Here is a 69416-nt window from a genome sequence, read left to right as displayed (position 1 = left end):
ATTGAATTACTCGAAGGACCTCCCTATTTTTACTGAAAAGAGAAACAGATAAATAAACAATAGAAAAGGACTGAAATACCAGTACCTGTGGATAATGTAACCATTAAGAATTATTCCTTGAATATTAATGGACTGTAGATTAGATTACTATTCAAGAGGTAAACTTTCCCAAACTTCACAAATGGGGGGTTAATACCAGAAGTTGAGTTACTCCTAGTACACTTCAACGAGGCTGGTTCTTCCTCGAATAAAATTAGTAACTCTTACTAAGATACATAAATGATATAAACATTTGATAATTTGGTTAGTACCAAGAATATATTGAATAATGGTTAGATAAGAAAATTGTTCCTATCTAAAGTTCATGAGGCTATGAAATTATACTTGACTTCCTAGCTCACGTAAATGAAATATAATTTTTAATTATTATTAGGTTTCAACTGTTCATAAGTAAGTGATAACTAAATTGAAATAATCTCACCTGCTTAGCTGTGACAGTGAACGGAAGCGTGGTGTCGAGATGGCGTCATCTGGAACTTGCTGGAACACGTGACTCGCCAGCGTAGCGTGGGAAATTGTTGCACTCACGGCAGCTCCAACACACGCTGGAAACCCAATGGGGTGTAAAAATTGTCTATATAAGTTAAATTATATCATTACGATTCAATGGAAGGGACTAATTAAATTCCTTGTGGACGTACTTGTCGTTAGGGGAGGTATCACGACGTAATGATGAACTAAGGGAAAAGTTATTCATATAGCATCGGTGGACAACCTGCTGGTTGTCCACCGATGCTATCCTTGGATCGCTAATGTAGTAATTGCACACTCCAGGGCCGATCATGTAGTTGATGAAAGTTTTGCCTCTCCCTGGACTTATGGCCGCCACGTTGTCTCAGGCGTCGTCCACCCGCATGGAGGTCTCGTGTCCGACTCTCTCCTCCCTCAACCCCTCTCTCGTGCATGCGCAACATATTTTAGTAGAAACTGAATTTTTTTTCCTTGTAATTACTCTACTTACGTCAATGAGAATAGGGTCGCAATTATAGGGAGTTAAATATTGTTTATATTCTCGTTATATTCTATATTCTACGAGATGTGGAAGTAAGTATTACAATTCATGGTGTTGTAGAAAGTGTTGAAATGCAAAGTGTGGTGGTGCATCAAAACAAGGTGTTGCAGTATTACAATATAAAGTATTTCTGGAAATATTATACTTCAAAGGACAGTAGTCTTAGAATACAAGGTGTAGAAGCATGTGTTACAACACTAGGTATGGCAGTAAGTGTTACAATTCAAGGTGTATCAGTAAGTGTTACAAAACAAGGTTTGGCAGCAAGTGTTTCAATGCAATGTGTTGCAGTAAGTGTTACAATAAACTGTGTGGCGGTGTTACTGTATTTGCACTGCGAACATAACGTCTCACTGTATTTGGACTACCAATGTAATGGCCAACATACTGTATTTGGACTACCAATGTAATGGCCAACATACTGTATTTTGACTACCAACATAACGTAGCAACATCAGTTTAACAATACTTTTTTTTGCACTTCTTAATAGAACAAATGCTTCAGTGTTTGCAATTTCAATGTTAAATAAATAAAAATTTATTATGAAAATGTAGGCTTAATTGAGTTTTTTATACGATATAATTAGCTAAATATTTGTTAACATATTTCACATAAACTTAACTGAAGATAATGTAAAATAGTAATCAGTAAATTTATCTGGGTGTAACTTTAGCTGGAGAGAAAAAGGCTCCGCCAGGAGTTGAACCTGAGTCTGCCACTTTAGAGGCGGCCGTGCTGACCGCTGCACCACAGAGCCGGACTCTGGAATTATTATGTTTATTATATAAATTTTGCGGATAAAATGGTTATATATAAACAATATAAATGATCGTATGTAACAATGTGTGACGGTAAATATTACAATAAAAGGTGTGGGTGGATTACAATACAAGGTGAGGCAGTAAGTATTTCAATTCAAGGTGTTGCAGAATTACAATACAAGGCGTGGCAGTGTTACAATACAATGTGTGGCAGTAAGTATTATAATTCAAGGTGTGGCAGTGTTACAATACAAGGTGTGGCAGTAAGTCTTACAATACAATGTGTAGCATTGTTACAATACAAGGCTAATGCTGCCGGTGTCTACTCTATTTCATGTTCGTCTTGTCCACTCCAAAATTTTGGGGAAACTGGCCGTACACTTAATGACAGACTTAAGGAACTCAAAAGAGGTTTTATGTCTGCAGACACAAACAATGCTATCTTAAGTCATGTTAGAGATTTTTGTCATAATATTGATTGCTCTTTCCTAACTCTACTTTTCACAGACGCCGTCTTGTCTAATCGGCTCTGATACACAACCTGCCCAACATGAAACTTAGTCCTGTCTTTGTTGCCGTTCACTCTTTCTAACAAGCGGGACCTAACATAAGCCTACCAATCCTTTGTCTATTTCTTTCGCCTCTTTTACTTACGTTCCCATTCTTACACCTATTGTTACCCCCTTACACCTATCCTATCTGTACCTTTTGCCTTGCTCTTACCTTCCTCTAAGATTTCCTCCTCCTCACCTCTCTCTTGCCTTACTAAATGCCCCGTGCATTTTTTGTCTCAGCCATACACAAACTAAGACTTGTTTGCAAGTGCTGCTGGGAGGTAATAAACCCAATAGTTTAAGTATAGGCATCGATAGGCATAAAATAGCTTCAAACTCCACATTAATCCAACGAGAGCAGCTGCATTAACTGCAAATTCCACAGCGACTACAGTGATTAGAAAAGCAGTTGAAGAATGGAACACACTAGTGAACATTCTGCATCTACATCCACCACCGAGATAATGTTATTAAAACAAGAATAAAACCAGCGCACTAAAACAGAAACGAGAAAGAAACTGGAAAAGTAGGAAACCACTCATTTTAAATTTTGACTCATATATCACAGTAACAAGCATATCGTGAGTAACCGAACTCAATTACTGGCTCACCATAGGCCGTGCTAAATGGACATTTTGTTCTGAGTAGCTAAATCTAAAACCACAATACCAACAACCTTGTCTCATCACAATCGACTTAATAATGATCCAAGACGGAGCGAAACGTCGTCGTCTCTAATTTTTTTTTTTTTTTTTTTTTTTTGCAGGGATATTCCTGCGCGTGCCCTAAGTCTCTGGCTGGCCCACTACGTGTTGCTTGTTTCCGTTTTACTAGGGCGGAGCATGAGTATTTATGACTCGTATGGTCGCTTAAGTAAGATTTTGCCATTTGTGTTTAACAACTTCTTCTGCTCTGTGAATCGATGTTGAAGTCTTAATGGGTTTGTAACTGTGTACTGTGTTAGAAAATGTTCCAGTGGTCTGTCGGGCATTTCTCCACAGTGCTGTCTCTTTATCTTCTGGTGTATTGTTTAGTCAACACACCAGAAGATAAAGAAGAACACACACAATAACAACACATTCAGCCACGTTATTGTGACTCATCATCTACGTAGCAGTAAGTGTTACAATACAAGGTGAGGCAGTAAATGTTACATTGCAAGGTGGGGCAGTGTTACAGTTCAAGGTGTGGCAGTATTACAATACAAGGTGTGACAGTAAATGTTACATTGCAAGGTGGGGCAGTGTTACAGTTCAAGGTGTGGCAGTATTACAATACAAGGTGTGACAGTAAATGTTACATTGCAAGGTGGGGCAGTGTTACAGTTCAAGGTGTGGCAGTATTACAATACAAGGTGTGGCAGTAGATGGTACATTGCAAGGTAGGGCAGTGTTACAGTTCAAGGTGTGGCAGTATTACAATACAAGGTGTGGCAGTTCATGGTACAACAAAAGGTGTGGCAGTAGTATTAGAAGGCATCCCTCTGTCTCAGGAGACTATAAAGTTGCGCTCTGGTTGTGGGTCAGGAGTGGCCTTTCCAGGGTGCAAAGCCAGGGTAGATACGTTAAAGTATCAAAGACAACACAATGTTAATGTGTTGATACGGGGGAGAAGCCGTAGACCTTTGCAGCAGGTCCCCTACCCCCCCCCCCCCCCCACGGCGCCGTCAGTCAACAAGTAGGTAAATGTTACAATACACGGTTATCTTGAGATGATTTCGGGCTTAGTGTCCACGCGGCCCGGTCCTCCTCCAGGCCTCCATCCCCAGGAAGCAGTCCGTGACAGCTGACTAACTCCCAGGTACCTATTTACTGCTAGGTAACAGGCGCATCAGGGTGAAAAAAACTCTGCCTACTGTTTCTCGCCAGCACCCGGGATCGAACCCGGGACCACAGGATCACGCGTGCAGTGTTCTGTCCGCTCAGCCACCGGCTCCCCTGAAGGTGTGAAGTGTTTCTACGCATGGTGTGGCAGAGTTACAATGCAAGGTGTGGTAGTGTTTCAATTCATGGTATAGCAGAGTTACAATACAAGGTGTGGCAGAGTTATAATACAAGGTGTGGCAGTAAGTATTACAATTCAAGGTGTGGCAGTGCCACATTGCAAGGTAGGCCAGTGTTACAGTACAAGGTGTGGCAGTGTTACAATACAAGGTGTAGTAGTAAGAGCTACATTACAAGGTGTGGAAGTGTTACAATAGCAGGTGCACCACTAAACGTTACAATACACGGGGTGGCATTAAAGGTTACAATAAAGTAACGTTCTACTTGCTGTATTTGAATAGATTACAAAACATATAACCTGCTGTATTTGAACAACCAATGTAGTTTCCCATTACTGTATTTAGACTAACAACGTAACATTCCACATACTGCATATGAATAAATAATATAACGCCCCACATACATTAATTGAAGAACCAAGAAAACGCGCTATTTCCTGTATATGGAACCCATGGGACCGACCCACCTAATGTATTTGGACTAACAACGTAACGTCCCACATACTGTATTTGGCACCAACGTAATGTACCATCACCAGTTTTACTATTCTTCTTATTTTTGTTTGTTTTACAGAACAAATTCTTCTATGTTTGTTATTTAAAAGTTAAAAAAATAAATAACAAATGATCATGACACTGTAGATCTAATATAGTTTCTCATATATGCTATAATTAGTTAAATATACATATTCACATTTACCAATACTCTGCTGAAGATAATGTAAAACATTAATTAGTAAATTTATCACGGTGAAAATTTAGCTGGAGACAAAAAGTTGAACCTGAGATGAAAGTTGAGCCAGAAGTTGAACCCGAGTCTGCCACTTTAAGGGCGGACGTGCTGGCCGCTGCACCACAGAGCCGGGCACTGGAATTATGATGTTTATTATATAAATGTTGCGGATCAACAGCCCTCCCTCCAGCACTGGCATAGAAGTTCATGCAGCTCAGTTTTAAGTGTTCCTCGAACGCATTTGAGAACTTCAGGTGGAATCCCATCGTCTCCCGGCGCCTTCCCAGTGGAAATTGAATGCAGTGCTCTCTCAACTTCTTCCACAATCGGTTCAAAGTCTAGTTCTTCCATGATGAGCAGACACTCGATTTTATCCAAGGCCTCTATGCTGACCAAGTTATATCTCTGGAGTAGAGTTCGGAGCAACGTTCCACCCAGTGATTCATCTGTTGATCACGATCTTAAATGATCTCTCCAGTGGCTGACTTCAGAGGAGCCGTCCTGTTTTGTGTAGGGCCTGTTGCCTGTTTGATCCCTTCGTTCATGCCTCTTATGTTGCTGACATTGTCCACGGTCTGCATGCTGGAACAAAGTCGGAGCCAGTAATCGTTAGCACAGCGCCTTGCAGTTTGTTGAACTCTTCTGCAGGCAGTTCGGAGGACCTGTAGGTTTCTTCTCTGAGGGCAGGTTCTTGTAGACTGAGAAGCTCGTCTCTTTTCGTCTTCGAAGGGCAACAGTTCCTCTCCACTGGCCTCGAACCAGTCTGCTGACTTGTTCTGCCTCTTACCGAAGGTGGACATGGCAGTTTTGAAAATAGAGACCCCCGAGGTTTGACCACCTCTCACTTGCGCTATCGCAGGGTGGTCCAAGAAAGGCATTTACAAGCACAGCAGTGAATTCACCCACCTTATGAAGGTCACGGGTACTGTTTACGTTAATGTGTGGTCTTTCCTCCTTCTTTGCTCGGTGGATTTTCCGGGGTTGGAACTTTACTTAGCAAATTACGAGGGAATGGTCGGTATTACAATCTGCGATCTGAAAGCTGCGGGTCAGTTTGACGCTTCTCTGATTGCTACGCCCCGTAAGCAGCTGGTCGAGTTGGTGCCAATGCTTAGACCTGGGGTGTCTCCAGGGAACCTTGTAATGGGACTTCGTGTCGAAGACGGAATTGATGACACAGAGATCATAACGACAGCAGAACTCCAGGAGGCGCTGCCCATTCTCATTCATTTTCCCAAATCCAATGATCAAAATTCAATGAAAATCAAAACTCAATCAAATTCAATTATCAAAATTGCAGATATTTTACAGCACCTGATGTAAACAATGTATTAACAGATAATCACAATATTTCTGTAATCAACTTGAACGTTAGATCCCTAGGTAAACACTTCGATGATGTTAGTGCCTTGATTGAAACTATTGACAACAAATTCTCTTTTATTATACCTACTGAAACGTGGTTGAAAGAGGATACTACTCAACTCTTTAACATGCCTAACTACTCGGCAATTCACAACTGTCGTCAAATTCAGAGAGGTGTTGGTACTGCTCTTTACTACCACTAAGAACTAACATGCTTAAAAGTAATTAGAACTAGAGACTGCTGTGGGGAGTATATCTTCGCCAGTTTCAGAGTCAAGGGTGCCGAGTCTGTCCTGTCTGTGGGTGCAGTCTATAGATTCCTTAACACTGATGTGTCCGAATTCAATTCAAACCTTAGAAATCTAATACTAGATAACAGACTGAACAAAAACCATCTAATTATCGCAGGGGACTTTAATATTGACCTCTGCGAGCCTGAACACCCTACTGCCGTTAGCTTCCTCAACTGTATGAATTCCTGCTTCCTCATACCCTTAATCACTAGACCAACTAGAATCACTGATAGTACTGCTACGACTCTAGATCACATCTGGACCAACAAAACCTCTCCGCTTACTTCAGGTATAATCACCGATAGCACTACAGACCATTACCCCACATTTCTCTTAACTAACATTATCAAACCACCTCTTGAGTCAAGGGAGTTAAGCTTTAGGCTGCACAATGAAACTGCTATAAACAATTTTATAACTGCTGCTGATTATGTCAACTGGGAGTCCGAGTTAGGTAACATGGGGGACATCAACCTAGCAGTGCAATCTTTTCTTCAAACAACTCTTAGGCTTTATAACACCCACTGTCCTATGCTTACAAAACAAGTCACAAACAAAAGGCTTAACAATCTTTGGCTTACAAAAAGAATACTTAAATCCATTAACAAAAAACACGACCTTGAGAAGAAGTATAGGTTAGGAACCGTCTCCAAAGAATTCTCAAAGAATTACTCGTTATTGCTATCTAAAATAATTAGACGAGCCAAAACTAAATACTATGAAGATAAATTTACCCAAATAAAGAGCAACATTAAAAAAACTTGGAGCACAATTTCACAAATATTGGGATCAAAGAAGATTTTAAATAACAAACCAACACTCCTGTCCAATAACGTTGGTCAGCTTTCAGCCTCTGATTCTGCTATTGAGTTCAAAAGGTTCTTCTCTTCCATTGGGTCATCCCTTGCAAATGATATTCCATCTTCCAGTAATGTTGTTAAGGACTATCTTACAGGTAACTATCCACAGTCTCTGTACCTAAAGCCTACTAATTCCACTGATGTCAATGAGGTAATCCTTTCCCTTAAAACCAAGTCTAGTGCCCTCGAGGAGATACCAACTTTAATTTACAAAAAAGCCTCCAGATCTTTAGCCCCTGCTATTGCATTGCTCTTCAACAAGTCACTTGAACTCCAAACCTTTCCAGACATTCTAAAAATAGCAAGAGTAACCCCTGTCCACAAATGTGGTGATCTCACAGATGTTAACAACTACAGACCTATATCAATCCTGCCTAACTTGTTAAAAATATTTGAAAAACTAATCTACAAGCAGCTTTTCTAGCCAAACACAATATACTTAGCTCTTGTCAATATGGCTTCAGACCCCAAAAAAACACTAACGATGCACTTATTAGTATGATTAACTTGATTCACGCAGCTCTTGATAAAAAGAAGTTCCCTGTTGGGTTATTTGTGGACCTGCGTAAGGCTTTTGACACTGTCAACCACCGAAACCTTCTTCTTAAATTACATCATTATGGAGTCAGAGGACACTCCCTGCAATACCTCAAATCTTATCTTACTGACAGGCTCCAGTATGTTTCTGTGAATAATACAATTTCTCCCACCCTACCCATCAACATTGGTGTTCCTCAGGGCAGCATACTTGGCCCTCTCCTCTTTCTCATCTACATTAATGACCTTCCAAATACCTCCCAACACCTCAAACCTTTGAGGTGATTGGGAGAAATAGACCTTTGGTCTATTTGCTGACGACACAACCTTCATTTACTCCAGTCCTGACCCCCTTGCTCTAAATGCCACAGTAGATACTGAGCTAAAGAAAGTCCATCTTTGGCTAACTGCCAACAAACTCACCCTTAACATTGACAAAACGTTCTATATTCTGTTTGGCAATAAATCATCTAATCAAATAAATCTCAAAATAAACAATACCCAAATTTGTAATAAATTAGATGGCAAATTCCTTGGCGTTCTCATCGACCAGAAGCTGAATTTCCAAGGACACATTCTAAATATATTAAAAAAGTTTCAAAAACTGTTGGCATTCTTTCTAAGATCAGATATTATGTACCCCGCCCTGCCCTGGTGACTCTCTATTACTCCCTCATCTATCCATATCTCAACTATGGTATTTGTGCTTGGGGTTCTACTACCCAAAATCATTTACGTCCTCTAATTGCTCAACACAAAGCTGCTATTAGGACAATATCCAAATCTAGCCCCAGACATCACTCGGTACCCCTACTCAAATCTCTGAATATGTTAGATATTAAGTCACTGCACATCCTCTCATGTGTATTATACATATATAAAACGCTGAACTGTAATGCCAATCCTGACCTCAAAAGATTCATTGAAGGTTGTAACAGAACCCATGAGCACCACACCAGAAATAAATACAGTTTTGATATTCCTAGAGTACGACTTAATCAAACTAGAAATGCTCTTCAAATCAAGGGACCCAGAATGTGGAATGACCTTCCCAACCATGTTAAAGACTGTACCTCTCTCAACCAGTTTAAGATAAATACGAAGCACTACCTAATAAATTCCCTGTAACCTACCTTACCCCTCTGTTGTCAACCCATGTCTGTTTTTTTTTCAAAACAACGCTGTTTGAATGTAATTGTCTGTAATAATTTGTAATTGTATTTTGCTGCTTTTTCAGCCATGTTCCCTCCTCTTTTACCTCTATTTTTATTTGTTCTCAACACATTTTATTCTTTATACCCATTAGTATTAAGCTTTAGTCATTAATGTTTTTCCTTCCAGAAACGCTTTGCGTAATAGTGGCTTTAGGCATTGTATGTACTAGCTCTATCTATTAATCCAACAAACCTTGTAAAATCTCTTGTATGTATGTACCTTACCTAAATAAACATTTATTTATTTATTTATTTATCCAAACTGGCTCAGGCAGCAAGACCAAGAGCTGTGATCAGAACCAACCTTTACATGAAAGTCTCCCAGGAGGAAGACTGGCTCTTGTTGAGGTAGGTCTCTAAGAATTAGGCAGAGGTCATCATAGAATTCGTCCTTCTCTTCGGTAGAGGAGGTCAGTGTGACGGGAAAGTGTAGAAGTGTAGGTGTTCGGCAGTCCTCCTAATGGCTGGTATCAATGCCTATCACATTTTAGAAAAAAATATGAACTGCTTGGCTGTTGTCTGTGGTAGAGTAAGGGAAGACACGCAAAACACATAGTATGAACAATGAAACTTTAATTAACTTTAAAAATTATGAATAAGACAATTCCTTGGCTATGTACAGTGCAAACAAACATGTCAAAAAATATAACATAAAAATTAAGAACTAGGGTGACGTTACTCTACAAATAAAATAAAGACATAAAAATGATTAACAGGTGCTGAGAATATAGCGCTAGCTGAGAACCTCCACCAATAAACAGAGCGTATATCAGTTCACAGCTTGAGAGCACAAGGATATTCTAACTTCAATGGCTGGTTCAAGCCCAGACATTGACTTGGTAGAGAGCGCTGAGGTGCAGAGGTGCAGGTGTGCAGATGGCGGGTCACCAATCAGAAGCAGGCAGGCTGGAATGGTAGTTTGCTGGTTGACGACGGTGGCGAGCCGGCATGGAGGGAGTGAGGAGTGGGGGGAGTTTAGGGTACGTTTGCCTCCTGGTCGAAACGTTTTGTGCTACTGGTAGACTTATCTTGAAGGTAGCATCTTAGTGTTGTATATATATAAGTAACTTTACGTAGGGATGAGCAGGCTCAATCTCTCTTGAAAGAGATTACCATCACAGTATGCAGGCATTGATGACGCTGACCATTCCTGCTGCTGTATAAAGCTGAAGTTTGATGATACTTGCAGACCCCTCCGTGGGCGGTACTATGGACCCTAGCAATCTATTCCTGACAGCGAAGCCAACGCCATACTCCCTTACCTCTTCTTGTGGTTTGCCCTGCCAGAAGGTAAAATCCTTCTCCCGAATGCTGCCGGTTGCGGGCAGACGTGTCTCCTACGGGGCGACTACGTCCATCTGGATCCCGAGGAGTTCATTGTTGATCACAACTGTCTTGCGGGCGTCGTTCACTTCCAGTAGATCTTCCGAGAGACCCGGTGTCATGAACCTTACATTCCACGTGTCCAGTTTGTGAGCTGGGTGGCTCTGTGTTTTTCTTTTGCCTGGTGCATGGTTGACGATCCGCTTGTTGGATTGTGGTCTAAGCCCCACGCACCAAGTGGAGCAGGCGGACCGTGGCGGGACAGCACATTATTTGCTGGGAGGCTGCCCAGGTTGAGGAGGGCAGTAGCTTTCCTATGCAATCGGATGATTTCTCCCACTGTCCGAAGCAACCCCTGGCGCCTCACTCTACGCCAATTGAGTGGTAGGCTTATCACTGGTAACTCGCTTCCCGTGTTAAGCCATCGTCAAGGCGACGCTGGAGTGTTCTCTCCAGGGCATAGGCCTGGCCAGTAGTTATTGGAGAACCGGCTGTTGCCTATGCAGCAGATCCACCCTTTCCACGCCACCGATGCAATCCAAGGGAACGGCAAGAGTTGGACCAGTAACGTCGCAGGCGTTGCCGGAATGTAGCTGTAAACAGCTGCAAATCGCCTTAGGGACTCTGATTCCGAATTTTTCCTAGGGGTTGACTCCCGAAGCCATTCCCATGAATGGGTTTAGCTGCAAGACAGCAGAGGTTTGATTTCGGGGTTTTCCTTCCCCTAGATGAGCTACCATCCCAGTCTAACGGGTTTTATTTGCCCGAAGCAACTGATTTGCCCACCAGAGGCCCGCCTTCGCCCCTTCTCCTGTTAGTAGAAGCAGTTCCGTAGGGCCTAGAGACTAGGCCACACGAGGAGGCCAGTAGCTGGTCTTGGTTGTCAGAGGCTATTTGAGACTTACGCAATCAGGGACACTTTGCAAACTGTGGGAGTTCATCTCCACAACCCTAAACACCCCTCCCCGGCTATGACAACCCTTGAAACAAGGTGTGGTAGTAAGTATTACAACACATGGTGTGGCAGTGCTACAATATAAGTTGTGGCAGCATGTGTTACAGTATAGGTTTGGCAGAAAGTGTTACAGTATAAGGTGTGGCAGTATTACAATACAAGGTGTGGCAGTAACTGTTACAATACAAGGTGTGGCAGAAAGTGTTACAATACAAGGTGTGGCAGTTTTGCAAAACAAGGTGTGGTAGTTTTACAATGCAAGTTGTAGCAGTACGTGTTACAATACTAGGTGTGGAAGTGATTCAATAAAATATGCTACAGTTAGTGTTAAAAAAAAGGTGTTGTAGTGTTATAATGCAGGGTGTGACAGTGTTACAATGCAAGGTATGGCGGTATGTTTTACAATACAAAGTATGGCAGTAAGTGTTACAATATAAGGTTTGGCAGTAAGTGCTAGAATTCAAGATGTGGCGCTAAGTCTTACAATGCAAGGTGAAGCACTAGGTGTTACAATAGAACGTGATGCAGTAAATGTGGAATAGAAGGTGTGGCATGTTTCAAAACAAGGTGCGGCAGTAAGTGTTTGAATTAAAGGAAGGTGTGGCAGTGTTACAATACAAGGGGTTGCAGTAAGTTTTACGATACTAAGTGTTACATTAAGTTTGGCAATACAAGGTGCGGCAGTAAGTTTTACAATACAAGGTATTGCAATATTACAATACAAGGACTGACTGTGTTACAATATAAGATATGACAGAAAGAGTTATGATAAAGGTAGAGCAGAGTTACAATACAAGGGGGGGGGGGGGAGATAGTAAAATACAAAGTGAGGTAGTAAATATTTCAATACAAGATGTGGCAGTAAATATTTCAATACAAGATGTGGCAGTAAATGTTACAATAAAAGGTGTGACAGTAAATATTATAATAAAAGATGTGGCAGTAAGTGCGACAGAATGTGTTACAATACAAGGATTGGCAGAAATTGTTACAGTACAAGGTGTGATAGTAAGTGTTTCAATATAAGGTTTGACAGTAAGTGTTACAATACAAGATGTGGCAGTAGGTATTACAGTAAATGTTGGCAGTTAGTTTTACAAAACAAGGTCTGGCAGTCACTGATACAACAAAGGATTTGCAGTAAATGTTACAATAAAAATTGACAGTAACTGTTGCATCACAAGACGTGGCATTATACACAAGGTGTTACATTACAAGCAGTGACAGAAAGTATTGTGACATTGTATTGTGTTACAATACAAGGTGTGGCAGTAAGCGTTATAATGCAAGGTGAGGTAATATGTTTAAATTCAAGATATGGTAGAAAGTACGAGAATACAAGGTGTGGCAGTGTTACATTTCAAAGTGTGGCAGTGTTAAATTTCAAAGTGTGGCAGTAAATGTTACAAAATAAGCTGTGGCAGCAAGTGTTACAATATAAGATGAGGCAGTTTTAAAATATAAGGCGTTGCACTAAGTGTTACAATATAAAGTGTAGCAGTAAGTGTTCCATCACAAGATATGGAAGTAAGTTTTAAAACTCATGTTTGTGGCAGTAGGTGTTTCAATAAAAAGCATTGCAGTGTTACAATACAAGGTGAGGCAGTAAGTGAAATAATAGAAGGTGTGGCTGTGTAACATTACAAGGTGTGACAATAAGTTTAACAATACATGGTGTGGCAAGAAGTGTTACAACACAAGGTATGGCAGGAGGTTGAACAATATAAGGTGTGGCAGGAAGTGTTAAAATTCAAGGTGTGGCAGAGTAACAACACAAGGTGTGGCAATAAGTGTTTGAATACAAGGTACTTGAATACAAGTAAGTGTTACAATATAGTAGTAGTAGAAGTAGTAGTAGTAGGCATCCTTCAGTCTCGGGAGACTATGGAGTTGCGCCCTAGTTGTCAATCCTGGTGCAGCGCCTGGTGTGACTGATGAGGCCAATCCGAGAGTGGCAGTCCATCCCACACTGAGCACAAACGAAGTCCGATTCTGGTCTGTCTTCCTGGCTACCGGCTTTCCTTCTCTGTCTCTTTGCCTCCGATTCCTGGACTCCTCGAACTTGGAGAGACCTCTTTGAACAGACTGCCCCCAGGCTGAACGGTCTGCAGCCAGTGTCTCCCATATAGCAAGATCGACGTCCATGGCTTTCAGGTCACTTTTGCATACGTCTTTGTACCGTAGCTGGGGCTTGCCTGTTGGACGCTTTCCCTGCATCAGCTCTCCGTGCAGGAGATCCTTGGGGATCCAACCGTCGCTGATTCGCACAACGTGCCCGAGCCAGCGCATTCGTCTCTGTTTCAGCATTGTGTACATGCTGGTGATTCTTGCTCTCCCCAAGTCTGTGTTGTTTGTTACCATGTCCTGCCAGGTAATGTCCAAGATGTGTCGAAGACAGCGCATGTGGTAGGCATTCAGCTGTCTTTCCTGACGAGCGCGGAGTGTCCAAGACTCACTGCCATAAAGGAGAGTGCTCAAGACACAGGCTCTGTAAACCTGAATCTTAGTATACTCAGTTAGCCTACTGTTGGCCCACACTCTCTTTGTCAGTCTTGACATGATAGTAGATGCCGTACCGATGTGTTTGTTAAGCTCCGTATCAAGAGAGAGGGAGTCAGAGATTGTGGAGCCCAGGTACACGAAGTCGTGAACGACTTCCAGTTTGGAATCGGAGATGCCGATGTCAGATAGGGAGTCCTATCTGACATCGTTGGAGGTCTTCGGCTGAGTGGGCAGTGACTTCTGCGTCGTCGGCAAAAAGGAAATCGCGCAGACACCTCAGCCGAACCTTCATCTTGGCTCTCAGCCTGGCGAGGTTGAAGAGCTTTCCATCCGACCTGGTCCGGAGGTAAATGCCTTCCGTGACAGATCCGAAGGCGTGCCGCAGCATAACTGCGAAGAAAATCCCGAATAGGGTTGGAGCCAGTACGCAGCCCTGCTTTACTCCACTTCGGATGACAAAGGTGTTTGATGTTACGCCATCAAAGACCACGGTGCCCCTAATGTTCTCATGGAAAGATCTGATGATGCTGAGGAGCCTGGGTGGGCATCCGATCTTGGGGAGGATCTTGAACAGTCCATCCCTGCTGACGAAGTCGAAGGCCTTCGTCAGACCTATGAAGGCTACGAAAAGTGGCAGCTTCTGTTCCCTGCATTTCTCCTGCAGTTGTCTGAGGGAAAAGACCATGTCGATGGTGGACCAGTCAGCTCTGAATCCGCATTGTGATTCTGGATAGACTCTCTGCAAGTACTTAGAGCCTCTTCAATGCGACTCGAGCAAACAGCTTTCCGACAATACTGAGGAGGGAGATTCCACGGTAGTTGTTGCAGTCGCTCCTGTCACCTTTATTCTTATACAGCGTGACGATGTTGGCATCCCTCATGTCCTGTGGCACCTCTCCTTCTTCCCAGCAGAGGCAGAGAATTTCATGCAGCTCCATGAGCAGGCTACCTCTGCAGCACTTCAAGGTCTCAGCAGGAATGCCATCTTTGCCAGGAGCTTTACCAGAAGCAAGGGAGTCTAGGGCATCGCTGAGTTCTTCGAGGGTCGGTTCGCTGTCGAGCTCCATTAACACAGGCAGACACTCAATGGCGCTTAGGGCGTCTTCGGTGACCACATTGTCCCTGGCGTATAGCTCAGAGTAGTGCTCGAACCAGCGCTTCAGCTGCAGTGTCTGGTCCTGAATCACCTCGCCAGTGGCAGATTTCATAGGAGCGGTCTTCCTCTAGATTGGGCCGAGATGCCGTCATACATTCCCCTTACATTGCCTGTATCCGCTGCAGTCTGTATCTGGAAGCAGAGCTGGAGCCAATAGTTGTTAGCACATCGCCTGGCGCTCTGCTGCACTTTGCAGCGGAAGGCCCGAAGGATCTGTAAGTTGCGCTGACTTGGGCAGGCTTTGTAGGTTGCCAAGGCGTTTCTCTTCTCTTCGATGACAGGTGTCATATCTTCCGAGTGAGCCTCGAACCAGTCTGCCGACCTGCTGGTCTTCTTGCCAAAGGTGGAAATGGCAGCGTTGAACACAGCGTCTCTGAAGTGCTCCCATCTTTTACAGGCAGTGACCCCGGCTGAGCCAGGGAGAGTTTCCTCGAGCACGCGTGCAAAATCTTCCACCTTGTCCTGGTTGCGGGTCTTAGTGGTGTCGATGCGAGGTCTACCCGCCTTTTTCGAGTGATGAATCTTCTTTGGTTGCATCTTGACCCTGCTACTTACCAGGGAGTGGTCGGTGCCACAGACAGCACTCTGGTAGCTACGTGTAATCTTGACGCTGGGTAGACTTGCACGCCTGGTAAGAATCAGGTCAAGCTGGTGCCAGTGCTTGGAACTGGGGGTGTCTCTAAGATTCTCGTTGTTGAGGCTTTGTGCCAAAGAACGTGTTGGTGACACAAAGACCATGAAGGCAGCAGAGTTCTAGCAGACGTTGCCCATTCTCATTCATCCTCCCTATGCCGAATTGACCCAGGCAAGTGGGCCAAATGTTGTGTTCGGCACCCACTCTGGCGTTGAAGTCGCCGAGGATGAAGAGTGGCTCCTTTACAGGGATTCTCGCTATGATTCTGTTGAGGTCATCGTTGAATTTTTCCTTTGTCTCTGCTGGAGAAGTCAGGGTTGGTGCATATGCACTAATTACATTGACTGGTCCTGTTTGGGAATGCAGTTGCAGAGACAGAATTCGTTCGGTTTCCCCCATCGGTGGCATAATGTGTCCCAACAATGCATTCCTGACGGCAAATCCCACACCATGTTCTCTGGTCTCATCAGGTGATAATCCTTGCCAGAAGAAAGAGAAGGTCCTCTCTCTCACAGATCCTGATCCAAGGAGCCTGGTCTCTTGGAGAGCAACAATATCCATCTGCAGTTTACTCAGCTCTCTATCGATGATTGCTGTTTTTCGGGCAGAGAAACCTGGAGTCAGTGTCCTGACGTTCCATGTGCCCAGCTTTAGGGCAGTTGATATTTTCTTCTTAGATTTGGTATTGCTTGGTGCAAAGTTGTTGGGCCGCTTTTTCGATTTTCACCCTAAACCCCACGCACCCAGTGAGGTTAACGGACCGTGGCGAGGCAACACCTTATTGGCTGGGGTTTGGCCAGCTTGAGGCGGGTGGTAGCTGCCCAGTGGGGCGCGATGACCCCTCCCACCGTCGGAAGCAACCCCTGGCGTCACACTCTTCGCCAATCGAGCAGAAGACTTAAAACCGGTAGACTGTCGCTTCCCGTGTTGGTTCGACGCTGTGAGGCGAAGCTGGAGTGCCCTCTCCAGGGCGCAAAGCCTGGGTAGGTAGATATGGAGGAGAAGCTGTTACCCATGCAGCAGGTCCCCCCTCTCCACGTTGCTGAAATTATCCAATAGAAAGGCAAATGCCATTACACATAGTTCCAGCAACGTCCCAAGAGCTGCTAGAACGAGGTCGACGTCAACAACGAACTGTCTTAGGGGCTCCAACTCCGGATTTTTCCTCAAGGTTGACTCCTGAAGCCTATCCCAAAAATGGGGTATTTCTTTCCGTAAAGAAATAATCCGTAAAGGAGTAAAAAGCACTACTCCTAACCAAAACATAAACCTGATAATATTCTACAAAACCAAGAAGACATCCGAACTCCTTATCAAAAACAGCCCGAAGCCGACGGAGAACCCTCTACAGCAGTCAAGCGTTGTATACATGAACACTTGCCCCCACGAAGGATGTAACCTTCAATGTAAGTACATAGGTATGACGTCGACCAAGCTGACGAGGCGTTTGACATGCCATCTTCAATCTGGTGCCCCTAGGAATCACATGAGACAAGCCCATGACATTACTCTAACAAGAGAAATGTTGAACAAGAATACTTGCATAATAGACAAAACCCAAGATTCAAGAAGATTACAAATTCTTGAGGCAATTCAGATAAGAATAGAGCGACCTACCATGAACACCCAAATCACGGAACTATTTACTCTACCCACCATGAGAGTAAGGACAAGACAAGAACATATCGATGCCAACACAGAAGACAATGTCCAACATAACAGGCCAATTACACTGGATTAATCTTTGTGTTTAGATAGGAGATGCCTCGTATGGGCCAATAAGCCTTCTGCAGCCCCTATGTTTATCCCTTATGTATCCCCCCATGTTTTCACCTTCATTGTATTATCACCTGACCTAATGCGGGTATAAAATCAACTAGTATTGTAAGATCTGTTCACTTGAGAATGAACCATGGAGGTTCGAAACGTCGTGCAAATTATACAAATAAGTGTAATACACTCTATAGTAAATCACTTCTTTTCTTCACCTTAAAAGTACGAAAATGAGTTTTGGAGAACTCCTATTTCAATTAAGCCCTGATGCTAAGAAAATAGTTAGAGGGATAGAAGCCCTAAACCAGAAAATAATAAATACAGAATATGCGGTCATATTCAATGAAACATGTTTGAAAGAAAACCTGCTGCCAGTATACACCAATATATATATATATATATATATATATATATATATATATATATATATATATATATATATATATTGTCGGGGTTATATATATAGTGACGATAATCTCTTTCAAGAGAGATTGAGCCTGCTCTTTCCTATATCATTCACGTCATTCTACAAGTACAAGATACTATATTGAAGATACGTCCACCAGTATCACAAAACGTTTTGCCCAGGAAGCAAAGCGTACCTTGCACCACCCGACACGCCGGCTAAGCCCATCGTCAACGAGCAAACTACCCATTCTCCGCCTGCCTGCTCCTGATTGGCTGGTGTATCGCCGCACCTGCACCTGCACTCACGCCCTCTACCTGAGTCAACGTCTGGGCCAGCTCACGCCGTACTCCTCAGAATATCTCTGTGCTCTTAGAAGTTGACATCTCTCTCTGGTAGACTAAGCCCTGGCTGTCGTGTACTAAGGAAGGTGGCAGCTCAAGCCAGTATTCTCAGCACCTGATTAATATTATTATTGTCTTGCACTTTATTTTGTTTTAGAGTAAATTTCACACCTATTAATTATTCATATTGTTTTGTTTGTTGACTTGTTTTGAATTTTATGTAAGCCAAGGGATTGTCTTTGTTCATATCTTGTTTTCGAAAGTAATTAAAATTTCATTGTTTATATTTTGTGTTTTGTGTGTCTTCCCATTACCTTACCACAGACAAACAGGCAAGCAGTCTCTTTTTTTTCTGTATGTTTGACAAGGCATTGCCACCTGCCATTGGAGGACTGCCGAACATCAACACTCCAACACTTTACCGTCACATTTCATGGGGGTCTGTCCAAGGAGCTTCACTCAGGTACTAGTACCAGACCGTAAATTTGTGGTAAGCGTACTTGGCTTTGGTACAGTAGCTTTTCACTATTTTCAATATTCAATTCTATTTTCATATGGTGCTGTGTGTATTGTGCATTCCGAGAGTAGCATATGGTGAAGGTGAGACAACTTTGGATTACGTGGTGACTGTAGGCCTCAGTCATTCTCTTAATTGGTCATCTCTCCCTCCGTGTTATTACTCGTGTTTACCATCTTTTGTCCCTAGGATATTTCTCATATTTTCGGCAGATCATCATATTGGTACCCTGGTACTGTGGTCTGTCCCCGGGTCAAGAGCACCTAATCTTCTGCAATCCGACGGTAGAAGGATAAAGAGGGCCATAGTTCCTCTCGCACGAACTTTAGTTGCTGAATTGGGACCTCAGCAGCAGTTCTCGTCACAAGTTGACACCTCGCACCCCTACACGTCGGTCAGAGATGATGACATTTACCTAGGTAGGGAATTAGCTTTCTCTTTTCAGAGCACAAAAGTTCGCTAATTCTGTAAGTATCATATTTCATTTCAGTGGGAAAAACTTGCTTATGTCCTATAGAGACTCAGCAAGGTAGGCCTACATTCTTGGACTACCTAATTCCCTTTTGAGGCAATTAAATGTTTCATTTGTTTTAGAAACTCAGTTTCGTTTACTTAGTAGGATTTTCTTGCCCTTATCCTCTTACACTGAGTACCGGGTACAAGATTTCCTGCGATCTTGATTTATTAATCATTTACCATCTTGAAATTAACATTAATTGTTAACGATTCCACAGGATAGGTACCAGTTGCCACGTTGTCCTGTTTCTGACATTCACCATATCACAACAGTATATTCGTTGTACATTTATCTGCTAATTTCACCATGTTTCGTCTCCAAGCTTTCCGTGCAGATCCAGCAAGTGAAATAGGGAACTTAAGTCGTGCCAAAAGGACCGAATTACAAACTCTTGCACATGAGTATCGACTAAATGTTCCCCATGGAGCCAACAAAAATGAACTACATAACCTGTTACTGGATTATATCTTAGAGGAAGGTAAGATTGACTATGAAACTCACGAAACTTACTCTATTGCAGATAAACCTGATTTGGCAACGATGAAACTCAAACTAGAGCTTGCCAAGATCAAACGAGAACAACAAAAAGAAGCCCTACAAATAAAAGAACGAGAAGCTGCCTTGAGGAAAGAAGAAAAAGAACGTGAAATTGCAATACTCCGTGAGCGTGAACGAGTACAGCTTGAAGGAAAACAACGCCACCAGGAGATGCAACGCGACCATGACAAACAACAAGCAGCTCTGGCTATGGAATGTCGTCAACAAGAATTCGCGTTGGAAACTACACACCTCACTCAACGCCAGCAAGCTACCGCCAGTCTTCCTGTAAGTTTCAATATCTCACATGCAAGTAAGTTAATGCCACCATTTGTAGAGACAGAAGTCGACGTATTTTTTACCACCTTTGAGACCCTTGCTAATCAACTTAGTTGGCCTGCCAACCAATGGGCTACCCTTCTCAGAGTACATCTCACAGGTAGAGCTGCAGTTACACTCAGTACTTTGGCGTCTGAGAATGACTACCAGACTCTGAAACAAGCAGTGTTGGACGCCTACCTTCTCTCCACCGAAAGCTACCGAAGAAAATTACGTGACCACCTAAAAGCAAGTACCACCACCTTTCTAGAATTTGCTAATACCAAAAGGAGATATTTTATGAAATGGCTGGAAGCAGCACATGTCTCTACCTTTGCAGAACTCGTCAACCTCATGCTAGTTGAAGAATTCTTGAGGCGTGTGCCTCCTCCTGTCCGTTTATATTTAGCAGATAAAGAAGAGACCGACTACCTAAGATGTGCTAAGTCGGCTGACACTTACAGCCTCATCCACCGGCTGACACCAGAACCACCTTCCAGTAAGAAGTCTTGGTACAGTTACGAGAAAGTGAGTACCGATCAAGCTGGCTCGCAATTGTACTGTAAGTATTGTAGACTCTATGGACATACCATAGATAAATGTGGTAAGTCTCAATACAAAGGTAATACTGAATCCACTAAACCCAAACAGACTCCTTTTAAGTCCGGTAAGCCTGTGATGAATGTTGATGTTCATGTTAATGATCTATCTCTCTTCAGTAAACACCTGTATCCTGGAACTGTCTCTACTAACGGTTCAGATCCGGAGGGACGTTTCAAACTGAAGATCTTGAGGGACACAGCGGCTCTTCAATCAATCCTTTTGATATCAGCTGTGCCCAATATCGCCTACACCGGAGAAACCGTCTTCATCACTGACCTCACTGCTACCACTCCTTATCCACTCGCCAGAGTCCACCTGGATTGTCCCTTCGTGACCGGTGAAGTCCAAGTCGCCATCAGGGAAAAGCCTTTTCCCATGCCTGGAGTGCAACTTCTCCTGGGCAACGACTTGGCAGAAGACCTGCAACCGACCAACCTGATCGTCATGGACAAACCCCAGGTGTGTACCTCTGTAAAGGATAATCCCATCTTTGAGTATTATTATAGACTGTGGGTTGGTTGGTGTTGTCGTCGTTGGTCCTTCTCTACGGACAACCCAACCCACAACTCGGTAGAGTGCTTACACTTCACTAGGAGATCACACTAGGCGCTTCTGGCTCTTGGAGAGGGGCTCCACGTCACACGTTTAGGGGATGCGGCTCCAACACTCAGCCTCGTTGTCACGTGCACACACCCACTCGAGCCGCTGTGACTCCCCACTCTCTCCTTAGGTGATATGATCTCCTCAATCCCCTTTTGACTTATTAGTATTACCTTTTACCCTGTCCAGAGCAGTGGTTCTTGGTTCTTTCTCTCTCTCTCCTTCGTTACTACCTCCTGGGAAGCCTCACTAGGACAAGGGCAAACACCAGCAAATTGTGACACATTTACTGAACAAAGCACATACACGATACATACACACATATAATAATAATGAATCCTATACTCTATAATATCACAATCAGGTTGCACTCCAACACCATCAGAACTCTATTATCAGCTTATCCAGTGGTATCCTATCTCCTGGTTCACCACCTGATACTATTAACCTCCTCAAGTTGGTCAAACCTACATACACTGTTGCACTATCAGCAAGATAATATATATATAGAAAATCAGCATTTGAATGCAATCACATATAACAGTATAAATGTTCATTGATACACAACAATGATTAATCGATCACTGTCAGTCCTCGTGCACATACATCTGTAGGTAATCAAGCCTACGACTGCAACTCTAAACTTCAGTATAAAAACTCCTTGACATAAGAATGCCAACAGTCACTCACCTCTCACTGCGTCTTGCACGCTACTGACAACCAAACACTATCAACTCCCTACAAGTAATCCACCAGAACTTCCCCTTCCACCTCTGGAAGTTCACAACCCTAATATCCTTAGGTTCTTCCGGGCTTCACTACCAGGATCCTCTGTAGCTCCTCCAGGCTGCTATCATGAAGTTTCCTTGTGCAACTACGGTGCTTCACCCTTCTGTTAGGTTCTTCCACAGCTCTCTTGGCTGCTACACCACCTCTACAGAAGCACGTGACACTCCTCTTCACTGCTGCTTCTCCTCACAGCTCGAGGTCCTCTGCTCCACTACCTTGGAGTCTCATCAGCTACATCATCTGCTGGCTTCGAAGTTCTCAGCAACTTCTTCCCCAAAGACAAACCTGCAACCCATCGACACTCCAATAAAATGTTCCCCTTTAACACATAAACCAAAAATAACCACACAATATGCTTGCCTCAAACCTCTATCTGTCCTCTACATACAGTGAGAGTGGACTCCCCCGTTTTGGGCGGGTCCATACTCCACCTCGCCTGCGGCGGTCCTCACTCACTGGGAGGGTCTTCCTCCATCCGGAGCCGGGCTCCCTCAGTCGTCCCTCAGAGCTCAGAGCGGACGGACGTCGCTCCGTGCTCCTCCCTCTTCACTCTCCTATTTCAGGCCTTCTGCCTTATTAAAACATGTCTAACCTATAAATAAACATCGCTACTGTCGCTGGGCACACGACCAACTACAAACAATCACTATGAGCTGGCGTTTATCGTGCTTACCACAGATTAATTGGTCGAGGGCGCTTTCCCTCTGACGGCGTCTGGTCAGGGCGCTCCACACAGCCCCCAATAATGCTTCTGGGCGATTAAATATCTGCTCGCCGACCAGGACTTGAGACCACAACGTTCCCAGCTCGATTCCACAGCTGGTACGTCTACACACTTCTCTTCTCTTCGAGATATATCACTAGGGGTTCCCTTCTGACGGGAGCTCAAACGGAGCGCGGCTTCCCCCTGCGATGTCTGGCACTCAAGTGAGGTCAAGGTCCTCCGGAAGCGAGCCTCACGCCTCCAGCAAAATGTCCACATCTCCTAGCCAGTCATTTATCTGTTTTCTTCTTCATTGCCCATAATCTTAAATTGTTCATTGAATCCACCCTACCATTTTTCACATGGGTTATCACCTCAATATTTGCTAGACCTTCTAGTTAGGTCAGGCTTGCTGAATAACTCTCAAGAAGGGAGACTCGTTTCTCCTGCAGGCTGAGATCATAACACTCCCCTCCCCTTATTTTTGAGAGTTATTCCAGTGGCAAAGCTCGGGATAATACATCCGCCACTACACTGTCTCGTTTTTCACCCCATATACTCTCTTAGGAGTCTGCAATTAATTCGTTGCACCTTGCAACATCTGGCTCACAACTCTCCAGAAACACGATCTTCTCATAAACGATTTGACTTCTCTGGCACCTCTTGGCTAGGCTGTCCTTCTTGGACGCCTGCAATCCATTGGTCCACTCTACTTACTGTCTCCACCCTCCGTTTCCTCGTCTTCTTCTCTTCCCGTCCAGAGTCAGACATCTGCTGTCTGTACCTCCTCTGTCGTCTTCACACTTCCATCTACTGCCATTATACTTTCGTCTCCTGTCATCATACTTCACTCCCTCGTCTTCACCGACTATCCTCCCTTCCGTCTCCTCGTTTATCCGAGACCTCATCCTGTTCGACTCCCACCGAGTCCTCGGCTTTCCTCTATTCCTCCATGCTTGTATCATCTTCCTCTCCCCACACTTTTTACCTCTATGCAACTCCATTTCTTCTCCTTCAACTCTTCTTCGTTCCCTAAAAGTTTCTTCGGGCACTATACTACATCCAACAGCACTCGACCATACATGTCGCTTTGCCTCTCCCAAAGTGCTCGTAAGCATCTCTCCACACATACTGTCTCTTCTCCTTTCATTTTCTCGGCTATTACTCTTCTTCACTATCTCTCCGCCACGTTTTCTGTGAAACATGTCAACTCCTGACATCTCAAACAACTTAACTCCACTATCCATATGCCTCTGTGCTCGTGGACCACTTGACGCTCTATTTCCGTCCTCAGTATGTCCACATCTTTCCTCATTCATACTCAGCACAGTTGCATTCACCTTCCGACTCTTAGTTTCAGCAGTCTGGGCTCTACTCAGGTCCGCTCTCTTCACATGATTCTTCTTCGGCTGGGTCATCTTCACTTTCGACCTCACCGAGACTTCATTCTCCTGGGCTGGACCTTCATCAAACAGCCACGCTATATCTACGTCGATATCTTCCACCGGTTTAATTGACACTGTCTCATCTTCTCCAGTGTCTTCCTCGTCGGCCACCTCTGCCTTCGTCACTACCGAGACAGGGTTTTCAATGGCTTGGCGGTCTCCTGACTCATCTCCCCGGATGTCAGTCAGGTTCACACTCTCAGGTGTCCCACCCGTGCAGTGGCCTTCTGGGCACTCCTCTGGCACAGTCTCCGCTACGACTCTCGGCAACACCTTTGTCCCGCACAAGTCATTCCCCAGGATCACTTGGACTCCTGGAATAGGTATGTCGGGGCACACTCCCAACATCACCTCCGCCGACACATATTCCGACCTTAGCTGGACAGCACATACGGGCATGTCACTCTCCGACAATAACCCATATACCCTCATCTTACTCCTGCCAGCTAACCGTCGATCATTCCCAATCAGGCTTCTCGTAATCAAGCTCTGATTAGCTCCGGTATCTCTTAAGATACCAACTTCTACTTCAGGTAGGCCTCCTATTCTGATCCAACCTTTGCTCATGAACGGCCTATACCTCTCGTTCACTAAATTCGCTCTCTGTGGTTTGTCTCGGAACACATTAGCATATTTACTTCCGAGGTCACACATGGCCAGGGTCACAACTCTCTTGCCCTGTCTACAATCTCGCATCACGTGACCCAATCCGTTACAATTGTAACATCTCATCTGGGAAAAGTCTCTTCTATATGTACCAGAGTAGCTCTGACTCTGCCCACTCACATGAGAATTCCTCGGGCCAGGTACACTATTTGCACTCTGTGGGGTTCTACTGGACTCTTGATTTCCAGGATAACGATTAGTTTCTCGTTTGGCTCCTCCATCTTCACTTTCAGATGAAGTGCGCGACCTACTCTTCTGAGTTTTAGGGTACTTACTTTTATCTGCCCATTTATCAAAATTTTTCTCACCCCAGACTCTTCTGGGTCTTTCATAATTTCTTCCTCCCCAGACTCCATTGGATCTGCCATTGCTGCGTCTCGCCTCGCTTCTCACTCTGTTCTCCCTCAAGCTATTGTATGCTTCAGTAATCATATCCGCCCTATCTGCGGCATCTTTCACCTCCTTTATCCCTGCTTCTTGGATCTTGAACTTTGTTTCGGGATGCATCATCTCCAAGAACTTTTCCATGACCATCAGTTTCTTCAGGTCAGCATAAGATCCAACTCCAGCAGCCTCAATCCACTTCTGGAATCGTCTTTCCAGATCCCTTGCTGTCTCAGCAAACGTACATGCTCCAACTTTGATCATCTCTCTGAAACGCTTCCTATAAGCCTCTGGGGTTAACTGAAACGAGCGCAATATGCTGCTCTTTACTGTGGCATAATCCTGGCACTCTTCCAGTGACAATTGGGTGTATGCCTCCCTGGCTGCACCGGTCAATCTTAACTGGACCAGCTGGGCCCATTCCTCCTGTGGCCACTCCTTGATACTGGCTACTTTCTCAAAATGCTCGAAGAAGCTCTCTGCCTCTTCGGGCACAAACAAGGGAATGTCCTTCTCCCTAACCCTAACATCTGGTGGGTGTGATACCTGGGTGGTGCTCTCTGGCAACCCATTTTCAATCCTTTGCTCAGCCAAGGTTCTATTCGCTTCTATCTGCATTTGTTTTGTTCTCTCTTTTTCTACTTCCAACCTGGTTTTCTCTTTTTCTACTTCCAGCCTGGTTTTCTCTTTTTCTACTTCCAGCCTGGTTTTCTCTTTTTCTACTTCCAGCCTGGTTTTCTCTTTTTCCTTCTCGGCTTCATTCTTCATCTGGAGTTCCAATTTCATCTTTTCCAGCTGGAACTGTCTCTCCTCACGCTGTTGTTGGATCTGGAGCTCTAACTGGAATCTCTCCAAGCTCCTATTTCGGCTACTCCTGCTACTGCGGCTACTCTTGCTGCTCCTACTCGATCCCTGGGATCTCACGTCATCCTGCCCATCATCCTCCTTTCTACTTTCAGCTCCTTCCTGGGCTCCTTGTTCTGCCGCTTCACTTCTGGCTCTCAACTGCCTCAGGATCTCATCCTTCATCCCAGCTACTTTAGATGCTTTCAACCTGATGCCACATTTTTCTGCTATTTGTTTCAATTGATCCCTCGTGCAACCTTCTAAATCCTCAGGCTTGCCTGACTCCACAAATGCTTGCACCTTATCCATCTTGTCCTGTGAGTCTTCCCAAGAGAGAGAGTATACACCTGCGGTCACACAGTTTATCTATTTCAGCAAGGGTGTACAAATCCACTCTTGGACAGGGTGTGGGTGTGTCAGTTCACTCTCCCGGACACAGGCCCCCAATTTATTATAGACTGTGGGTTGGTTGGTGTTGTCGTCGTTGGTCCTTCTCTACGGACAACCCAACCCACAACTCGGTAGAGTGCTTACACTTCACTAGGAGATCACACTAGGCGCTTCTGGCTCTTGGAGAGGGGCTCCACGTCACACGTTTAGGGGATGCGGCTCCAACACTCAGCCTCGTTGTCACGTGCACACACCCACTCGAGCCGCTGTGACTCCCCACTCTCTCCTTAGGTGATATGATCTCCTCAATCCCCTTTTGACTTATTAGTATTACCTTTTACCCTGTCCAGAGCAGTGGTTCTTGGTTCTTTCTCTCTCTCTCCTTCGTTACTACCTCCTGGGAAGCCTCACTAGGACAAGGGCAAACACCAGCAAATTGTGACACATTTACTGAACAAAGCACATACACGATACATACACACATATAATAATAATGAATCCTATACTCTAAAATATCACAATCAGGTTGCACTCCAACACCATCAGAACTCTATTATCAGCTTATCCAGTGGTATCCTATCTCCTGGTTCACCACCTGATACTATTAACCTCCTCAAGTTGGTCAAACCTACATACACTGTTGCACTATCAGCAAGATAATATATATATAGAAAATCAGCATTTGAATGCAATCACATATAACAGTATAAATGTTCATTGATACACAACAATGATTAATCGATCACTGTCAGTCCTCGTGCACATACATCTGTAGGTAATCAAGCCTACGACTGCAACTCTAAACTTCAGTATAAAAACTCCTTGACATAAGAATGCCAACAGTCACTCACCTCTCACTGCGTCTTGCACGCTACTGACAACCAAACACTATCAACTCCCTACAAGTAATCCACCAGAACTTCCCCTTCCACCTCTGGAAGTTCACAACCCTAATATCCTTAGGTTCTTCCGGGCTTCACTACCAGGATCCTCTGTAGCTCCTCCAGGCTGCTATCATGAAGTTTCCTTGTGCAACTACGGTGCTTCACCCTTCTGTTAGGTTCTTCCACAGCTCTCTTGGCTGCTACACCACCTCTACAGAAGCACGTGACACTCCTCTTCACTGCTGCTTCTCCTCACAGCTCGAGGTCCTCTGCTCCACTACCTTGGAGTCTCATCAGCTACATCATCTGCTGGCTTCGAAGTTCTCAGCAACTTCTTCCCCAAAGACAAACCTGCAACCCATCGACACTCCAATAAAATGTTCCCCTTTAACACATAAACCAAAAATAACCACACAATATGCTTGCCTCAAACCTCTATCTGTCCTCTACATACAGTGAGAGTGGACTCCCCCGTTTTGGGCGGGTCCATACTCCACCTCGCCTGCGGCGGTCCTCACTCACTGGGAGGGTCTTCCTCCATCCGGAGCCGGGCTCCCTCAGTCGTCCCTCAGAGCTCAGAGCGGACGGACGTCGCTCCGTGCTCCTCCCTCTTCACTCTCCTATTTCAGGCCTTCTGCCTTATTAAAACATGTCTAACCTATAAATAAACATCGCTACTGTCGCTGGGCACACGACCAACTACAAACAATCACTATGAGCTGGCGTTTATCGTGCTTACCACAGATTAATTGGTCGAGGGCGCTTTCCCTCTGACGGCGTCTGGTCAGGGCGCTCCACACAGCCCCCAATAATGCTTCTGGGCGATTAAATATCTGCTCGCCGACCAGGACTTGAGACCACAACGTTCCCAGCTCGATTCCACAGCTGGTACGTCTACACACTTCTCTTCTCTTCGAGATATATCACTAGGGGTTCCCTTCTGACGGGAGCTCAAACGGAGCGCGGCTTCCCCCTGCGATGTCTGGCACTCAAGTGAGGTCAAGGTCCTCCGGAAGCGAGCCTCACGCCTCCAGCAAAATGTCCACATCTCCTAGCCAGTCATTTATCTGTTTTCTTCTTCATTGCCCATAATCTTAAATTGTTCATTGAATCCACCCTACCATTTTTCACATGGGTTATCACCTCAATATTTGCTAGACCTTCTAGTTAGGTCAGGCTTGCTGAATAACTCTCAAGAAGGGAGACTCGTTTCTCCTGCAGGCTGAGATCATAACAGTATGTTCAAGCAAAGGTTCAAGAGAGTGATGAAGTTTCTCCTCCGGTTTTAGTGACCACCCGTGCACAAGCTGCACGACCACAGCCAGCTGACTCTACTGCTACCGCTGTCCCTCAAGACCCTCAGAAACTACCTCCGAATCTGACCACGTTGGAGTTCCGTAAGTTACAGAGGGAAGATTTTACCTTGACACCATTATTCTTCCAGGCTGAGACTCAACCTGACAGTATTCCTGGGTTCTTTCTAGAGAACGAGTAGCTCTACCGCAGATACAGACAAAGTAAACTGAAGGAGGAGGACGATTGGGCCAACGTCGAACAACTAGTGATTCCTGCTAGCCTGCGGCCCACTATTCTACACCTGGCCCACGGAGCACTCTCGCACTATGGATTTAACAAGACCTACCACTGAATCCGTCAAGATTACTACTGGCCAGGTATGGTAAATAGCGTCAAACAGTACGTCAAACAGTGTCATACATGTCAGATGGCAGGTAAACCGAACATCTCTATCCCCAGAGCACCACTGACACCCATCCAGGTGCCTGCGGAACCTTTCTACAGACTTATTATAGACTGTGTTGGTCCTTTACCTCGGACCAGTTCTGGCAACGCCTATATACTAACCATCCTGTGTCCTACCACCAGATTCCCCATAGCAGTTCCAGTAAAGAACATTACGGCTGCTACGGTGGTGAAACACTTATTGAAGATCTTCACTCAGTATGGATTTCCAAGGGAGGTTCAGAGCGACTGTGGCACGAACTTCACCAGTGATCTCTTCAAGAGGACACTGGAAGAGTTCAACATCACACAGGTATTTTCCAGCCCCTATCATCCTGCTTCACAGGGTTCTCTTGAGCGTAGTCATCAGACTATTAAATCACTCCTGAAGAAGTTTTGCAATGAAACTTCTAAGGATTGGGATAAGCAAATAGATTTAATAATGTGTATATTTAGAAGTCTTCCCAATGAGTCTCTAGGAGTATCTCCTTATGAGATGCTCTACGGACGTAAGTGCCGTACTCCTCTCAAAGCTTTTAAAGACTCTCTACGTGATGCCACCTTCAGTGAGCATCAGAGTGTGCCCCAGTTTCTTCAAAACCTACAACACATTCTAGAGAAGGTGCATAACTTTGCTAACGATAATCTATTGAAAGCACAGGAGAGGATAAAGACTCATTACGACCAGAACAGCAAAGTAAGGAAATTTAAACCGGGAGACTTCGTGCTGGCCTATTTCCCTATCCCAGGTTCTCCCTTGCAAAACAGGTTTTCAGGACCCTACCGCATCAAGGAGTGCAGAAACAACCACAACTACGTTCTAGAGACTCCAGATAGACGGCGGAAGACCCAGTTGTGCCACGTCAACCTCCTGAAGCTATATAACGGTACTCCTCCCACTGTATTGATAACATATTCTTCCTTTAAAAGTCCATACATCCACAGTGAGACCTTCCCTGCTTCTCCTCCCGAAAGCACTGACACTGAGTCAGCGCTTTCCAATTCGGAAATCCTCCCTGATCTTCATAACCATTTTCAGGACCATAATAGTGCTCCTTTGCCATATTCTAATCCTATTCTCGCTTCGTCAGATATCAAGAAATCCGGACTCCACCTGCCAAAGATTATTGGGGAATAAAAACCTGGATATACGTATGGAAATGTCAAGACACCCTTCGGCCAATCATCAGCCAGATACCCACACCCACGTACAGACTGGCGAAGCGACTCAACGGCCTGCTGACTCCTTATGTCCCTTGAGCCTTCAGCCTGAAGTCTCCAAAGGAATTTGTTGACTTACTGCGGGGCACACGGGCCACAGGGATAAGAGCCTCGTTGGACGTAGAATCATTGTTTACCAACGTACCTGTGGACGAGACAATCGAGATGATAGCCGACAGAGTGTATCGTGATCCGGCCTGTACTCCTCTTGACATACCAGAAAATATTCTAAGGAAACTACTCCAAGCTTGTACTAAAGAGGCACCCTTCTTGAGCCCGTATGAGCACATGTATACGCAAGTAGATGGGGTCGCCATGGGTTCTCACCTAGGTGTCCTGTTTGCAAACTTCTACATGGGTACCATCGAGCAAAAAGTCTTAGTCGACATGAACTTGAAACCGGCCATATACTGCAGGTATGTTGACGACATTTTTACACAGGTACCTGATGTCAGACATCTGCAGGAGCTGAAGGAGGCATTTGAGCAGAGTTCCGTGCTGCGTTTCACTTACGAGATGGAAAAGGATGGGAAGCTGCCCTTTCTAGATGTAACAGTCATGGAAAAGAGCGGAGGTTTCCACACTGCAGTCTACACTAAGGAAACGAACATAGGAATGTGCCTAAATGCCAACAGCGACTGCCCAGACAGGTACAAGAGGAGTGTTGTTAACGCATATGTCGACCGTGCTCTAAGCCACAGCTCAGAATGGAAGCAAGTCGACGAAGAACTCTGTAGGGTAAGGCAGGTCCTAGTCAACAACGGCTTCTCCAATGGTTTCGTCGAAGACATCATAAGAAGGAAAGTGAAACGCCATACAACCTCTGAAGAGACAACTAACACAACACCTATACCCCCTATTAGACTATTTTACAGGAACTTCTTTTCCACAGCTCATAAAACAGAGGAAAGGGTCCTGAAAGATATTGTTAATAGGAACGTTATCCCTACAGACAAAAATCAGAGGATACAACTGACGATTTACTATAAAACCAGATAAACGGCCAGCCTACTCATGAGAAACTCTCCAGACACAAAGCAGAACGCTTTAAAAGAGACCAACGTCGTCTATGCCTTCAAATGCTCACTTGGGGACTGTAAGCTCCAAAAAACCCAGTATATAGGCAAGACAACAACATCTCTTTCTAGGTGTTTAACGATGCATAAGCAACAGGGCTCCATTAAGGAACATATAATCTCTTCCCACAACCAAACCATCGCCAGAGAAATCCTAGTAAACAACACAGAAATCATCGATAGATACAGCGATAGCAGGCGGCTTGACATTTGCGAGGCACTACACATTAAGAAGTCAGCACCAGCAATCAACAGCCAATTAATGCACAACTATATTCTACCCACCTCAAGACTCCGCTCCAATATAGAAGCATCAAGAAATATGGACCAATAGGCTTTCTACAATCACTTCCATTTCAATACCCATTGGTTCGTGTTCTGTCTTGTGTTGATGAAACTAATACCCTATTAATGCCACCTCTTGTTCTGTCTTGTGTTGATGAAATTAATACCCTATTAATGCCACCTCACCCCATCCACCTCACTCAAATGTAGATATAAACAAAATCGGAGATGTGTAAGTTCTATTCAGTTGTGTATTTGTAAACTAAAGTCTTTGAAAATGAAATAAATTTTATGAAACGCGCTCGTGTCGCGTCAGACTAGAAATAAAAATGAATTTTGGAGAATTGATTTTTGAATTACCTCCAACAGTGAAAAGAAATGTACGAAAGATTGAGAAAATTCGTGTTAGAATTATTAATCTTACTTTTTCGGTAATTTTTAATAATATACATATATATATATATATATATATATATATATATATATATATATATATATATATATATATATATATATATATATATATATATATATATACAAGACTGTACATTGGGATTGTGAGGATACATAGCATAATAATTACATTCTTGTAAAGCCACTAGTACACGCAGCATTTCGGGCAGGTCCTTAAACTAAGAAAATTTTAAGTAGGTAAATACGTGCAAAATTTATAAAAATGATAACAGTTACATAGCAAGAAAAAAATAAAAGATGAGAGAAAATTGTAGGTATATTAGAGTACATAGGTAGCTCAGATTGATTGCAATGACAACTTGAATGGTAGTTTAACAAAAATTAGTAGGCACAATACAGCTAATGGCTAGAACATAAAAGAAGACAGCAATGAACACAATGATAAAGTTGTTTGGATTAAGTACATAAAGATTGGGAGATTGGTTAACACTAGATACAAAGCAAATTTAAAGCTCAGTGTAGGAAACTACGAAAATGAAATTTGATATTTTTTTTTTTGAATGAGGCAAAAGTTTGACAGCTTTTCAATTCACTAGGGAGTGAGTTCCAAAGACTAAGTCCCTTAATTTGCATAGAGTGTTTACACAGATTAAGTTTGACCCTTGGATATCAAAGATATATTTATTTCTGGTGTGGTGGTAATGGGTCCTATTACATCTGTCCAGGGAGAGTTTCAGAGCATGGTTTGCATTTAAGAACAGGGTTTTGTAAATGTAGTTGATACAAGAGAATGTGTGGAGGGATTAAATATTTAGCAAGTTAAGGGATTTAAACTAGGGAGCCGAGGGTTGTCTGAAAGCAGAGTTTGTTATTATTCTGATAGCAGGTTTTGCTGGTTGATGATGGGCTTAAGGTGGTTTGCAGCGGTAGACCCCATGCACAGATACTATAATTAAGATAGGGATAGATTAGTGCATAATATAGTGAGAGGAAAGTAGAATTAGGAACATAATATCTGATTTTGGAGAGTATACCAACTATTTTAGAGACTTTCTTAGTTATGTGTTGAATTTGGGTGCTGAAGTTCAGTCTCTTGTCTAGGAATAGGCCAAGAAACTTTCCATTTTTATTACTGATGTTAATTAATGTTGTCTATCTGTAGCTGAATTACATTCGATGATTTGCTTCCAAATAAGATGTAGTAGGTCTTTTCTATGTTTAGTGTTAGTTTGTTAGTTGACATTCATAAGTGGACTTTTTTTAATTCATTATTCACAACATTATTTAGTGTATGTGGGTTGGGGTCTGAATAGATGAGGAAAGTATTATCAGCAAACAATATATGTTTAAGAATATTAGAGACATTAGGCAGATCATTGATATATATAAGAAATAGTAGAGGTCCCAAGATGCTGCCCTGTGGCACTCCAACGGTTATTGGTAGAGTGGAAGAGGTTGTATCATTGAAGGTTACACACTGGTGTCTGTCACTAAGATAGGATCGGATATAGTCCAGGGCAAGGCCTCGGATTCCATAATGCTGGACTTTAAGTAGGAGGTAGTTGTGATTAACAGTATCAAAGGCTTTTTTTTAGGTCAATGAAGAGTCCAATCGGAAACTCATTTTTGTCAAGGGCTGAGTAGATTACGTCAAGGAGACTAATGATTGCTTCATTGGTGCTCTTTTGGGACCGGAAGCCAAACTAACAGGGGCTGAGTATGTCGAATTTTAGGAGGTAGGAATAGAGCTGTTTGTAGATAATTTTTAAAATATTTTTGATAGAATGGGTAGATTTGATATTGGTCTATAATTGTTTATGTCCGCCAGATTGCCTCCTTTATGGACTGGCGTTACTCTTGCTTTTTTAATGATATCAGGGAAGGTATGACACTCTATGGATTTGTTGAACAGTATAGCTATGGGTTGCGCAAGGGCATGGGAGGCGCTCTTGTATACAATAGACGGAATTTCACTGGTGTTCCCTGCTTTGGTTAATAGTGATTGTATGATGGACACAACATCTGCCGGGCTGACTGGTGAAAGGAGAAGAGAGTTTGGATATATGCCTGAGAGATATGTGGTAATATGTGTCTGAGTCTGTGTGATTTTTCTGGCAAGATTAATATCAACCGATGAAAAGAAGCTATTAAATTCATTTGCCATTTATAAATCAGCTGACGGTGTATACCCATCCTTATAGAGTTTTATTTGGTTATGTGAGTATTGTTTAGTTCCTTGGATACTAGAGATAGTTTTCCATGTGATTTTCATGTTGCCTTTTGCTTCATTGAATCTATTCACATAATATGAAAGTTTTGCCTCTCTTATGACACTGGTAAGCATTGATGAGCACCTTTTAACTACTTCCTTTGTAACTAGGCCAATCCTAAGTTTCTTTTCATATTCATGTTTCTTGTTGATTGAGTTGAGAATGCCACTTGTGAGCAATGGATTGTTTAATCTTTTGTCAGTTACTTGCTTGGTAAGAAGGGAACAATGAAGGTTGCAGAGGCTTAGAGTTTTGGAGAGGAAGAGGTTAGCTAATGAATTTATATCCTGAGAATTATTAAATTCAGAATCTCAGTTAATATTGTGAAGTGCATTTGTAAGATTGCCTAAAGCTGATTCACTGTGCAACCTGAATGTAAGTTTTTTGCTTTTTGGTGGTGTTATGTTCATGTTTGCTATGAGAAAGGTAGGATAGTGGTCAGTTATTCTGTCGTAGATTATACCAGATACAAGGGGAGCTGTTATGTTAGTCCATATGTGATCCAAGGTAGTGGCTGATGTTTGAGTGACTCGGGTAGGTTTGGTGATTGTGGGGATTAGCATACAGGAGTTCATGCTGTTAAAGAAATAGTAAACTTGAGAGCAATTTTGCTGACCCAGGTCAATATTGAAGTCTCCTCCCAGAATGAATGGTTTTTGTTGAGATTGTTGTTTATAATAAGATTCCTTAGGTTATCTGAGAATGAAGCTATGTTAGTATTGGGAAATGTATAGATGGTTCCAATAGTCAAGGAGGATTTAAGGGATTTAATTGTAAACTGAGCGAAAAGTATATTCACAGTAGTCATCTCTATCACAAATGACACTGTTGCAGATAAATGTATCTCGGTAATATAGATGAGCCGCCACCTTTTTTTATTAGGCCTACAATTGTGAATGGCTTTATATCCAGCTAAGTAGTAGAATTGGATATAGCCTTTACTTAGCCAAGTTTCTTTTAAAATATTGAACGATAAATTATAAGCATGGCAGTAAGTGTTACAATACAAGTTGTAGCAGTAAATATTTCAATTCACAGTATGGCTGTGTTAGAATACCACCTGCTGCATTAAGTTTTACAATATAAGGTGTGGCCGTACTTCAATACAAGGTGTGGAAGTATTTCAATACATGGTGTTGCAGTATTACAATACAAGGTGTTGCAGTAAGTGTTGCAATACAAGGTGTAGCAGTTAGTGTTACAATACAAGGTGTGGCAGTAAGTGTTGTTATACAAAGTGGACAATAAGTGATACAATACAAGGTGTGGCAGTGCTTTAAAGTGTGGCAATGTTACAATACTAGCTGTGGCAGTATGTGTTGTAATACAAGGTGTAGCAGTAAGTGTAACAATATAACGTATGGAAGTAATTTATTAAAATACAAGGTAAAATAGTAAGTATTGCAATAAAAGGTGTGTCAGTAAGTTTTACAAAACAAGGTATGGCCGTCAGTGTTACAATGAAAGGTGTTGCAGTAACTGTTACAATACAAGATGTGGCAGGGTTACATTACAAGGGGGTGGCAGTGTTTCAATGCAAGGTGTGGTAGTAACTGTTACAATACATGATGTGGCAGTGTTACAATACAAGGTGTTTCAGAAAGTGTTACAACACAAGATGTGGCAGTAAGTTTTAAAACACAAGGTGTGTCAGTAAGGGTAACAGTACAAGGTGTGGCATGAAGTGTTACAATACAAAGTGTAGTGGTAAGATTTACAACGCAAGGTGTGGCAGTGTTATAATACAAGAAGTGGCAGTGTTACAACACAAGGTGTGGCAGTGTTGCAACACAAGGTGTGGCAGTGTTACAACACAAGGTGTGGCAGTGTTGCAACACAAGGTGTGGCAGTGTTACAACACAAGGTGTGGCAGTGTTACAACACAAGGTGTGGCAGTGTTACAACACAAGGTGTGGCAGTGTTGCAACACAAGGTGTGGCAGTGTTACAACACAAGGTGTGGCAGTGTTACAACACAAGGTGTGGCAGTAAGCGTACCAATTCAAGGTGTGGCAGTGTTAGAATACAAGGTGATGCAGTGTTAGAATACAAGGTGATGCAGTGTTAGAATACAAGGTGATGCAGTAAATGTTACAATACAAGGTTCGGCAGCATTACATTACAAGGTTTGACAGTAAGTGTTTAAATACAAGATATATTCAACTTTATTGTTTGTTGGTTGGAGTATTGGAGATGGCTCTTACTTGGGACTGAAGAGATCACACTAGATTGCTTCACAGGACTTTATTGAGAAGAGATAATAATATAGGTCCAGCATGAACGAGGTTCTACGTACTCTAGTCCTGGCTAAGTACTGGTGCCGTCCACTTGAGCAGGCACCCACCAGCTCTATGGTGTGTGACGTCAGGGGCCTACCGCCTCTGTGATTGGTTATACTCCAACCTTAAATTTGAAGACTGACACCTCTCGGACACACTACCAAGTCGACGTCCCTTGTCGACAAATCTCTGGCTATCTAATACATAGATTCTGAAGGACCTCGGTGGCTTGCTTAATGTCTTACAATGTAAAAGATCATATAACACAATAAATGACAGGACAGGTGTGCGTTTATACTGACACAGTTTGGCATGTTCACATAAATATTATAACATAGTCTTACTCAGTGAAACATCTTGTGACAAAAGGTGATGGTAACAATGCTTAATTAGAACAAGAGCATGAAGAAAATATGCATGTCTAATCATCAGGTATGAACAATACATACTCAGAAAGTATTGTGTCCAAAACATTATCCACATCTTGTGTCAATGACATGTGTATGGACATAATACAAGACACTCATCTGAAACTAAATGGATCACGAGCATGACCTAACAACTACAATGAATTAATATTTCAAGAAAGAAAACAAATATGTACACTATAAAATATTTACAAGGACTGGACCGAGAAGGGTAACATCTTGGTGACAGCAGTCAGTCAGTCAACTCTGGGGTGACAGGAGCTATTCCTTGTCAGGAATCCTTGGCCTTAATGTGGTTGCTAGAACACTAAGAAAACTCTTGAAGACATGAACTGTAACAATACAAATGGCACAGTAGACTTCACACTGGCATATGATTAAGAAACAAAACAAAGTTGAAAAAATAAATACATTGCAAAAGTAAATGTTTTTCACGACATTAATAGGACACGAGGTCGAAGTACTGGGAAGTAAGGCAACAAACAAGAGAACGCCTTCGTCCAGGATACTATAGTTTTCTGGTTTGGCGAAACAAAAACGGAACGATGACTGCATATAATTACACATTCTGCCAATATTAACACCTAGTTCAAGAGCACTATACAACTCTGGCTCTGACTGAAGGTCAGGAACATATGAAACTGCATGTGTCAGACTCACAACTGGGTAGTTAATCTCGTTAGCATCTAGACAGTGGACTTGGAGTGTGTGCACAGTAGAGACTAAAGCTTTAGATCTAAGATTATAGTTGCTGGCATGAGGTAGCTTTATGTCAACTGGTCTGTCAACCACTGTAGATGGTGTCCCAATAGAAGAATCTGTCTGGGTAACTACATTATCATCTTCTGCATCAGCCTCATCAACAGTCATTTTAGCCTACTTCATGTGGTCTAGGTGTTCATTTATATACTCTCTTCATAACAGATTCTTAAGTTTGTACTTATTACTCTTGATTAGCTCTATTACCTTATATGGGCTCAAAAATTTCTTAGTTATCTTGAACACAGGGCCAGACCTGTGTTGGTTAAGTTCCATTATTACAGATGCCACAGTTATCTTACTGGGCTTAGCTTGCGAATTTCTTGCTCGAGAAAACTCTGTTGTTGCATTAGACAAGTGTTCTCGTATTTTCTTGAAAACTAGTTGCATATGTCTACACTTTACTTGACCATAATAATCTGAGTTATACAAAGGAACTCTGAGTGCACTAATCAATACATTAGGAAGGATTTTATCTGTGCCATAAAGAATAGCATGAGAGGTTTCTCCTGTTGAGGCATTAATTGAAAAATTATGCCACACTGTACTATGGGAGCGAACTGATCCAAATTACTGTTATGAAAATTCAAAGTGACTCTCTAAACATCTAACACTTTCCTGTTAGTACGCTCTGCTAACCCTTACTTGCTGTATGATATGGCATAATACAATATTTTTTGAATGTTTAATTAATAAATCACACAAACTATTTAATATAATATTACTGAACTCAGGACCATTGTCTGAAAGGATAACTTTAGGTATACTGTATCTGCAAATTATTTGATCATGGATTGCACTGACTAGTTTCTGCTGTTTTGTTCTGGATGGGAACAAATTTACATTAACGGGAAAAGTTATCAACCATTACGAGCAAGTGTTTGTTCCCCTTTTCTGTTTCTGCAAAATTTGTCAACAAATTCATTGATACTCGTTCCCATGGTGCTTTAGTCGCTCGGTACACATGAATAGGGTTTGGTCCCATGACTTGCCTTTAATGCTGTAAACAGATCAAACATCTATCAACATAATAAGCAATCTTTTTAGCCATTTGAGTATGGCTAGCAGGAGCATCATTCATAATCTTTAACACATTTTGTACTAATAGTGATGTCAGACTAACAACAGATATTAGTTGATGACAGATGTCAGACTGTCAGACTGACAGCACTTCCTTAGGGGGTCTCTAGCTTCACTATTCTACAAAGTAAATTGTCTGTCAATACTAACTCTTTCAATGGTACTGGGGGGGGTTAGTGAATTAGACGATAATCTTGCTTAGTCAGAAACATAATGACATGTGCCCACATGGGGTTTTGTCTCTGTTCTGTCTCAACTTCTATACCGTCTAATGCTTGGTAATTTACATGAATTGCAGCTATATATCAAGAAAAAGCATCAGCTATAACATTTTGTTGGGTTGAACTCTTGAATTGTGAGCAAATATCTAGCAAATTTTCCCACGTGATTCTTATTCTTGAAAAAAAGGAATTAATGGTTGATGATCTGTAAGAACATGGACAGGATAATTATAAATTGTATTCCTGAAATATTTCAGAGTCCACACAACCGCTAAAGCTTCACGCTCAGTTACCCTATAATTTTTCTCTTCTTTAGATATTGTACGGCTAGCATAAGCTATTGCATGATCTCTGTGACCTTCGGTTTGAAGTAATGCAGCACCCAAGCTTACATCACTAGCATCAATGACTAACATGAAAGATTTAGAAAAATCTGGGTACCTAAGGACAGGTGCAGTATTCAGTGCTGCTTTGAGTTTATTGAATGACTGTTCTTGAGCTTCTTGCCAAACAAAATGTTCATCTTTTCTTTGCAACTTGTAAAGTTGGGCTGCGATGACAGAGAAACCCCAGCAATAAATGAACGATAAAATCCAACAAGATCCGTGAAAGGTCTTACGGCTTTTGCATTACATGGCTATGGAAAATCATGGGCAGCAATAATTTTGTATTCATTCAAGGTATTTCCTGAAGATTAACTGCATGACCTAAGAAGTTAATCTTCTTGAAAAATTAGCACTCTGAGAGTTTTTTTTTTAATTTGCTGTTGCTACTTTTGCAAGTACTTTCTCAAGGTTCTAGAAGTGTGTCTGAACATCTTGCATCATTATTATGAGATCATCGAGGTACACTCGAAGAGTACTACCTATCAATCTATGAAATAGATTCGTCACGAGCCTGGAAAAGGTTATTAGGTTGCTCTGCAAACCAAATGGCATTCTCTTTAAATGAAAATGACCATTAGGAATACGAAAGGCTTTCACCTGTTTACGTTCCTCATCAAATGGGATTTGCCAGAATCCTTGCAACAAATCTAAAGTTGAGAATACCTTGTTACGACCTATGTTTTGCAACAAATCATTTAGGACGAAGTGGGAAACAGTCAGGTATAGTTACTCTGTTCAGCTTCTGATAGTCGTTTCTGGTCTCTATGTCCCATCTTGTTTTAGAACGATAATCAAAGGAGTGTTCCTCGGTGAATTACTTAGCTATATTACATCATCCTGTAGCATTTCCTCTATAAGTCTATAAGTTTCTGCTCTCTGAGAATGTAGTAAACGATAAGCTGGTACGTAAATTGGTCTAGTTCCTGGCACAGGGGGAATTTTATGATTAATAAGAGATGTAAGATCAAACGTTTCGCCTGGTAAAGTTACTGTTAAAGTAAAGTTACTGTTAAAGTAAAGTTACTGTTAAAGTAAAGTTACTGTTAAAGTAAAGTTACTGTTAAAGTAAAGTTACTGTTAAAGTAAAGTTAAAGGTAAAGTAAAGATAAGCTGCGCTATTCTTGTTCATAATTTCCTATAAGATGAACCATGGAGTCAGGGAAAATCAGAAGGAATGAAGTGTTGCACTTGCACCTCTGGCTGAGATCCACATTCTCCTGATGTGAGTGCACACACAACATGCTCCACGGAGACATCATCCACCACTCGCACCATTAACCAGTAATGGGCATTCTCTACAATGTGGGTGCCAGACTGGAGATGGATGTTGGCACTGCTAGTGTTTGCAACGTTACATTGTAACTGTACCATCCTGCACTACATGAGAGGAAGGTTCAACATACTTACACGTTTCACTGTTTGCAATGATATCCAATAACTCATGCACTCCCTCAATCTTAACTTTAACTCTTGTGAGCGAGTGAGAGTGCAACACAGTTTCAGCAGCCGTAGAACCACTGACCTCAGAGATGGAAGCCGCTATGCGAGCAAGACAATGATAATCCGTTAGGGCGTCCCGTCAAGAAAGTCTCCATAATCACTTCCTGAGCAACCACACAACTACGATGCTTCAATTGAATGCCTGCTTTTCGGGTATGTTACTGTGACATGGGCCTGACAAACCAACGATGGCAAGTCGGCTGTCAACAAAATAAACATAACTGTTTGTTTTCACTGTTTGTAACTTACGTTGCTTAGGATGTCTGCGTCTTGCCTGGGGTCAAACTGACTTGGGTTTCATCAACAAATACAACTGGTCTTTTGTCAGTGTCCTCTGTCAAGTGTTCAAATCTGTTTTGGGCAGCTACTGAATAAACAGGGAGGGGCACAAGTACTGGCTAACTTGATTGGGTTAGAAGGTTGCTTTGAGATTCTCCAGACGATGTGGTGTGAACAGTCTGAGCTCTTGGGTTCTGTGACTTGGTATTGTAGTTGGAGTGATTATTGTGGAGTGGCGGTTTGGCCACTATATAGAGTGACGGTTTGACTTGGCAAGTTCTTTGAATCCTTCCATAACCCCCTTCCCCCCAACCCCCTCCCCCAATGCTTACCGGTCAGAGTCAATAGTACCAAGTTCTGAAGATAGAAATTCTCTCTGTATATTTTGGCATATGATTATGTGTTCTCTTGTGTGTTTATATACTGCTCTTATGTTATACCAGGAGTTATATTTTGTGATACTTAATTAGTTCGGTGTATGCTCAAGGATTTATTTACTTGAAAATGTTTTATTCTGTGGTTGTAATATTTTAAAGAGTACTGACAGTTTACTTGCAATGTAATACTGTGCCTATCGCGGCTCGGCGCCCGTCGCCAGCTTACTGTTCTCTGGCTTGTCAGCCGGGGCAGGTGCACTTGATCTTGCTCCTGCTTGTGGCACATATTTTCGGTCTAAAGACCTTGTAAGCTTCTGGGGTGTAATGTAACCATGTTTATGTGTGATGGATCGTAACTACCGATCTACACCATTTTTGTGGAACAGGTGGTAGATGATATTTTTGAATGGCATATATGTGGTGGGAATCTGAGGACCATGATTGATTGTTATGTATCCTGATTGATACTGATTCCTCACCCACTAATTGATTATTGTGGCACCACCATCCTGTATCCTTGATATTGTAGCATGCTAGAATTAGTGTACCATTGCACTAGGATTGGAGCCTAGTGACAGCTAGTTCATAGGGTGTGCAATTGATGTGTGCTTGATAATGATTCCGAAAAGCTTTGATTGAAGCTATATTATATACTTTGGGAGTAGCAGTTGTATAGAGCTGTTTACTTATATTACAGTGTCTTGCCTAGATATGCCCCAGTAAACCGGTAAATTTTGTTTACTTTTACTTAACCCTAGACAATAGTACTGAAGACCAGGTGGCATTATTGAGATTTTGACCAGGTCAGTGTTTCCAGTGATGCTGTGAAGCATGAAGACGCGACAGGAGTTTACTTCGTAGTTGGTAAAGGAGGCACAGGGACTACAAACTCGGACACCGCGGGGGTCGAGGCCGAAGAAGACCCACCCCAGCATGGCCAACAACGATCCCAGCCACTTGAACAGCTTGGGCCAAACGAGCCCCAGGAGGTGGAGGTTCGAACCCCGCACCTATGGGTTCCAGACATAGATCGTCACAGCCCGCTTTAACTCGAGGCCCGCTTCCTTCATGACCCAGCACAAGGAAGAATAATATATATTAATCAAAACAATTATTATTATAATAATTACTATAATAATATAAATATTTAATAATTATTACTATTCCTTCATTACTGTAACCACATACACTTCACATTACCGTCATTACTGTAATCCCATACTCAACACAATACCTTCATTACTGTAACCACATACACTAAACACTACCATTATTACTGTAAACACATACACTACACACTACCATCATTACTGTACCTATATACACCACACTCAACTGTCCATGCTGAACTCACATACACTACACACTACCTTCATTACTGTAACCTCATACTCAACACACTACCTTCATTATTGTAACCTCATACACTACACACTACCTTCATTATTGTAACCACATACACTACACACTACCTTCATCACAATAACAACATACACTACACACTATCTTCATCACAATAACCACATACACTACACACTACCTCCATTACAATAACCACATACACTACACACTACCTCCATTACAATAACCACATACACTGCACACTACCTTCATTACAATAACCACATACACTACACACTACCTCCATTACAATAACCACATACACTACACACTTCCTCCATTACAATAACCACATACACTACACACTTCCTCCATTACAATAACCACATACACTACACACTTCCTCCATTACAATAACCACATACACTACACACTACCTCCATTACAATAACCACATACACTACACACTTCCTACATTACAATAACCGCATACACTACACACTTCCTCCATTACAATAACCACATACACTACACACTACCTCCATTACAATAACCACATACACTACACACTTCCTACATTACAATAACCGCATACACTACACACTACCTCCATTACAATAACCACATACACTACACACTACCTCCATTACAATAACCACATACACTACACACTACCTCCATTACAATAACCACATCCTTTACTCACCTCTTAATTATTGTAACGATTTATACACTGGCTTCATCAGTAAATGAACTACGACTATATAATATATACATATATATATATATATATATATATATATATATATATATATATATATATATATATATATATATATATATATATATATATATATATATAAAATAAATATAAAATAAATAAAATAAAATACAAAATAAATATAATAAATATAATAAATAATAATAAATATAAAATAAATATAAAAATAAATATATATAATATATAAATAATAATATATGTCATATGTTGTTGTGCTACCTGGATTTGCTACCTTGAACAAAAAGTTCCAAGTAGCAAAATTTTTTAAGGTATATAATTTTTATTTTTATTTTTTTATGGGATTTTATTATTTCGTTTTTTTTTTTTTTTTTTTTTTTTTTTTTAGAGGAGAGGAGACTCACTGAGAGTGGGTGGCACGGGAGGGAAGGGTCTGGACCTCCTTGCCACAGACCTTTGCCATCCAGTATGCCTGGGTTCGCTCCTTGCTGCGTCGGCGCTGGCTCTTGGTCTTTCGAAGAGCATGCCTCACGAGCTGGCGCTGGGCATCGCCAAAGGTGAACACCTCATAGCGGCGGTCCATGATGGCTACTGTGGTCACAACACTGTTTATGCCAGAGACAGTGACAGAGATTCCTCGGGGTGGGACTTGATCTTCAGATCTAAGAACTCGAGGTGATCGCTCTATCAACTGTATTACGGCGTCCCGCATATATATTTGTTTGGAACTTATATATATACTTATAAATGTGGCTCGTCAGGCTACACACTATGGTGATCTTGGTGTCTTTTTTGTCCATTATCCAATTGTGTTCTTAATCTTTCTTAATATGAGAGATGCTAAAGCTCGGAGATGAGCCTTTTGTACTTGTTTTTGTTGCTTTTACTGTTGAATATAATTAAATTTCTTGTAAGTAAATAATTATTACTAAGAAAAGTTAAGTCCAGCACTTTATGCCACGTCCACTGGCCTTGTACAGGTCGTGATATTACTGAACTGTTTACTGTTGAGGTTAACATTCTTGGTCAAATGTGGCCTTAATGTCCAAGTAAATATTGTAACCGCTGTCATCACTCGGCTCAGCCCTGGTATGTTGGTCCACAACATTTGTATACTGTCTAGGTACGCTGGAGGAACATGCTGCGGAGTTTCCGCGGGATTAAGTCATATACCAGAGGATCTGACACTACATCGAGTTCTACTTTTGATTTAAGCAAGAAGGCATCCCAGGCGAATGATGGGAGCGAAATGTGGTGGGAAATGTCCAATTTGTAGAGAGGTTGGTTGGTTGGTTGGATGGTTAGTTGTATGAATGGATTGTTAACTCTGTCTGTCTGTCTGCTACTGCTGTTCCGGTAGAACCCTCTCTCTCATCTATGCATGTGATTACACTTCATCCCTCCTCATACTGCTATCTATCTCCCTAAAGCTATCTCCCTCAAACACACAATTCTCTTTGTTCTAGCCCCACATACTCCATGCTTCTGTAATGTATCGCACACACACACCCTAAAAGCTCCCAAGCTCGATATCTTGGCAGCAAAGTGGGTTGTCATTAGATCAGCCTTCTCCTGATTGCTGGTTGCAACAGTTCCATCCTCCCGGTTTACAGGCAGGATTGTGTGCTCAGATGAATATGCCTGCCGATCTTTATATAACTCTTTCACCAGTATACGATTGGTGAATGATTTTGCTTGGCTGTTCAAGTCCCCCTTGAGCAAGGCCGAGTTGAGACCCGTGATGTGTTCTGCTGGTGTTGACCTTGTTCAGGGCCATGTTGAGGTTGGTGATGCAGTGCCTGGTTATGGTTATGTTGTGGCTGAGGGTGTTGAGGCTGGTGTTGACATTGTTCAGGGCCTTGTTGAGGTTGGTGATGCAGTGCCTGGTTATGGTTATGTTGTGGCTGAAAGTGTGGAGGCTGAGAACGCTGGTTAGGGCGGACACGCCTACACTCACTCCTTCTAGGCATATTCTGGCAGTTAGAGTTTTAATTTGGCCCTTTTACATATATCAAGTGGTATATGGTTAGTCTCCATAGGTTGGCTTCCTTCTCACTTGCCTCTTTACTATAAATTACAGGAGGGGCGCTCGGCAGTGTCCAGGATAATCTCATACCCCCAACCACCATTCCTCCCCTCTTCCTTCCACCTTTCTTCACATCCCGCACTCTTCCTCCACCTTCCCTTCCCTCTTTACCCTTTCCCTCCCCTCCCCTCCCTTTTCTTTCCTTCTTTTCTCTGTCTGTCTTCCCAGTCTCCCTCGCATCTCCCCCAGTCCCACCCTTGTTCCCACCATGTCCCTATCATCCCCTTCCTCACACTTGTCCTTACTTCACTCCCTTCTTTCCCACTCTCCTCCGTCTGGCCTCCAATCGCCACCAGACAGCTATTTACATTAATATCAATATGTAAAGGGGAATTAGGCAGGGGTCTTTGTCTTTTACCTCCCCTTCCCCCTTCCCTCCTCTTCTTCCCCCTTTCCCCCTTTCCCTCCCTCCCTCCCTCTCTCCCACCTACCCTCCCTCCCGCCTCTCCTCCTGCCCACCTCTCCTTTTATTATTAGTCCCTTGTCCCCAATCTCCCTTCATCTATCTCATGTCCCCCCATCAGTGTAACATTTTCCTGGGTCACAATTTTTACGATAAACTCTACGGAAACACTTCCACGATTTCATTTTAAAATTCCAACGTATTACCTGAGGGGTTTAAATACTGATATTTATTAAAAAAATAACTTAATCTATCCCCGACCATCCTACATCCAGCCCATACCCCAGACTATTCCCGCTGCTAAGTGGGGTGAGGGTAACCCCAAGTGTCTGGCCTCCAACTTTGCTCAGACACACAGATATCAGACTCACAAACTGATATTTCTTCTCATAGTATTGATGTATGCAAATGTTATCAGCCTACATTGTGGTGAGTCCGAGGATCAACGTCCCAGCGATCCTGTCCCTGACCAGGCCTCCGGGGGATGAATAAAATATTATTTTGATTATTGTTTTGATTATTATTATTTGTACTATTTTGATTATTATTGAGAAAACTAGCAGTACCCGGTCACGCGTTGCTGAGCCACAGCAACCTTTCCTGTCCCCCCCAGTCCTCCCCACCATTCCCCCTCACCCGTCTCTTCAGCCACTCAGCCACCCAACCATTCCTCACTCAACCGTCCCCTCATCCCCCCCCCCAACATTCCCCACTCCACCATCCCCATCTTCCTTTTCACCATTCCCCACTCCTCTGTCCCCTTTTTCCTCCCCTCCATTCTCCATTCCCTTCATCCCCTCGCCCCCACCATCCCAAACACCTCCGTCCACTCGTCGTTCCCCACCATTACCCCCTCCCTTGTCCCCTCGTCCTCCCCACCATCTCTCACTTCCGTCACCTCGTCATCCCCACCATTCTCCACTCCCTAGTCCGATGCCTTCCCAAGTGGTCTGATGTTCCCATCAGAAAATTGGGAACATCAGGTGATCTGATGTTCTCATCACTGAAATACAAGAAAAACAGTTTAAAAATGACATGAAAATGTAACATTGTGTCAAAATTTCAAAACAATCGGTAAAGAGGTTTCGAAGATTTCCCTCACATGAAAAACACATGAAAAACACAGTTTTTCAGAAAAAAACATGTTTTTTTTTTACCATCACAGACGTGACATCTATATGGTATATATATAAAACCTGCTCGTATGCGAATGGAACGTTGTGTGAAAATTTCAAAGCAATCGGTGAAGAACTTTTGGAGATTAGCGGTTATGCACAAACGAACATTCACATTTTTATTTATATAGATGAGTAGGAGCCATGAGGAGGATTCTATACCCACTAACTTGGTACCCCCCAAGCTATCACCATAAAAAATGCCACGCCACAACATGGTCAAGAGCAATGCAACTTATGATGCCAGTGAATCCTCTAAGGTTCCTGAGGCTTACAACTGAAGCAAAATTAGCGTTTTAAGCATGATGTATAAAGGATTTTCTCATTGTTACATTACGTTAATGTGATTTCATTGTACATTATTATTATTAGTAATGATAATGTCTTCTCACAAACACAATAACTTAGGATAAAAAAACCTTAGGAGTTATGGTATGTGAATTGAGCGAGATATCCAGGAACTTTGTTTCCAGAGTAGTATGGATATGGGTGACTATGTGCAGGTTGTGCCCTGCTCTTACTGTAGTTTTTGTCTTTGCCATTATGTTATTCTTCTTGTTATTTTTCTGTAATTATGATGTGTCACTCTGGTGCTTCTTCTTTTATGCTTAACTTTATGTACCCTGCTTCTGCCTGCTAATCATGTGTATGTATTTTGTATTTTTGTTTGTGTTTACGCTTCCCAGTTCTGTTTGTGTTACTGTTCTGTTATTGTCATGTTACTGTACTGTTCACGGTTTTGTCTTTATTTGTTCTGGTGGTTCGGCACCTTGCTTTTATTATTGTATTTATTTGTATTTTTCCATTATATATAAAAAAATGATGCTCGCTGGCTCGGCGCTCTCACTTCACCAAGTGGGACTTGTAAACAAACCGAGCAAGGGCAGGATGCGGTGTGGTTAACTGTTAATTTAACCTAGAATATTTTGGTAATTCTGGAGCCAAAACAGCCAACTGCATTACCTAAACCAATAAAGCCATTTTTTCACTCCCAGACTTGAGTAGTGAGGAAGCTTATGTATAACCAGAGGTACGTCCAAAGCCAAGAACACTCCAAGCTCACCTTCCACTCTCCAAAGTTCAATAGAGATATATAGTTTGTTGGCCAATTTATCAATGCCTTAATTTAGACAAAAGTTGGATGGGTTATAAGTGTGACAAAACACAAAGATAGGTTGGTGCAGATTGTTGCATTGTTCCCCCCCTTCCTCATTACCTGATCATACTTACCTATTTGTACCTATTTGGTCGACAGTACCAATATGTAGTGATGGACCAACAGTAAATTAATTTTTGAAATATTAAATTCACAGTCCCCAAAAAGCTAAAATTAAAACATAAAAATTCCCATTCCTAGTACTGCACCTATATGTAGTACATTAGGCCTAAAATCGCGAGAATTAGGCCTAGGATTGATAGCAAAGGTTAGGTTAGGTAAGCTAATACATGAAAGTTATTATTGAAAAAGTTTCCAGTTTGTCAAAATTCATTAATACAAAAAGTGAAATTTCTGGTGGTCCATCACAACATATTGGTAGTGTCGACCAAATAGTTACTAAAAGAACTTTAGCAATCTTAAGATAGTCAGTATTGTTACCTTGTTAACCATGAACTATGTGTGTGTGTTGACAGTCACAAATCGCATTGGTAAAGTGTGGTACAATTTTTATATATATTCATATAAATTTCATACAATTTTCATATTTTTTACGTTAATTAAAAGTCTAGAAAATTTCCGTTTGCAAGAGATGATGTGAGTGGAAGCCAGTGTGGTCAGCAGAGCTGGGTACAAGAACTCGGATACCTCCTTCAAATCAAGATAAATCTTTTAAAGCAAATTCCAAACCACGTCTTCATCTTAAGCATGGAACATGACGGCATTAATTCGTCTCTTCAACTGGGGGCCAAGGTTTGAGGGTTGTGATGGTATTAAGTTCCCAGAACGATAACTGGTGACCATGATGTACAGTCTGTGATGGTGGAGAGTTACCAGGACGCTAACTGGTGACAATTGTGTACAGACTGGGATTGTTTAGAGTTCCCAGGACTCTAAATGGTGACCATGGTGTACAGACTGGGATGGTTTAGAGTTCCCAAGACCCTAAATGGTGACCATGGTCTAGAGACGGTGATTATGGAGCAACCCGTTCTCGCAAATTCTTAAAGTCAATATTGACTTATTAACTACGTGCATAGGTGATATACTAAACATAATAGATACCCCTAAAAAGATTCATAGCAAACACCGACCTTACCTAACCTTGTTAGTATCTTAAGATAAGCATCTTATTGCTTCGTAATTACAATTATTACTTAACCTATACCTATTATAGGTTAGGTAATAATTGTAATTACGAAGCAATAAGATGCTTATCTTAAGATACTAACAAGGTTAGGTAAGGTCGGTGTTTTCTATGAATATTTTTAAGGGTATCTATTATGTTAAGTATGTCACCTATGCACATATTTAATAAGTCAATATTGACTTATTAAATTTGCGAGAACGGGTTGTATGGAGATACCTGGTTGATACCTGGTTGATGGGGTTCTGGGAGTTCTTCTACTCCCCAAGCCCTGCCCGAGGCCAGACTTGACTTGTGAGAGTTTGGTTCACCAGGCTGTTGCTTGGAGCGGCCCGCAGGCCCACATACCCACCACAGCCCGGTTGGTCCGGCACTCCTTGAAGGAATAAATCTAGTTTCCTCTTGAAGATGTCCACGATTGTTCCTGTAATATTTCTGATGCTCGCTGGTAGGAGGTTGAACAACCGTGTACCTCTGATGCTCATACAGTGTTCTCTGATTGTGCCCATGACACTTCTGCTCTTCACTGGTTCTATTCTGCATTTTCTTCCATGTCGTTCACTCCAGTACGTTGTTATTTTACTATGCAGATTTGGGACCTGTCCCTCCAGTATTTTTCATGTGTATATTATTTGGTATCTCTCTCGTCTCCTTTCTATTGAGTACATTTGGAGAGCTTTGAAACGATCCCAATAATTTAGGTGCTTTGTCTCGTCTATGCGTGCCTTATATGTTCTCTGTATTCCCTCAATTTCAGCAATCTCTCCTGCTCTGAAGGGGAAAGTGAGTACTGAGCAGTACTCAAGACGGGACAACACAAGTGATTTGAAGAGTACAACCATTGTGATGGGATCTCTGAACTTGAAGGTTCTCGTAATTCATCCCAATCATTTTTCTGGCTGACGCAATACTTGCTTGGTTATGCTCTCTAAACGATAGGTCGTCGGACATCATTATTCCCAAATCCTTGACATGCTGTTTTCCTACTATGGGCAGATTCGATTATGTTTAAGATCCTCATTTTTGCCGTCTCTGAGTACCTGGAACTTATCACCGTTAAACATCATGTTATTTTCTGCTGCCCAAACCCCCCCCCCCCCCAAAAAAAAAAAAAAACAATCGAAAGGAGAGTGCACAAGACGCTAACTGGTGACCATGGTGTCCAGCCTGTGATGGTGATGAGATCCCAAGACGCTAACTGGTGACCAAGGTGTACAAACTGTGATAGTGGAGAGTTCCCAAGACTAATTGGTTCCTTTCATTGTTTGTTGATGGTGCAAATATTATGAGGAGGATTAAGACAGAGGAAGATAGTATGAGGCTACAAGATGATCTAGACAAACTGAGTGAATGATCAAACAAATGGCTACTAAAGTTCCGCCCGAGTAAATGTAAGGGAATGAAACTAGGTGGTGAAAACAGGAGAACAGACACAGGATACCGAATGGGAGATTAAGTCCTTCATGAAACGAACAGAGAAAAAGATGTAGGAGTTGATATCAAGCCAAACCTGTCTCCTGATGCCCACATCAAAAGATTAACATATGTGGCGTATGCAAGGCTGGCTAACATCAGAACTGCCATCAGGAACCTGTGCAAGGACTCATTCAGAATCTTGTATACCGCATCTACAAGACCAATCTTGGAGTATGCGGCCACAACATGGAGCCCATAACTTGTCAAGCCTAAAACGAAGCTGGAAAAAGTTCAGAGGTATGGCACTAGACTAGTCCCAGAACTAAGAGGAATGACACACATAGGAATCACAATAGTGTGATGCATCAAATGAGCAAATCCACAAAAAATTTGTGGATTCGTGCCCCCCCCCCCCCCCCGTTGTAGATTTGTTCATCTGATGCAACACACTATTGTGATTTCTGTGTGTAATGAAGTAAGGGCGAAGAGGTAGAACAGCTTATTGATAGAGCTCGAGTGCAGGGGGGAATTGTGTAAAACCCTGGTTTGTGTCTCGGAGAGGCTGCAGGATCCATGAAAGTTCAGTAGAACTTCTGGTTGCAATTCTTTTGGCCATGTCGTAGTTCAGTCGATTAAGGCAGCGTCTGGGATCCTCTCGAACATACGTTCGAACCCTCGTCACGGCCCTAGTGGATTTGATCTTTAGGAGCCATGAGTTACGGTGACAGGCTGCATGAAATGCACCTGACGGCACTGGAAGACAGAGGAGCAAGGGGAGACATGATCACTACCTGCAAAATTCTCAGAGGAATTGACAGGGGGGGGGGGTAGATAAAGATAAAATGTTTACCACGGGTGGTACGTGAACAAGGGGACACAGGTAGAAACTGAATACCCAAATGAGCCACAGGGACGTTAGAAAGAACTTTTTCAGTGTCAGAGTAGTTAACAGATGGAATGCATTAAGCAGTGATGTGGTGGAGGCTGACTCCATACACAGTTTCAAATGTAAATATGATAGAGCCCATTAGGCACAAGAATCTGTACACCAGTTGATTGACAGTTGAGAGTCAGGACCAAAGAGCCAGAGCTCGACCCCTGCAAAGAACACTAGGTGAGCACACACACACACACACACACACACACACACACACACACACACACACACACACACACACACTAACACACAGACACACACACACACAGACACACACAGACACACACACACACACACAGTGTGTGTGTGTGTGTGTGTGTCTGTGTGTGTGTGTGTTAGTGTTAGTGTGTGTGTGTGTGTGTGTCTGTGCCTACTGACAGTGAGTAGGCCAGGAGACGGTAGGAGAGACACACGATTAGTGAGGTCCGCGGAAATTCGTCAATTTATCGGGACATTGAAGGACTATTGAGGCTAGATCATAGTATTTGGCCTCTTGCAGTGTGTAGCTAGCAGGGTGCAACATAGCATAGTCATTTCGCTAGCGATAGTGCAAAGATTTGGCGAAGAAAACAAAGTGGAGCTAGTGACATCACCAGTGCATGTAAGTGTGCGACCTGACCGGGTGGGACGCCCCGCCGTGGAACTACCTGATTGTGCTGTTGAGTGGTAACTGTGATCAGTGGTACAGTGAATTAGTGAACTGTCACATAACGATACAGTGACTGACTCCAGAGCTTTGTGTAGACAGAGAAGAGCCGACCTCATCAATCTACCAGCACTTAGTGAATCACCTAGTGGGAGACAACGACGGATAACTCTCGTCATCATACATCGTCCTTACTCATCTGGTTGTGTGAGCGGGAGGAGATTGGTATGTACCCCCTCTCTGGTCAATTAATCAGGTGTACAGATTGAGGTAAAATATCAAATTGTTGTTCAGGATATCATATATATTTAAAAATCTCAGGGTGGCTCATTTAGGCAGAGGTAACGCATAAGGGATATCTTGACACATACAAGCACGCCCGCCCACGTACGTATACACGCACACAAGTGTGCACACACTAAAACAGACACACACACACACACACGTGCACACACACACACACACACACACACACACACACACACACACACACACACACACACACACACACACACACACACACACACACACACACACACACACACACACAATTGTTCAGTCAGGGGAAAAGGCATTAACACCTGGGATCAGGACCTTACTATCCCCCCCTCTTGACCCCACCATCTGACCTGACATGACCTAGTCGCCATCTCCGCCCGCCCCACCCCCAGTCCCCCGCATCGCCCATACACACACTCTCCCTCTCTCCCACTCCCACTATCTCTCTCCTGCTCTCTCTCTCTCTCTCTCCTGCTCTCTCTCTCTCTCTCTCTCTCTCTCTCTCTCTCTCTCCCTCTCTCTCTCTCTCTCTCTCTCTCTCTCTCTCTCTCTCTCTCTCTCTCTCTCTCTCTCTCTCTCTCTCTCTCTCTCTCTCTCTCTCTCTCTCTCTCTCTCTCTCTCTCTCTCTCTCTCTCTCTCTCTCTCTCTCTCTCTCTCTCTCTCCCTCTCTCTGTCTCTCTTTCCCTCCCCCTCCCTCTCTGCCCACACACACACACACACCTCCCCCCCCCTCTCTCCCTCACCCACTCTCTCCCTCTCCATCTCTCTCCCTATCCTCTCTCTCCCTCTCTCCCTCTCCTCTCTCTCCCTCTCTCCCTCACGCCTCTCTCTCCATCTCCTCCCCCCCTCCCTTTCTACTTTCTTCTCACTTCAGTGGAAGGGTCGGATCCCCCCCCACTCACCCATTTATCTCTCCCTTTATCACCCCATTTCTCTCTCTCTTTCTCTCTCTCTTTCTCTCTCTCTTTCTCTCTCTCTCTCTCTCTCTCCCTCCCCCATCCCGCTCTGCCCTCCTGACGAATCCTATCACGTCACATCTATAGGAACAGGGACAAGCATGGCAGCCAAAAGTTCCAGGGATACAGGGAAGAGCCAAGGTGATGAAATGAAGGAAATGTTCGCCCAGTTTCTGAAGGACATCAAGAGTGAGATGCAAGAAATGATGCAGGAAATGAAGAACGAAATAAGCAACCTGAAAAGAGAGCTGACAGCAGCAAAGGAGGAGATTAGAGCCCTCAAAGAGAATGGTATCGAGGCTGAGAATCAGAAAACCATCCAGGGAGAAGGTGGTAATAGTTTTTTGGATGAGAATGCCACAATAAAAGCAATATTTGCGGAAATACTAAAAAAAAATAACTTTGAAGTAATGACTGCAGTGATGGAGGTGGCCATGAAAGCAGCCACCTCACAGGAGGCGGCACGTTCCACTAGCCAACTGCTGGAAAGGAACAGATCAGTGGTTGCTGTGGGTATTAAAGAGCAGGAAGGATCTAATAGGACAGAGTGGAATGACAAGGACAAAGCAGCAGTGAATGAAGTACTAAAGTCATTAGACATGGAAGGGGCTGAACATAGCATTGAGAAGGTTTTCAGGCTAGGCTGGTACAACAAAGACCGAGACCGAATGATAAAGATAGTGTTTGCAAACGAGAACACAAAGGAGAAGATCCTATCAACGAAGAGCTCCCTGAAAAACGTGGGAAAATTAAAAAATGTATTCCTCCAGAGAGACATGACAAGGGAGGAGAGAGCCGTAGCGATAGAAGCAAGGAAGAGGCGCAGGGCGAGAGGGGAAAACCAGGAAGTCACAGCTCCCAACATAACACCCCTAGAGGCGAGGGGGGAACCCACAACCAGCTACCCAGTAACACCAGAAGGGAGGACAACCCCGCCTCCCTCCTCTGCATAGAAAACCCCCCTACCCCAAACCCTCCCTGCTCCCACTCAAATGTTCAGCCAAATCTCCCTCCCCCCACACCCAATCCCCACCCTTCTACCCCTCCCCTCCTCCCGAGTCCTCCCTCCCCCCCTTTCCTTCCCGTCCTCCCTCCCCTTTCACCCCATACCCTCCCTGTCCCTCCCCCTTCACTGGATCCCCCGCCCCTCATCCCAGTATCCTCTGAGACCCTGTTATCTACCTCACAGGTCCTCACACCCATGGAACACCAGCAGGTCCTCCCCCACCAGCAGAACACTCACCAAGGAGGCGATTTGAGAAGGGACAGAAGAGTGTGAGCCTCAAAGCGATGTACACTAACATAGATGGAATTACAAATAAAGCAAATGAGCTTGGAGAACTGGTACTAGAGGAAAACCCAGACATTATAGCCCTCACAGAAACAAAGATCACGAAAACGATAACAAATGCAGTGTTCCCACAGGACTATTATGTTATGAGGAAAGAGAGGGAAGGAAGAGGTGGGGGTGGTGTAGCTCTGCTGGTAAGAAAAGGCTGGGATTTTGAGGAGATGGATATTCAGGGCTGTGAAGGTTTCAGTGACTACATAGCAGGAACTGTAACAAATGGAGGGAAAAATTATAGTCGTAATCATATATAATCCACCACCAAATGACAGAAGACCTAGACAGGAATATGATAGAAACAACATGGCCACCATTAACATAATAGAAAGAGCAGCTTTTGTTGCTAGCAGGAATGTATCTGGACTACTAATTATGGGAGACTTCAACCATGGGAAGATAGATTGGAAGAACAGAGACCCGCATGGAGGACCAGAAACATGGAGAGCTAAGCTGCTGGACGTGGCAACAAGAAACTTTCTAAGCCAGCACATCAAAGAACCAATAAGAATGAGAGGAGAAGATGAACCAGCAATGCTTGATTTGATATTTACCCTAAATGAGTGGGATATAAGGGAAGCTAAGATGGAAGCGCCCTTGGGAATGAGTGACCACAGTGTATTTAACTTTGAGTACCTGGTAGAGCTAGGACTTATCTCCCCCCAAAAAGAACTAGGAATCAAAAGGCTGGCATACCGAAAGGGGAATTATGAACAGATGAGAAGTTTCCTAAGTGAAATACCTTGGGACACAGACCTCAGAAACAAGTCTGTACAGGGTATGATGGACTATGTTACCCAAAAGTGTCAGGAGGCAGTAAACAGGTTCATCCCGGCCCAAAGGGAAAAATCCGAGAAGCAACAGAAGAATCCATGGTATAATAGGGCATGTATGGAAGCGAAGAAACTGAACAAAAAGGCGTGGAGGAACTTCCAGAATAACAGAACACCAGAAAGCAGAGAGAGATACCAGAGAACCAGGAATGAGTACGTCAGGGTGAGAAGAGAAGCAGAGAAAAATTTTGAAAATGATATAGGAAACAAAGCCAAGACCAAACCAAAGCTACTCCACAGTCACATCAGAAGGAAAACAACATGGAAAGAACAGGTATTGAAACTTCGAACAGGTGAGGACAGGTATATAGAGAATGACAGAGAGGTGTGTGAAGAACTCAACAAGAGGTTCCAGGAGGTCTTCACAATGGAACAAGGTGAGGTCACTGTGCTAGGAGAAAGGGAGGTAAACCAGGCGGCCTTGGAAGAGTTCGAAATTACGAGAGAGGAGGTCAAGAGACACCTGCTGGATCTGGATGTTAGAAAGGCTGTTGGTCCAGATGGGATCTCACCATGGGTACTGAAAGAGTGTGCAGAGGCACTTTGCTTGCCACTCTCTATAGTGTATAGTAAGTCACTGGAGACGGGAGACCTACCAGAAATATGGAAGACGGCGAATGTGGTCCCAATATACAAAAAGGGCGACAGACAAGAGGCACTGAACTACAGGCCAGTGTCCTTGACTTGTATACCATGCAAGGTGATGGAGAAGATCGTGAGAAAAACCTGGTAACACATCTGGAGAGAAGGGACTTCGTGACAAATCGCCAACATGGGTTTAGGGAGGGTAAATCTTGCCATACAGGCTTGATAGAATTCTACGATCAGGTGACAAAGATTAAGCAAGAAAGAGAGGGCTGGGCGGACTGCATTTTCTTGGATTGTCGGAAAGCCTTTGACACAGTACCGCATAAGAGGCTGGTACATAAGCTGGAGAGACAGGCAGGTGTAGCTGGTAAGGTGCTCCAGTGGATAAGGGAGTACCTAAGCAATAGGAAGCAGAGAGTTACGGTGAGGGGTGAGACCTCCGATTGGCGTGAAATCACCAGTGGAGTCCCACAGGGCTCTGTACTCGGTTCTATCTTGTTTCTGATATATGTAAATGATCTCCCGGAGGGTATCGATTCATTTCTCTCAATGTTTGCGGACGATGCTAAAATTATGAGAAGGATTAAAACAGAAGAGGACTGTTTGAGGCTTCAAGAAGACCTAGAAAAGCTGAAGGAATGGTCGAGCAAATGGTTGTTAGAGTTTAACCCAACCAAATGTAATGTAATGAAGATAGGTGTAGGGAGCAGGAGGCCAGATACAATGTATCATCTGGGAGAGGAAATTCTTCAGGAGTCAGAGAAGGAAAAAGACTTGGGGGTTGATATCACGCCAGACCTGTCTCCTGCAGCACATATCAAGTGGATAACATCAGCGGCATATGCCAGGCTGGCCAACATACGAACGGCATTCAGAATCTTGTGTAAAGAATCATTCAGAACTTTGTATACCACATATGTCAGGCCAATCCTAGAGTATGCAGCCCCAGCATGGAGTCCATATCTAGTCAAGGATAAGACTAAACTGGAAAAGGTTCAAAGGTTTGCCACCAGACTAGTACCCGAGCTGAGAGGTATGAGCTACGAGGAGAGACTACGGGAATTAAACCTCACTTCGCTGGAAGACAGAAGAGTTAGGGGGACATGATCACCACATTCAAGATTCTGAAGGGAATTGATAGGGTAGATAAAGACAGTCTATTTAACACAAGGGGAACACGTACAAGGGGACACAGGTGGAAACTGAGTGCCCAAATGAGCCACAGAGATATTAGAAAGAACTTTTTTAGTGTCAGAGTGGTTGACAAATGGAATGCATTAGGGGGTGATGTGGTGGAGGCTGACTCCATACACAGTTTCAAATGTAGATATGACAGAGCCCGATAGGCTTAGGAATCTGCTTACCTGTTGATTGACGGTTGAGAGGCGGGACCAAAGAGCCAGATCTCAACCCCCGGAAACACAACTAGGTGAGTACATACACACACACACACACACAGACACACACACACACACACACACACACACACACACACACACACACACACACACACACACACACACACACACACACACACACACACACACACACACACACACACACACACACACACACACACACATGTGGGTGGAAGGTGGCCGAGTAGACAGCGCTCTAGATTCGTGGACCTACTGACCGAAGTTCGATCCTTCGGCACCGCCGGAAAAACCAATGGGCAGAGTTTCCTTCATCCCTGATGCGCCTGTTACCTAGCAGTAAATAGGTACCTACGAGTTAGACAGCTGATACGGGCTGCTTCCTGGGTGTGTGTGTTTAAAAATCAGTAGAAGTTGGTAACAGTTGAAAGGTGGGCCGAAAGAGCAGCGTGTTACGAACATTACCTCCTGTGGAGGTTAGTTTCAATTATATATTGTTGGTGGAAACAGTGGACAATGTTTGACAGGAATAAATCTACAGCTGATATCTGGGAGGCCGCGAGTCACCAGTAATACTCCGCCAAGCAAAGTAGTTCCTTCTCAGCTGGAGATTGTTAGGAATAATGGGAACTGGAATAGCCTATGTGAGGGAAAAATAGACTCAATCAAAAAGCATGCATTGGGAATATGGTAAATAAAGTCAATAAAGAGTTTGATTGCAAATGTAAAGAATAGAGTATAAAGGGGCGATGACGCAAGAGAGGTGGACGCCATCTTGACGTGAGGGGAGGTGGATCGTTGACGACCAGACCTTGCTTTTCTGAAGGTTTTTCTCCGGCCGCACAGTCAGATTAACCATCATTACCTGGTATCAGGGTTGCAAGATAGGGTAGACTACCACTACCATTACTACCGTTGCTAGAAAATTTCTAGGCCATCCCTTAGTTAACCACGGTCACCTTCATTGCCTTACCATACGTCCAGCGATTGGGGTGTCTAACACGGCCTCGTGGAAAAAGTAGCGCCCTGTCAAATTCCCCGCCCAGACAGTCCAAAAAACAAGAACTGCTGTTGTGAAAGGTACCATGCAACATCCTTAAATCGGTTGAAGAAGGTCGAGTATTTCTTACCCTGTCCATCCAACTAAGGCGGGCTCTTAGCGACTAAATTTAAACTTACCAGACCCTCACGACACTATTGAATCGCCCACTCCATGCCCATCGCACTGACGTGGGATTACCGTCGAACTCTAGCTTGTGGGCCTCTGGCTGAACTCCCTCACTACTTCAGCATGTGACCGAATGGACAGACGTGTGAGGTTTCAATAATTCTCAAGAAAATTATCCAAAACACCGCTGCCTACCATTGTAACACCTGATTGCTGCACCCTTTTCCCACTCAAAACCCCAACTTAACACTGCTTGGAAGCATACTGTGACCCTCACTGAACTCCCAGATAACTGTTAAACTGAACCATTAAATGGGGGAAGCAACAAAATAAAGGAATAAGTTTAAATAATGAATAAGAACTTAACTTACGGCTACCACCACCTTCCTGAACGTGAAGGTGCCTGCATTACTGATCTCCCAGGAAGGACAGAAATCAATCAAGAACTCGAAGGGCAAGAAACCTTGGCAATATGCTTGAGAATTATTCTATAGAGAATTCTTTACTTTACTTGTTTAGATTCAAGGGCAACTTTAATTACCACTAAATAGAGGAAAACATAGGGGACTTGCAGTACAGCATATATAAACAAGACATATAACGACCCAGAATAGACACAAAAAGGGAGGGAAAATATCTAAACACCTGTTACGTTTGAAGGCGGAAGAGAAACAATCTTCGTCCACATGGTTTATTGTCAAGAACCAACAATCAAAACAAAACAATTATAAGGTACATAACTTACTATTTACAAGATCATAAACAAAAGAGCATCGTCTCCTGCAGGTGCTGCTACCCCTTCATTATTAGGATGGGTATCACTAGTTGCCCCACCTGAAGGATCTTCAAAATTCCTTGTGAACCTTGGCATGAGCTGATCTACATGCCTTTTCCAGTTAATGTTCCCAAAACTTTGCACTTGCTCAGTGAAATTCCTGCGTCCCAAGACTTCCCTAATTATTCCTTCTACCCAAGGCTTTCCAATTCCAAAATTCCTTGCATATACTGCATCCTCCTCGTTAAACAACAACTTCTCTCCCTGAGGCCAAGCAAGTTACCGATTTTTCTTTATCGCGATCTGTCTTTACTGCTTCCATGTGCACTTTAAAGTGCCTATTAAACAGTAATTCAGAAGGAGATTACCAGTAGTAGAATGAACAGTTTTCCTTTGATTATATAAAAATCTACAAAGCCTTGTAATAATAGTACCTTCCGTAAACCGCTTTAACCCTTCTTTAAAGTATCTCACTGCTCTTTCCACTAGACCATTTGAAGGAGGATTATAGGGGGGGGGGGGGGGGGGCATTTGTTACATGTTTAATATCATTTTTTTCTAAAAAAAAATCCTCTATTTACACAGAAACAAAATAAGGAGCATAGTCTGACACAACAATGTCTGGTAATCCAAAATTACAAAATGTTTTCCTTAGCAATTCACACGATACAGATGATGTGGTGGAATTACACACATGAACATCCAGAATTTTTGTTTATGAATCCACCACCACCAAGTGATATTTGTTATCCATAGGTCCAGCATAATACAGTCCAGACCAGGGGTTTTCCAGTGCATGGCCAAGAAAGTACTGGGGCCTGTGGTTTCTGATAATTCTTAAAGCAAACATGACAATTTTTTGTCACCTCAGCAATATCCTGGTCTATTTTTGGCCACCAAATCCAACTTCTAGCTTCTGCTTTCATAGCATTTATGTTATTATGGCCTACATGCAGCTGTTCCAAAATCTTACATCTTAGTTCCCCAGGCACCACCACTCTATTCCTATACAAGAGTACATCCTGGTGAATACTAAGGTCAGCCTTTACTGCAGCATACTCTGACAGTAATAAATTATCATCGCAACCATATTTAGCATATTTCATCAACAGATTTAATTTGGGATCTCTACCAGTAGCTTATTAATAGTCTGGAATGAAATATCCTTAAAAGACATAGATTCCACCAGGTTAACATACTCCACTGGAATACTGGAATTCAATTCTTCTGTCAAAAGCAATCTACTTAATGCATAGCTACGAAATTATATTTGCCTGGCTTAAACTCTAAATCATACTCAAACTGCGAGAGCAGTAATGCCCATCTTTGAATACTAGCATTGGCATTAACTGGAATTTGTTTACCTAAGCCAAACAATCCTAGCAGGGATTTATGGTCTGTTCTAGCAAGAAATGTCATTCCCAGCAGAAAATACTTCAGATTTTTTACACCATATACCAAAGCTAAGGCTTCTTTATCTAACTGAGAATAATTCTGTTCCGCGGAAGATAATGCTAGTAAAACATACTACTTTATCTTGACCATCTACTTCCTGTAATAATACACAACCTACTCCTACTGGGGAAGCATCTACCTTCAGTTTTAAAGGGAGTCTACCAGTAAAATTAGTAAGCACTGGAGAATTTATCAATTCCTGCTTAATATTCCTTAAGGCATTCTCCTCCTCTCTTGCTAAATGCACTTAAATTTAGCCCCTTTTTTCAACAATTCACACAAGGGTGCTAATTTTGCAGAAAAGTTCTTCACGAACTTACAAAAATATGTAACCATCCTAACAAAAGTCTGTACTTACCCAACTGATGTTGGGGCTGGGGCATCCACTATAGCCGCTACATTTTTGTGAGAAGGAATAAAGCCCTTACCTGAAATATGGTACCCCAGATATTCAATTGGCTTGGTCTTCAATGTTGTTTTACCCTTATTAATATTCACATTGTGCTTTTGCAGGAGATTCAAAACGTGTCCTCGTGACGGACGAGTATAAGTACTTAGGAATACTTATCGGGGCCGGGGGCAGACGCTTATCCTATGGTTCCCTGTTTGAGGACGGCCTGACGAACATCAATAAGGCGCAACTCAAACCCCAACAGAGGCTATACCTATTAAAACACCACATAATCCCCAAGATGAACCACCAGCTTGTTCTCGGACGCGTGTTTAAGACGGAATTAGCGAGGCTTGATCGGCGGCTGCGGCATGCCATTCGTGGCTGGCTGCGGCTGCCTCATGATACTCATAATGTCTATTTTCATGCCGACGTGAAGGATGGTGGACTAGGGATACCCGACTTTGCCACATCAATCCGCCTACAGAAGAACAAGCGGCTCGGGGCGTTAGTAGAGTCGGAGGGTCCAGTGGTAGTGGCAGCGGCTCTCCTACCCGCGTTCCAAGCGCGAATGCGTCGATGGGTAGACCCGACCACGGCCGCCGTAACCCCTTCTAACAGAACGACTGAGCGTTCTAGGAAGTGGAAAGCAAAACTGCATAGCATGGTAGACACTGCCGGCCTTGCGTCCTCTTGTGAGGTTCCATCTTGCCACAAGTGGGTCGCGTCCGGTACCCGTCTGCTAAGCGGAGGAGATTTTGCTCACGCTATCCAAATTAGGGCAAAAGCTGTAGCCACGCCATCTAGAGCAGCTAGGGGTAGACCCGAGGCTTCTGGTCTCTGCGATGCTTGCCAGAAACCAGGGATCCTGGGCCACATATCCCAAGCATTCCACAAGACACATGGGGCTCGGGTGAAACGTCATGACGATATCACCCGGTTCGTAGCCGGCCGCCTACGGCAAAGAGGTTTTGAGGTGGAATGTGAAGTCCGTATACCGGATGGAAGGACCTTCTGAAAGGCTGACATCATAGCTTGCAAAGGTGATGAGGCCTTTATATTAGACACCCAGGTCTCTGCTGATAACTTCCCACTCTCCCGTCAACATGAGAGCAAGTGCGAGTAGTACGGCACCCCCAGAGATCCTTCAAAATGTCAGGGAATATACCGGAAAGCACACAGCATTCACCTCTTCAATAACCCTTAATTGGAGGGGAGGATGGTGCAAGGAGAGTACGCGTGGTCTACAGGATATGGGACTCACCAAGAGCGACCTTGAGATTTGCTCTGTAAAAGCCCTACCTGGACATATTCTATCTACAGAATATGGTCCAAGACCATATCTAGGGGCAGACCACCTTAGTCCCAGGATCACCGTGCACAGGGTGCATAAGGGTTAATATAGTCTCGCTCAGGTGAACCGCAGCCAGGATAGCTGGTAGCCAACTATCTAAGCAGAGTCGTCATCTGGAATACCACTTCTCCAAATGGTGTCTCACAAGAGGGTGGATGACCTGGCCGGAGCCCACAAGTGGGTAAGGCGGCGGTCGGAGGGACCCCCATGCGCATACATGATATCCCCCCCGCTCCGGGGCCTTGTTAGGAGCTTCCACTATGACTAGTTTTCCATGTATGCCGACGTCAAGTCATCAATCCTGCCGCTTAGGCAGCTTGCTGTTTTGGCCTTCAGCGTTAGTTCTTTTTTAATGATAAACTGTATACCTCTCCCTTTGTGTTGTGTCCCATATAAGAAAAAAACAATTACAAAAGAATTTTCCATTTAATATATGTTTGTTTTTCAGGTTATTATTGTGTGTTATTAGTATCATCTTAACTCTTGTGGGTTGTGATGATATCTGCAATTTATGTGTATTTAATTAAGTTTGTGTTTGATAGGGAATTAGGTATGCTTAGGGGTGCCTTCTCGCCATGCCTTGTGGCTGGGGGGATTGGTGCCCTGAAGCTACATAAACACCCTATACCCCCCGAAGTGGCAAGGGGAGTTAGGGGACAACAATAGCATCATGCTCTTCCTCATTCTCCCTGCATACAATAATGTCATCTAAAAAACTAGCCACACCTTCAATGTTTACTAACAACTGGGACATGAATCTCTGAAAAATTGCTGGAGACGAAGAGAGTCCAAAAGGAAATCTTTTATACTTAAATAACCCCTTGTCGGTATTAATCACTAACAATTCCAGGCACTCCTCCTCTACGGGAATTTGCAAGTAAGCATCTTTCAGGCCTATCTTGGAAAAGATTGCTCCCTTGCAGACCACTGACAACTCATCTATCTTAGGTAAAGGGTACTTCTCACAGTGAATGCGATTGTTCAGTTCCATGAAGTCTACACAGATTCTCAAAGGATTTCCGATCCGCCTTCAACACTGGTACAATTGGGGCTGCCCACTCACTATGCGTAAGGGGCTCTAAGATGCCTTCTGCCACATGCTTTGCCAGGGCTGATTCTATCAATTGCTTGTAATGAAACGGAACTATTCTTGCAATGAAAAATTTAGGTGAATCCCTGCTTTTCAGTTGAACTTTTGCCACCATGATATTGATGGGCTTATCTGCCTCCACTGAATATTTATCTAACATATGTTCAGCACTTTTAATTGTTTTAACTACCGACAATTCATATAGGCCCGCCAAGAAAATTCCCACTTTTTCCATGAGATCATTACCACATAGGCTAGGATTATGTGAATCTGCTACATAAAAATCCTGGACAATTTCTTTTTCATTATAACGTACTTTTGCCGATACCTTGTCATAGACCTTAATCGGTGTATTATCTTATGCACTTAATGATTTTTCAATTAGTTTTACATTCAATTGCAAGGTATCTGCCCAATCTCTAGACAATGTTGACATTGCAGCATCAGTGTCCAGTTCCAAGAGAACTAACTTCCCATTAATTACAAAATTCACTAATTGTGACTTCACTGAACATACCTTTTCTTTCACCGAATATAGTCTGCTTTCGTCACCTGCAGCTCCTTCAGACGGGTTACCTTCTTCTACTGCCTTGACGACATTACCACTAACTCTTCTTCCTGCAATCCTTGGTCATCTCGAATCCCGGGCCTTGCTGTTCCTGTTCAGATATTCTCTACACACTTTCTTGAAGTGCCCTTCCTTGTTATAAAAGTTACATATATATTCACGAAACTTGCACTCTCTACTACTGTGATTGTATCCACAGTATTTACATCTGGTCTGGCCATGTACTACCTTAATTTCTTGAGAAGATTTCGAACTTCCAAAAGCCCTTTCCAGGTTCAACATCTTCTCGAGCACTGTCCATGAAGTCATCGATTGTAGATCCAAGTTTTCTGCCACCAGGTTAGGGAAAACTATCTCATTTTCTACTGCCATTAACAACTGGTCCCGCACCCGGCCGTCCAAATGTGATGTAACTATATAACCTGAGCTTGTAAAAGCATCTTAATCACCTTCAGTGATTAAGTGCTTAATTTCACACTAGTTTCTCTATCAGCTATCTCACCGTTTCAGAGTAAAAGAGACAAATGTATGTTAATGCATGTGTGTGTGTATATATATATATATATATATATATATATATATATATATATATATATATATATATATATATATATATGCGAACAAGCCTGAATGGTCCCCAGGACTATATGCGAATGAAAACTCACACCCCAGAAGTGACTCGAACCCATACTCCCAGAAGCAACGCAACTGGTAACTACAGGGCGCCTTAATCCGCTTGACCAAGCGGATTAAGGCGCTGATGGTCAAGCGGATTAAGGCGCCCTGTAGTTACCAGTTGCGTTGCTTCTGGGAGTATGGGTTCGAGTCACTTCTGGGGTGTGAGTTTTCATTCATATATATATATATATATATATATATATATATATATATGTCGTACCTAGTAGCCAGAACTCACTTCTGAGCCTACTATGCAAGGCCCGATTTGCCTAATAAGCCAAGTTTTCATGAATTAATTGCTTTTCGACTACCTAACCTACCTAACCTAACCTAACCTAACTTTTTCGGCTACCTAACCTAACCTAACCTATAAAGATAGGTTAGGTTAGGTTAGGTAGGGTTGGTTAGGTTCGGTCATATATCTACGTTAATTTTAACTCCAATAAAAAAAAATTCACCTCTTACATAATGAAATGTGTTGCTTTATCATTTCATAAGAAAAAAATTAGAGAAAATATATTATTTCATGAAAACTTGGCTTATTAGGCAAATCGGGCCTTGCATTGTAGGCTGAAAAGTGAGTTCTGGCTACTAGGTACGACATATATATATATATATATATATATATATATATATATATATATATATATATATATATATATATATATATATATATATATATATATATATATATATATATATATATATATATATGTATGTGTGTGTGTGTATGTATATGTATGTGTATAAAGTATATATGCAAGCTGATCAGAATTACATTTCACCTTTGTAAATGCACATTAATGACACTATGTAAAAGACACATCGAACACTTTATGTAGGGCATACGTAAATCTGTGTATCTAGGTATTTACGTATGTAGGTTAGCTTAACATTTTAAAAGCACCGAATCACCTTCTGTGGTTGATTGTTCAATAAACCATTGAACTATATGTTTAATACATCTCTAAATAACCCCTTATGTGTATTCCTTCTTCCTATATCATATATATATATATATATATATATATATATATATATATATATATATATATATATATATGTATGTATACGTACGTATATGTATGTGTGTGTGTGTATGTATATGTATGTGTATAAAGTATATATGCAAGCTGATCAGAATTACATTTCACCTTTGTAAATGCACATTAATGACACTATGTAAAAGACACATCGAACACTTTATGTTGGGCATACGTAAATCTGTGTATCTAGGTATTTACGTATGTAGGTTAGCTTAACATTTTAAAAACACCGAATCACCTTCTGTGGTTGATTGTTCAATAAACCCTTGAACTATATGTTTAACACATCTCTAAATAACCCCTTATGTGTATTCCTTCTTCCTATAACCTATAACCTATAACCTATAACCTAACCTTCCTATAATTCCTATGACCATTCTTCTGTCCATGGAGGACAGAAGAAAGTGTATATATTCTGGTTAGCATTGTAAATGTGTGGCCACGTCTGTGGTAGAAAATAATAATAATAAAAAAAAACTGTGCTCCGAAGTTGCAGTGGTTCGTCAACGCCTTCAAGTCCGCATATAAATCGTGTACAGATTCCTGCTGCTTTTTCGTCCTCTTCTGGAAATCCATCAAACTCCTGTGATATGAAGGGTTCACTACATAATGATGTTTAAGCAGGGTAATCAGGTCTACATAGGTCTTCGTGTGGGGTAGCTCTGATGCACACAAAATACGGAAAACACTATATAATTCAGAACCCAGTGAAACTAAGAGTACTGCTTTTTCGTTGGCGTCCTCCTTAATCCCAAGGTACTGAAAGTTTGCTTTCAGAAGGCTGAGCCAAGGTCCAATGAGATCTTGGTAGTGTTAAACGGCTCCATTGAAATGAGCGGGGTAGCCATGGCCACGGTAGGTTGCACAACTCAACTGTTATATGCCAAGCGTCCACCCGTCCACACGATGTACCCTGCTCTCTCCTGATCCTCATACCTCGTCTCGTACACCAAACACTGCCTTAAGTGTTTAATAATCCTCGTCGCCACTGTTACGTTTGAAGGCGGAAGAGAAACAATTTTCGTCCACATAGTTTATTATCAACAACCAACAACCACAAAAAAAACAATTATAAGGAACATAACTTATTATTTACAAGATCATAAACAAAAGAGCTTCTGCTCCAAACATGCTACACCCCAACATCTCTAATACTCAATCCCAACATCAAAATACATTACTAAGCACTTTATTTAACAAAAGACACGTTTATTTATATCCTAGCTGTAATTAAGTCCCATGAGGCAATGGTATCTCGCAGATGGAACATGAGTACTCTAGAGCACATTACCTTATCCTGCAATTACCGGCCACAGATGTTGAATGGCTGTCCTTAGGTACTTTTGGATAGCCAAGTCACACCCAAGACACACTAAATATTTTCTCACAAGCTTACCAGTGGAGGAAAGCTCCACCCACAATTAATTTCCTAGGCTCAATAAACCCGCCTCTCCAAGTCTTGAGCCAATGATTTCAAAAGTCCGGTTCTAGGCCTTGGTCCAGCCAACCAGTGCCATGACTAGCTCCACCCACTAGGCCTCCCTGGGTTTCCACTAATCGAGCTCCAGAATTGGCAATAGGCCTGCCCAGAAGGTTATGTTTCCTTGCTGCAGATTTCTCACTCCTTCCCACGAGTGAGAAAAATGAGTTTATTGCCCCTCATTTGTCAATGGCTATAGAGAAGTTAGGAAAGGGGAAACGGTTGGGGAACGGGCGTGTGAGGAGGATTGGGAGGAGGATTGGGGAAGATGCGGACGATTTTCCTGCGACGTCTCACTTGCCTAAGGACACTTGAATTCACAGTTTTATGCAAGGTGTGGGCCAGCACGACAAAGGAGAGGGGATGGGAAATAAATATGGGGAGGGACGAACAGAAAAGGGTGGGGAATGGGGGAAGGAGATATGCTAGGTCTTGTGTGTGACCAAGACGTCATGCACTGCTAAAGCAACGAATCTTATTTCTGTAGAAATAATGGCTTTTTGTTTGTTTATTATAGGTTAGGTTAGGTTCGTTAGGTAGGGTTGATGAATTGAATAAAAAATATATGAGCAATGACAAAATAGGCAGAGATATTAGTGGATACAAAGCATTATTGCATAGCCTGTGATGACACTTACTGAAATAAGGTGAGCCGTTAAGAGATTTTACCTAATGTGTTAATGAGAGGTTAGATCACTCACTGGAACCCCTTTGTAACATCATGGGCGGCTAAACCATCGTGCCTCATTGGTGGAGCAGACCTCATTGGGGATGATGACGATTCTATTAAGGTTATGATAACAAAGAATGAAAGTAACTGCAGATGGACTATTTTACCCATACAAGGCAGTTTCTATTCATATCTACCCAATCTAGTTCATATACATGTACACTGAATGAGTATTGTGATTGGATATAGATGGATATATGCTACAGTGGGGTGTTTTGGGCGATAATGAGGTGTGCATGGCATTAGCAGTGTGGGAGGAA

At 42.8% G+C, this 69416-nt stretch overlaps 1 protein-coding gene across 2 annotated transcripts; it reads right to left on the bottom strand.

The window, feature by feature from the left end:
• Window positions 1–21849: 21849 nt before the first annotated feature.
• LOC138367910 (uncharacterized) lies at window positions 21850–28905 on the bottom strand. Of its 2 annotated transcripts, none has more exons than XR_011229470.1 (2): window positions 23040–28905; window positions 21850–22651 (listed from the first exon to the last, which is right to left on the bottom strand). XR_011229470.1 is itself a non-coding variant. In XM_069330187.1 (2 exons), exon 2 carries the CDS (start codon window positions 26717–26719, stop codon window positions 23783–23785), a length of 2937 nt encoding a protein of 978 aa, XP_069186288.1. In that variant the 5' UTR covers window positions 26720–28035; window positions 28424–28905; the 3' UTR covers window positions 21850–23782. The 2 variants fall into 2 exon arrangements, 1 of the variants encoding a protein (XP_069186288.1); XM_069330187.1 differs by having other exon boundaries at window positions 21850–28035; window positions 28424–28905.
• Between the last annotated feature and the right edge of the window lie 40511 nt (window positions 28906–69416).

Source organism: Procambarus clarkii, chromosome 23 (assembly GCF_040958095.1).
Source record: "Procambarus clarkii isolate CNS0578487 chromosome 23, FALCON_Pclarkii_2.0, whole genome shotgun sequence".
Lineage (NCBI taxonomy): Eukaryota > Metazoa > Arthropoda > Malacostraca > Decapoda > Cambaridae > Procambarus > Procambarus clarkii.
This window is presented reverse-complemented; position numbering and strand designations above follow the sequence as displayed.

Bases quoted from the DNA above. Each gene is read 5' to 3' on its own strand.
- LOC138367910 (XM_069330187.1), bottom strand. From the start codon at position 26,719: ATGGATAAGGTGCAAGCATTTGTGGAGTCAGGCAAGCCTGAGGATTTA.